Below are 52,354 nucleotides of genomic sequence, written 5' to 3'. Positions count from 1 at the left end.
AAACGAAACTTGGTATGGGCTTATGTGCAGCGAGGAAGAATACGCTGAAGAAGAAAACGGTGAAGAAACGAACACTTCCGATAGCGAAACGTGGTGGCGTTATACCGCTTCTACCCTTACTGGGTGTTATCGGTTCGCTCGCTGGTGGAGCCGCAGGAATCGCAAAAGCTGTAAATGATAAAAAAGCCTCACAACGCCAACTTGAAGAAATGAAACGTCACAATTACGCCATGGAAGGTCGCGGTGTTTATCTCGCTCCATACAAACGTGGTGGTGGAGTTCGAAAAAATAATAGAAATAAGAAAGGAAAAAAAAAACGCCGATGAGACGTTAAAACTTCCCAAAGGTGCTACTACCGATATACAGTTGCGACAATTAGCGAAACACATGCGCATTCCATATTTTAGAGGCGTTTTTATGCGTGATACTTTACCGATTGGGGGAATACATCAAAACGAGAGCGGTATTGTGAATTTAGATAAAGTTGAAGGATTAGGTACCCACTGGGTGGCATATGCGAAAAGAGGAAATCGCGCTATGTATTTTGATAGTTTTGGTAATCTTCAACCACCACAAGAACTTGCTCGATATCTGGGGAATGATGCAACACGAATTGAATATAATCGCTTACCATATCAACGATATAATCAAAACAACTGTGGGCAATTGTGTCTACAGTTTCTACAGACGATTGATACACAATTTAAGAACAAACATTATGCGCTGTAAACTCAGTATCAAACATGTCGCTGACGCTCACGTTATCGGGCAAAAGTAGTATCCTCGCGGTGAGCTACTTTCCCGCTATAGATTTAAGCGATGGAGAATATGAACTCGGGCTGGCTGATTTTGAAACGTATTTTACAATTTCTAATGTAAACTCATCAAATAATACATTCTATTTCGATAATGCTGATGATGATAATGATGGAGAAAGTATTACCATTCCCGACGGCTCGTATGAACTGTGCGATATTGCCGAATATCTAAAACGTACGCTCGACGAGCTTCATATCAATGATGTTACAAAGAACATGATTTCATATGGTAATGATGAAAAAGATTATCCTTTAACGATTAAAGCTAATAACAATACGATGAAAAGCGAGATTAAGTGTATTTATCAAATAAATTTCACCAAACCATGCAACATTGGATCGTTGTTAGGATTTTCATCAGATCGCATACTCGAGCCGTTACGTTGGCATGAATCGGACGCACCGATACAAATTATCAATGTAAATGTTATTCGCATTGAATGCAGTGTAACGGGGGGTGCATACAGTAATGGAAAACGTGTACATACAATACATGAATTTTCACCTAAGGTTCCACCTGGATATAAGATATCTGAAACTCCAACACAGATCATTTACCTTCCAGTCGTCGTACAAAGCGTTACTGATTTGACGATTCGCATTGTAGATCAGAACGGACGATTGCTTGATTTTCGTGGCGAAGAAATTACCGTGAGACTGCATGTGCGGAGACGACTTTAGTGTGAGATGCTCGTTTTGAATAAAACGTCGAACGTGAGACAAACTAAATACACAGCTTCCACCAAAGGGGTTCAATTATTGAAGAAAAAACTTACTACATCAAACGTAGAATTTTTAAAATCACTGGGTTTCATTGTGTGTAACATCTAAAAATGGCTGATATATTGATTATTGATGATAAGCCGATCTTTGACAATAGTATTGTTAAAATTGAAACTCATACGTACAACCCATATGCTAACACAATGTTTGGATATAGTGATGAAATACGGATACCAATACAACAACAGGATTTGTATACGTTGCCATGTGACAGTTTTCTCTATATTGAGGGAAAAATAAAAATAAAAAAACCTGACGATAAGTTAACAGCTGCGCTAGGAAATAATTGTGTAGCATTTATGTTCAATGAAATCCGTTATGAACTCAATGGTGTAGAAATTGATCGCAACAGAAACGTTGGAATAACGAGCACTCTTAAAAATTATATATCGCTAACATCTGATAATGCTGTGATGCTGCAAAATGCTGGATGGAGTGAAACATCAACTACGTCAGAAGGATTCTTTAATTTTTGTGTACCCCTCAGTATATTGTTAGGTTTCTGTGAAGATTATAAACGAGTGGTTGTCAACGCTCGCCATGAATTAATTTTAATACGCGCTCGCAATGATAATAATTCCATTATAGGAGATTCGAAATTAGAGCCAGAAATTGAATTGCATAAAATACAGTGGCGAATGTCTCATGTCATATTAAATGAGGTCAAAAATTATCCATGCTGCGAACTTTGGATAGTGGGCGATATTTAAGCATGACTTTTCGCTCGTGGGATTTGTATGAATATCCTCTTTTGCAGAGTACAACAAAACATTCTTGGGCCGTCAAGGCTGCAACGCAACTTGAAAAACCTCGATACGTTATCTTTGCTCTGCAAACCGATCGCAAAAACGTTATATCTAAAAAATCAACCATTTTTGATGATTGTAAATTAACAAATGTGAAACTTTTTCTTAACTCTGAATATTATCCATATGATGATCTGAATTTAGATTTTGACAAAAAAAGATACGCCATTCTTTATGATATGTATATACGTTTTCGTAAAGCTTATTATGGCAACAGTTCTTATGAGGCTTTTTGCAATGTAGCAGCATTTCTATCATATGGACCATTTGTTGTTATCGATTGCTCTCGACAAAACGAGTCAATCAAAAACGCCACTGTAGACGTGCGATTAGAATTTGATTGCAAGGAAAATGTTCCTGCAAATACAACCACGTATTGTCTTATTTTACACAATCGCATAGTTGAATATAGTCCACTGTCTAACGTTGTGCGCAAGGTCTTATAAAAAATTGCTATATCAGCAGTTTTTATCATATATAAAGAAACAATTTTATCTACACATCATTATTGTTTCAAACACGCGTTCATCATGATTGCGCCAACGTTTGTTGATCTTCAAGGTTTTAATATTGGACGGCGATTTATTATAAAAAAAGTTGCAGTGCTAAGAAAGGGTACTGTTCTAACTCATTACATCTTTAAAAATCCAGTGCCATGGAATTTTTTGGCACAATCTGAAAAGTCATGCATTTCTTGGACAATAAAATATCATCATACATTGTCGTGGGAAGAAGGAACCGTGCCATACAACATGGCAAAACAATTAATTACAACAGCTGTAACAGGTGTAGATGGTGATGAAGTGTCACGTCTTATATATGTCAAAGGATATGAGAAATGTGCATGGTTGGCTGATATGCTCGACGACGATGTTAGAGAAAATTACATCATTGAAACCTTAGACGCTGATTATGAAGATATTGAATCTTTAAATATTTTAGATACTATTAATACTGTGCGATGTGGAAATCATCTTACGCATTGCGCTTTACAGAATGTATTTAAAATATTCAACCGGTGGTCGCAGCGTCAAAAGGAATTATAAAGATTAAAAAAATTTATGTTAACGGGGATGGCGATGAAGTGTGCCATCTTATATCAAAGGATATGAGAAACGTACATGGCTGATATGCTTGACGGTGATGTTAGAGAAGACCGCATCATTGAAACCTTAGACGCAGATAATGAAGATGCCGAATCTTACAAAATATTTTAGATCCTATTAATAATCATTTTACGCATTGTGCTTTACAAAAATGTATTTAAAAATATTTAACTAGAGCATCAAAAGGAGTTGTAAAAATTTTAATAAACAAATTTATGTTAGCGGATGGTGACGAAGTGTAGCACCTTAAAATATTCAATTAGTGGTTGTAGCGTCAGGAGAAGTTGTAAAGATTAAAATAAAAATTATTTTTTATGTAAAATTATGTTTTTTATTTTTAACAAATATATATAAAATATATAAAATATATAATTATTAAAATATTTAAAACATATATTTTTAATCTTAATCTAAATCTTAATTTAAAACATATACTTTTAATCTTAATCTTAATCTTAATCTTAATTTAAATCATGTTTTTTGGGGCTGAAATATATAATTATAATTTAAAAAAAATACAATTATAATATATATTAAGAATATATATTTATTTATTTTTACTTAATTCCAATTTTCCGGCGTAAAGGCGATGTCCTCCTAGATATTAAAAATGCGGCGCAGCCCGAAGACATCGCCACCTTCATAAGGGCCCATCCAAATATATTTATTGTATTCTTTATTGCGATGACGCTCATTTTTTATGGCATTTTTTTTCTAATATTAACAAATCCTTTTATGGAGATTTTTTCAGGATCAATCCAATCCTAAAATTAAAATTTAAATTATTTTATTTCTACATTTTTTATTTAAATATATTTTACGTAAAAAAAAAAATGACTTACGGGCTGTACGTGTGGAATTTTTAGTTTTAAAATGTGCTTAATCTGCACCTCATGATATGGTTCGCTGTCTATGTATATGCGCTGTAAAAAAATATAATTTTATGCTACATTTTTTTCATTAAAATAGTTAGTATTTTTTACATAATAGTACTTACCCCAATGGCTGGATATGTCACATCAATATGATTCTCCAAACAATCGGTATAAAATAAATCACCCATTTTTTAAACAAAAAACAAAAAAACTTCACGACAAATGGTTCTCAAACTACAATGTTTCGCGACTAAATAGATTTTACATCTCACAGCCTCTCTTTATATATACATTTTTGCATATTGATGCATTTTTTAACACGTGTTGATTTGACAGCATTTTTTTCTTAAATGATTCGCACGGGTATATGTCACACACCTTAGGATAGTAGATGATAAAAAAATGCTTTCGTTTTCTTTCTGACAGTCTGTAATGCTCTTATTTTCAAAGAAAGATTCGCATGAGTATATGTTTTAAATGTTTATATTATATTTCAAAAAATGTTTATATTAAATATATTGTTTATAAAAAAAAAATATTTGCAAATTTATATTTTTAATATAAAATAATTTCACATCATGTGCAAGAATGCATCTTGAATTTCAAACGTGTAGCTATAAGAAAAATTTGCATAAGTATATGTCGCATTTTCGAGATACATCTTTTAAATGAAATAATTTCTTAATCTCTCATTGCATGATAAAATGCATCTTAAGTTTCAAACGTGCTAAACGCTGTAAAAAGATTCGCATGAGTATATGTCACACCTTCGGGACCGCTGTTGATAAAAAAATGCTTTTGTTTTACTTTCTGACTGTCTGCAGTGAGCTCACAGCTGTAGCCTGTCAGTCGTATGCTGATTTTTCAAGTGTAACGTCTAATTTCTCTCAAATGGAAAAGTGTTCGTCGCTACTGCATATTCTTGCGCGTCGCGAGTTGGGAGATCGTACCCCATTCAGTGCAGGCGGTGTGTGGTGTGGTACACACCAAAAAAACAATATAGCTCAATTTAGCATATATTTGAACAATCGCTTACGTGGTGAAAGCGAACGTGGTGAAATATTAACGGTTGTTAGAACATCTCGTTCTATTCCCAAAAATCCCGTGGGTAACGAGTGTGAATACGTTATAGACAAACGAATGAACTTGTGCACCCACGGGAAACGATTTGTCTTCATAAACAGCGAATTGCCGCCGGTGAAAAGAAATGCGGCAAAATTAAAAAACGTAAGTTTTTATTTTATTTGTAATATATATTGTTACGCCCGGTACACGGAGCAGCGTGAAGCTGCCGGCTCGCTCCAAAGTCTCGGTTCCCCCGTTGCCAGGGGAACGAAGATTATTTATTTACTAAATGACAGTTCTGCCCGTGCCTTGAATCGGTGCAGTCGCTGTATCTTTGCATGCTCTAATTAAACTGTTCGTTCCTTTTTATAAATCGTCTCTTTCTTTCGCGGAGCTCAGGCGCCGCGAGTTAGTGTGTGTGAGTGTGTGAGAGACGCGAACGCGGAAACGTTCGCCGACCCGTTCCCGGCGTAACATTTTGGGGGCTCGTCCGGGATGGCTACGCATGCGGCGAAGAGGAGGCGATCCCGTCAGGAGGATCCTGCTTCGTCTGAGGCGGCGGCGTTCGAGTCGCTTCGCCAGGAGATGCGTCAGCTGCGGGTCGAGCAGGAACAGAGGGAGGAGAGTCTGCGGGCTGAGATTCGTCTGCGTGATGATGCGATCACGAGGATGCAGAGCCGAATATTGCAGCTAAGTCCCTCCAATAATTTTTCGCGCGTCTCCGGTGTTCTTCCGGCGGAGGGGGGCGCGAGTTTTGTTCCGGATGTCCCTCCGGTTGAGGGTGACGCGCGTTCCGTGTCCGGGTTGAATCTAAAGTTAGATACATATGACGGTTCCGTTCCGTTGCGGGAGTTCTTTTCCCAATTTGATTTGATCGCTCGGGCGAAGCAGTGGGGACAGGAGGCGAGAACTGTTGCCCTTGTTTCTTGTCTTCGGGGTAGAGCGCGTTCGGTTCTCTGTTCTTTTCAAGATTCCGAGGGCATGGGTTACGCGGAGCTAAGAGCAAAGCTCGAGTTATGTTTCGGGGAGCCGCGGTCTTCTCAGAATTATTATTCGCTTTTTACAAATCGGAGACAGAAGGAGGGGGAAGACTTTGCTTCTTTTGGGACGGAATTAGAGCGGTTGTCTCAATTAGCTTATCCTGAGTGTCCCTATGAGGTACGGGACAAGATCGCTTGTGCTCAGTTTATTTCTGCGTTGTTAGATGGTAGGGTTAAGAGAACGTTGCAATTAGAAGGAATCTCTTCACTTAAGAAGGCGATCGAGAGATCGAAAGTGATCGGGACGATTTTCGGGGAATCTTTCGATAGGAGAGTGTCAGGTTTTCAGGGGCGCGCGAGTTCTTTTAGAAATTTTAATTCTTTTCGTTCGGAAAAGTCCAGGGGGGACGTTAAGGAAAACGAAGGAAAGGGGGAAAATTCGGTAAATCCTAGGAAGTATAAAGGGAATAAGTTTTCTCGGGAGACGAAGGGAGGGGCTCGAGGAGAGTGTTGGCTTTGCGGGAAGCCAGGACACTTCCAAAATCAGTGCCCTACCCGTAAGGGAAACTCGGAATAGTCGACCTCTTCGAGGGGGGGGGGAAGGGGTCGGCTAAAGTAAAGGGGGCCCCGAGAGAGTTATTTTCCAGAAGAATCGGCTATTCTTCACGTGATTTTTGTTTTGTAGGGAAAATTAATGGTAGGGAATGTAATTTCAGGGTTGACACGGGCTCTGATATTACTATTTTGAGTTCTAGGTTTTTCGGAAAGGGGAATTTAGTTTTGCAATCGCTTAGAGAGGGGCTAAGATTTCGATATCCTACAGGGGAGGATGTTTCCATTAGAGGAGAAGCTAAAGTTTTTATGGAGGTAGGAAAGTTTGCTCTTGAAATGAGCATGTTTGTAGCAGAGATTTCGGATGATTGCCTTCTCGGGGCGGATTTTCTGAGGAAGGTTGGTTTTTCTAAAATTTTTGACGAAGCTTTTGGTTCTTGTCGGAATTCTTTGAGGGTGGCCAGAGTCGAACAGACTTCCGGGGTGAATTCTTCTTTTCCTCAGAAGCTTTTTGAAGAAAGCTTGAAGGAATTAAATGATGAGCAGAAGAATGTAGCTTCTTTATTCTTTAAAGAATTTCAAGGGACATTTTCGGAGGAAATTGTTGCAGGGAATTGCGAGTTAGTGAGACATAAGATTGATGTAGCGGACGCTTTTCCGATTAGACAGGTTCCTCGTCGGATTCCTTTTCGAATGAGGGCTGAGGTTGATGGGATTATCGAAGACATGAAGAACCGTGGGGTAATTGAGGAGTCGCGAAGTCCTTGGGTTTCTCCAGCAGTTTTAGTTAAAAAGAAGGATGGGACAATTAGATTCTGCGTCGATTATAGGAAAGTTAATGCGGTTACGGTAAAAGATTCTTTTTCTCTGCCGAGGATAGATGATATTTTAGATCGTTTGGCTGGGAATTCCTGGTTTGCTACTCTTGATCTTAAGAGTGGGTATTGGCAAATCAGGATGGATCCAAGGGACAAGGAGAAAACGGCTTTTTCCATAGGAAAAGGACTTTGGCAATTCACTGTCATGCCTTTTGGTCTCACGAATGCTCCGGCAACTTTTGAACGATTTATGGAAAGGGTTTTAGAAGGGCTTCTTTCTAAGAGTTGTTTTGTGTATTTGGATGATGTGATAGTTTTTTGAAGAAGTTTCGAAGGACTTATGGAGAATCTTAATGAGGTGTTTCTTCGTTTAAGAAAATTCAATTTAAAAATCAAACCAGGGAAGTGTGTTCTTTTCAGTAGGAAAGTTAAATACTTAGGTCACGTGGTTTCTTCAGAAGGGGTAGCTACTGATCAGGAGAAAGTAGCAGCAGTAATAGATTGGCCAGTTCCTCATACGAAGAAGCAATTGAGAAGCTTCTTAGGTTTTTGCTCGTATTATCGGAGATTTGTGAAAGGTTTTTCTTCGATAGCGAAGCCACTTCATTATTTGACGGGAAATTTGGTGAAATTTTCTTGGACGAATGTTTGTCAGAAGGCTTTTGAATCCTTGAAGCGAGCCTTAACTTCTCCTTCAGTGTTAGCGTTCCCGAAGGAAGAAGGTCAGTTTATTTTAGATACTGATGCTTCTGGAATAGGAATCGGGGCTGTTCTTTCACAGAAGCAAGGGGATGAGGAGAAAGTTATAGCGTATTTCAGTCGGGTTTTATCGAAGTCTGAAAGGAATTATTGTGTTACTCGACGCGAGCTTTTAGCTATTGTAGATGCAGTCAAATCTTTTCGTCATTTTCTTTTAGGAGGGAAATTTTTAATTCGCACGGATCATATTTCTTTAAGGTGGCTCTTGTCTTTTAAGGAACTCGAGGGTCAGTTAGCTCGCTGGGTAGAAAGATTACAGCAATTTCAGTTCGAAATTGCTTATAGGAAGGGGACTTCTCATGGGAATGCCGATGGTTTATCGAGACGGCTTTGTGAAGCGGAAAACTGTCGGTATTGTTTTAGGGTTGAGCAAAAAAGTCTTCCCGAAGGAGGGGAGACTGTGGCTCGAATAGTCTTCCAAGAAGAGGAGTTAGATCTTTAGAAGAGGGATCAGCGGGAGGATCCGAGTCTTAATGTTTTAATACAGGCGAAAGAGTCTGGGGAACGTCTTTCCCGTTCGGAATTTTCTTCTTCAGATACAACGGGAAGGGTTCTTAATTCTTATTGGAATTCCCTCGTTTTAGAGAATGGAGTTCTTTATAAGAAATGGATAGCTCCAAATTTAAAGAAGGTGCTGTTTCAGTTAGTGGTTCCTCGTAAACGGATTAAGGGGGTTCTGGCTGATGCCCATGATTCTCCTTCGGTTGGGCACTTTGGAATCAATAAGACTTTAGATAGAATTCATAAGCGTTTTTATTGGGTTTCTTGCAAACAAGATGTAGAGGATTGGTGTCGTTCGTGTTCGGTTTGTTGTTCAAAGAAGGAACCTTCCGGCAAAGGAAAATCTCTTTTGCAAATTTACAATGTCGGATCTCCGTTTCAGAGGTTACAGATGGACGTTCTTGGTCCTTTTCCTATATCTTCTTCTGGGAATAGGTTTCTTTTGGTGATTGTAGATTGTTTTTCTAAATGGGTGGAAGCATTTCCGGTGAGGAATATTAGAGCAAGAACGGTAGCTGAAGTTTTTGTTAAAGAAATTATTTCAAGATTTGGAGTTCCTGAGGAAATACATACAGATCAGGGACGAAACTTTGAGTCCGGTCTTTTGAAAGAGTTGTTGAATCTTTTGGGGATTAGGAAAACTAGGACTACTGCTTTACATCCACAATCGGATGGGCAGGTGGAGCGACAGCATCGTACGGTTTTGGAATATCTTTCAAAATTTGTTTCAGAAAATCAAAAGGATTGGGATCGTTGGATTTCAATGTTTTTGTTAGCTTATAGGTCTTCGAAGCATGAGGTCACTGAGGTTTCTCCGGCGGAGCTTTGTTTTGGCAGGGATTTGAGGTTACCGTTAGATTTGACGCGGGGAATGCCTCCTCAGTCTTCTCAGTTTTCAGCTTCTCAAGGAGAGTTTGTTAGGGGTTTAAGACAAAGGCTTGATGAAATCCATTCTCAAGTCAGGAGGAAGATGGCGGTTAAGTCCTCTCGTGTTAAGGCGTTTTATGACAGGAATGTTAGAGATGTTTTATTCCAAGAGGGACAGAAGGTTTGGTTTTTTAATCCTTGTAGAGTTAGAGGTAAATCTCCTAAATTGCAAAGTAATTGGGAAGGACCTTACTTGATTTTGAAAAAGTTAGGGGAGGTGGTGTTCTGTATTCAGAAGTCGCCTAAACATAGGAAAAAGTCGTCCATGCGGATAGGTTGGCTCCGTATTTTGAAAGGGAAATTAAATAGATTTTGGGGGCCGTGTTTGTTTTTTTTTGGGGGAGAAAATTGATTTTTCTTTGGAAACTGCTTTTCTTCTTTTTCTCTTTTGAGGAGGAGTTTAGCTGGACGGGGAGGAAGGAGAATTTTCTTCAGGAGAAACGTGTTCCGCTCCGTTTCAAGATGAAGGAAGATTTTTCGTTAAGAAGACTGTTCTTCCCATGGTTTTTGATCTGTGGTTTTCCATGGGACGAAGGGCTAATGCCGGAACAGGAACTTGGGGAGACCTTGAGTCGGAGGGTCCACAGAAAGTTATGCCCCCCCCCCTTGTTTGAAGATTTTAAGAGGAGCAGCGGAATCGGGCTGGAAGCCAAGGACGGAAGCATCTTCGCGCTGAGGAAGATTCTTCGCGTCGCTTCGTGGAGTTCAAGAACTTGGACAGGAGTCCAAGGTGGAACAGGAAGCCACGGAGGCCCCCCCTGATTGTCGGGGCGACAATCTGGAGGAAGGGGGGGGGGGCAGTGTTACGCCCGGTACACGGAGCAGCGTGAAGCTGCCGGCTCGCTCCGAAGTCTCGGTTCCCCCGTTGCCAGGGGAACGAAGATTATTTATTTACTAAATGACAGTTCTGCCCGTGCCTTGAATCGGTGCAGTCGCTGTATCTTTGCATGCTCTAATTAAACTGTTCGTTCCTTTTTATAAATCGTCTCTTTCTTTCGCGGAGCTCAGGCGCCGCGAGTTAGTGTGTGTGAGTGTGTGAGAGACGCGAACGCGGAAACGTTCGCCGACCCGTTCCCGGCGTAACAATATATTAACGGTGGTTGCTAGCGCGGGGTGTTGTAAGGGGGAATAAACACAGGTTTTAACCCTGGAGCGTTGAGGGGGGCGAGGGGACGGGAGAAAAAATCCGTGATGAGAGGAGCGCGGGGAGAGGTAGCGGTTGGTGGGAAGAGACCTGGGGGAGGGGTATAAATGAATAATGATAGATAGCCCCCCCCAGGTCTCTTCCCACCAACCGCTACCTCTCCCCGCGCTTCTCTCATCACGGATTTTTTCCCCCGTCCCCTCGCCCCCCTTAACGCTCCTGGGTTAAAACCCGTGTTTATTCCCTACTGGAAGGAAATTCGAGTCAGCGACGGTTCTTGGTTCAAAATCATGGGCGTTGCTTTAATTGTTTGAAAGGAATCCATTCCGTTAAAGATTGCAGTAGCAAATATACATGCCACACTTGTCACCAACGACATCATACTGTGCTTCACGGGAACCCACCCGCTGACTCGAATTCTCAATCGTCACAAGATCCGACGGACACCAACGTCACCACAAATTTGAGACCACCCGCGGAGATTGTCACGTTGTTTACGGCTCGAGAATCGACTCGACAAGCATCCTCCGTTTTATTAGCTACCGCGTGGATTTCCGTAAGAAACTCCGCCGGATATAAAGTGCAAATTCGAGCACTTATTGATCAGGGGTCCGAGATGACATTCGTTTCTGAGTCCGTTGCTCAGTTGTTACGATTAAAACGTATCCGCTGTCCGGTCTCAGTTTCAGCCGTCGGCAACGTACACGCCGGCACGTACAAATTTGCAAGCAAAATCACGATATCGGCAATAAAAACACGAGCTCCGGCTATCACAACGCTTGCGCTCATTTTACCTAAACTCACAGCATACAAACCCCGAGGTATTACGAATGAGTGTAATTTTGCGCATCTTCAAGGTCACGTTGGCCGACTCAAACCCCGCCGGATGCGAGCCTATCAACGTCATTCTCGGTGCCGATATCTATAACGAGTTAATTCTTGAAGGGCTACACAAAGGCGAACCGGGTCAGCCGATCGCGCAAAACACAATTTTTGGTTGGATTATTTCAGGTCCAATCAACTCGCGAACAAAAACCGCTAATGTATCCACGACCAAAACGCGCGTGGCCGCTCATTTTTCGACATGCTTGAATAATGAAACTTTCGAGCTCGACAGTGCTCTCGAACGGTTTTGGAAATGCAAAGAACCGCCGACAAGTCATACTTCGTCTCTCGAGGATAATCAATGCGAGAATCATTTTGTCGAGACTCATTCGCGACGACCGGACGGCCGATATGTAGTGCGTCTGCCGTTTACAACACCACCACCCATCAATATCGGCGAAACAAAAGCCCGAGCCTTACAGTGCGTCGCCTCGTTAATGCGCCGGTTCAAGTCGTGCCCGGAACAAGCGTCCGCATATCGTACGTTTATGAATGAATACGCGTCTTTGGGCCACATGCGAGAGGCCAAACCATTTCGAAATCAAACCGTTTTCATTCCTCATCATTCCGTTTTCCGTCCCGATAGCGTCACCTCGCAAATTCGCGTTATTTTTGACGCGTCAAGTCGGACGTCCAATGGAAAAAGCTTAAACGATAATGTGTATTCCGGACCGAAACTTCAAACCGAATTGCCAACAGTAGTGCTCCGATGGCGATTATTTCGATACGTCTGTACCGCTGATATCGCTAAGATGTATCGTCAAATCCTCGTAGACGAACGCGACATTGACTACCAACGAATTTTGTGACAGCCTGAATCTGCATCTAACGCACTCGAATTTCAACTACTCACCGTAACCTATGGAATGGCGTGTGCACCCTTCCTCGCGCTTCGAGTTTTAAAACAATTAAATCGAGTTTTAAAACAATTAAATCGAGACGAAGGCCACTCGAGACTTCCCCCTTGCAAGTACCGTACTTGACGATCACATATATGTCGATGACGTGTTATTCGGCGCGGACGATGTCGATAATCTTGTAAAAACGCGAAATCAGCTCATAGACCTTCTGCGACGCGGATGCTTAACGTTGCGCAAATGGGCGAGCAATGCACCGCGATTACTATCGGATATCGATCCCAGCGATCACGGACTCGCGTGCTGCTCGATTCCGCACGCGGACGAGCATCTTAAAATTCTCGGGATCGATTGGAAGCAGTGCACGGACACATTCCAATTTCGCGTGTCCACAACAGCATCGCTCCCTACGACTAAACGTGAGATCCTCTCGTTTATTGCAAAATTATATGGTCGGCTGGGCGACCCCCGTGATCATAAGCGCCAAAATTATCATACAACAGTTATGGAAACTTAAACTCGACTGGGATGAACCCGCGCCGGCTTCGTTATTAACACGGTGGCGGGACATTCATGCCGGTTTCGCACATTTAAACTCTGTCAGATTTCCACGATGAATCGGACTCGGCGCGGATTCATGTCAGATCGAAATCCATGGATTCGCCGATGCTTCTAGTGAGGCGTACGCCGCAGCAGTGTACTCTCGCGTTACGTCTATCTCCGGTGAAATCACGACCTCGCTACTTATCGGGAAATCCAGGGTAGCGCCGTTAAAACTCCTGAGCATTCCGCGACTCGAACTGTCGGCCGCGGTCCTGCTTGCAAATCTAATCGAATTTGTTTGTCCACTCATCACACATACCAGCGTTAAATATACATGTTGGACCGACTCTTCAATCGTTATCGCTTGGTTGCAACAATCTCCGTCTCGCTGGAAAACGTTTGTAGCAAACCGTGTCGCGAACATTCAATCGCGATTGCCCGGCGTCATGTGGAAACATGTAAGTACTCACGATAATCCCGCTGATTGCGCGTCGCGCGGAGTTCTTGGCCAGGAATTGCTTTCGCATTCATTATGGTGGCACGAACCACCATGGCTTAGTCAACCGCACAAAAATTGGCCGGAGTCTCTTGCAACTGTACACGCTGATACGTGTCTTGAAAAAAAAATCATCGCGCTTCACGTGGCGGCTCCCCCCGCATCGTTCGATCTCGCTGAACGATACTCGTCGTGGCCTAAACTTATTCGCATAACAGCTTACTTGTTTCGATTTGCAAATCTCTGTCGGAAACAACGCGGAAATCAATTCATTAACGAAGCTCCATCTGCTCTTACAGCACAAGAATGCGCTCACGCCAAAATCGTTTGGCTCAGATATATTCAATCCGCCGTTTTTCCGCAAGAATCACAGGCTTTATCGCGCAACCAATCGATATCAACGAAAAGTCCACTAATTTCGCTTAACGCGTTTCTAGATCGCGACGGAATCATTCGAGTTGGCGGTCGCCTTCGCCACGCTCCTCTCGCGTATAACGCTCGACATCCAATCGTACTATCGTCGCACGCTCTAGTGGAACTCCTTGTTTCGCATGCTCACATTCGAGCGCTGCATGCGGGATTGCAACTTACGCTCAGCACACTGCGCGGCTAGTTTTGGATACTCCGCGCGCAAAGTATCGTTCGGCTAGTAGTGCATCGATGCGTCGTGTGCGTTCGAGAGCGAGCTGCCACACCATCTCAGTTGATGGGCGATTTGCCGAAGTATCGCGTATCTGCGCCGAAAAGGTGTTTTACTCATTGCGGAATCGATTACGCAGGCCCTTGCATGGTTCGAGCCTCCGGCGGTCGTGGGATAAAATCATTTAAGGGTTACATCGCGCTTTTTATTTGTATGTCCACGAGAGCTATTCATCTAGAATTAGTGTCGGATTACACGACGCAGTCATTTTTGAACGCTTTCGCTCGGTTCTGTGCGCGTCACGGATACCCGACTCACATGTATTCAGATAATGGTACAACATTTGTCGGAGCCGAACGTGAACTTGCTACCGCTTATCACGCGTCGGTTCGAAATCCCGATTTTCAAAACCGTTCCGCCAACGATAACATCTCTGGCATTTTATCCCGCCCGCTGCCCCGCATTTCGGGGGATTCTGGGAGGCCGGCGTAAAAAGTGTGAAGCACCATCTCCGTCGCGTTTTCGGATCGCATACTCTTACTTTCGAGGAGCTCTCGACGTTACTATGCCGCATAGAGGCATGTTTAAATTCGCGGCCCATCGCTCCCTTGACCAACGATTCGGAGTCATACGACGCGCTAACTCCGGGTCATTTTTTAATCGGAACTGCATTAACGGCACTCTCCGAGGAGTCCGTTTTGAATGCAAATGAAAATCGACTGAGTCGTTGGCAGCTCGTTCGGCATAAAACCGAGCGACTCTGGGTAATCTGGTATCGAGATTATGTGAACACGTTACAACAGCGTTCGAAATGGCATCGGATGCAGTCGTCACTCAAGATCGGGCAAATGGTATTGTTAAACAACCCTTCGTTGCCTCCGTGTAAGTGGGAGCTCGGGCGCATCACTAACGCCCGATTTCTTCGACACAGTTTAACTTTAAACCGAGATTAAACTCAGCTTGTTCTAATTTTTGGATTTCTTCGACAACGAACACAAGATGATCGCCAAATGATCGCAGCTTAAGTTGAGCGACTGACAGCGACCGTTCAACATATCAAACTCAGATTATGTCTGTTCTCAATAGCTGCACGCACTAAACTGTTACATAACAAGAACAAACTTTTGAGTAAGACCACTGAAGACTACCATGCCAATACGTTAGTTTAATCACTTTTCCTTGTGTTTTCTGTCGGTTGTTATACATATAAGCACGTGCGGATTAATAATGTAAGTAACATATTTAGTTTATTCAATTATTTTATTAGCAATATTAGTTTGTACTTTCTTTTTTCAGAAGTATTTGGTACAATGGCGTATTATTATAATATTTTCGAGTCAGACGATGACAGAGATATCTTGGAAGCAATAAATAGACGACCAAAAAAATTTTAATCCCGTCGCAATTACATGGAAGAACTAGATGATGTGGAATTCAAAATGCGTTTTCGTCTACAGAAGGAAACAGTTTTGTTATTATGTCAGGAGATAGAGCACTTATTGACATTTCCTACAATGAAGTAAGTATATTTAAAAAAAAAATATTTTTAAAAGATCAACAAGTAAATATTAGTATAATAATAAAATAATAATAAATTTATTTTTCAGAAATAATCCAATATCTTCATTAAACCAAGTGTTGCTTACGCTGAGATTTCTAGCTACAGGATCGTTCTATATTACGATAGGAGATTTTATTGGTGTCAGTACAGTTACTGCACACCGTATTATGTCTAAAGTCATCAAGGCAATAGCTGGTTTACGCCCACATTATATAAAATTTCCTTCAACAGCAGCAGAGATTCGGCGAGAGCGAGAAAGATTTTATAGAATCGCTAAATTTCCAAAAGTGATTGGCTGTGTAGACTGCACACATATTCGTGTTCAATCTTTTGGTAAGTTTTAATTTACTTTTCAAGTAATAATATATGTACTTATTAGATAAGATCCTTCGTTTATTTTAATTGGATTTAACATAATATTATTGTTTAAATTTAATATTTTTTTTTTTTAATTATTAACACATTGTGTTCTGCTTAGGTGGTCCAGATGCTGAAATTTATCGGAACAGAAAAGGTTATTTTTCTTTAAATGTACAGGCGGTAACAAACGCTAACTTGGAGATAACAGACATCGTTACTCGGTGGCAAGGATCGGCGCATGATAGTACAATATTTAATAATAGCCGACTGTGTGCAAATTTTGAAGCAAGACGATACGGAGATGCCATTTTACTCGGGGATAGTGGTTATCCATTAAAACCGTATTTGTTGACTCCTATCTTGTATTCACGTAATCGTGCAGAACAACGATACAACGAAGCACACATTCGCACACGAAACACCATCGAACGGTTATTTGGAGTGTGGAAAAGGAGATTTTCAATTTTATCACTTGGAATGAGATATTCTTTAGAAAGAACAATGACCACTATTGTGGCAGCAGCAGTACTGCACAATATAGAGCGAAGAAACGCAGATGAACTACCTCCTTGTGATCCAGATTTAAATATGCCTCAATGGAATAATAATATAGAATGCAATGCATGTGCAGAAAATCCACGAACGCAAAATTCTTTAGTACGAGATAATATTATAAATAATTATTTTTCAAACTAAGTAAGCATATTATTATTTCTAGTAAGCATATATAGTAGTAGCATATATAGTAGTAAGCATATTATTATTTCTTAATTTCTTTATTTTATAATGAAACAAAAATGAACATGTAGTTAATAATTTTTACTATAACGCAAGGTATCTTATATTATTCTTGTATTATCTTTTGTCTATAAGTTTTATATTATTGTATATTCCAATAATTCATATACATTTATTTCCAGAAATGTATTTTTCTTTTTTTGCAAATTTAATTAAAATATTTTAATTAAAATAAAAAAAAAAAAAAAAATTGCAAAATTAATTAAAATAAACTTTAAAAACAAAAAACGCAAAATAAATATCTTATTGAATATTATAATAACGAGTACGGTAACGTTGGTAGTTTCGAATAAGAATTAATTAATATAAATAATAATAATGCACATGTTATCAGAGACACTATTGACATCGCCGTGTGCTACAAAGACTAGTGTACTCATTTTAAAGTAAATCTCTAAAATTAAATGTATTTCATCTTATATTTTTTAATATTAAGTTCTTTTCTTTTAATTTTTTATTTTTTGTTGTAATTCTGCTTTTTTCATTTCTAATTCCGTTTTTTTAATTTCTAATTCAATTTTTTCTTTTGCAAGTCTCTGTTCAGCTATAGACATTTCAATAGCATGTCTTTCTTGTTCCTGTATTAACAGTGTATTACTTAATTCAGTTTTTTATTGGGAAGGAGAGGAGAAAAGAAAATGTAGAATCTGTTTGGAGAAGGAAGAAACGTGGGAACATATATGGGAGGAATGTATAGATTGGGGAAACGAGAATAGTTGGGAGGAAATGGTGGAGGAAATTCTGGGAGGGGAAGGAAGGGGGATTGATTGGTTGGGAAATTTGGAAAGAACAAGGGAAAAAAACAGGAGTGATTGAAAGTATGAAAGAAAAAAGCGTCGGAAGCGGGGGTCCAAAGATAGAATTTAAGGTAGAATTAAGGCAAAATAATGTAAAGAATGAATGGAGGTGTGATCTCTCTCTCTCTCGACGCGTAGGTAATAGAATAGGAAAAAGGCGTAGGATATAAGTTTTTACTTTCAGGAAACGGCTGTAAGAAGAAAGAAGACTACAAAAGTAGAAATAGTTTAGAGATAAGAATGAAGTTTTAAGATATAGTTTATGAAATTGTAAGCAGAAAATTGGGGAAGCGAAAGTCCCGGTGTACCTCTGAGGAGAAAATAAACACCTTATATATACTTAATTCAGTTTTTGACTTTGCCAAATTTGTAAACTCATCTATTTTTGTTTTACTAGATTCTTTTTTATTTTTTTCTTTAATTGATATGAAGCGACTGCGTTTGTGGTCAATATTTTTACTTTCAGTAATTTTTCTTTTCTTTTCTTTTGTTACAGGTTTCTCAGCTATCGTCAAATCTTCATCGTCTATCTCATTGTCAGTTATATTTGTAGAAATGGTTTCAATAACATTTCTTGGCTTATTTTCTTTCTGTGTGCAATTTACGTAGTCTTCATATTCATCTAAATATTCAATATTATCCTCTACATTTAGACTGTCAGTACTTGGCAAAGTATCATATGTTTCTTCATTTTGAATAGAAGCAAAAGAATCGCTGTCGTACATATTTGTTAGCCTGTCCACTGAGGGTTGAATAATATCTCTAGCTTTATTAAACATGATGTTATCCACAATTTGACTTTGCCCACCACCTATAATTACCAATAACAGAATATATTTTTTAATAGTTAATACATATATGTAAAATATAATTTTTTATAATCTAAAATAAATAATCACCAGTTTTGTATAAGTTTTTCTTTTGTTCGGCAAAATGTTTTTTAGTGCGTTTTTTTATATTTTCCCAACAATTTCGTATCATTTTTGATGATCTGCATGAATAACCTGACGAATTAAACTTTTCAGTTACCTATTCCCAAACTTGGTTTTTCAAACATATAGTTTCACTATTTGTCTGTTTATTTTCTAGAACTTCTTTATATTCTGACACCAACTGGACGAGGTACATTTTTTCCGCTTCCGTAAAATTAGGTGTTCTTTTTTTTCTGACATATTATTTTCTGTCATCTAAAAAATGTACATTGGATAAGTATTAAAAACATACAGAGAATACTCTTGAAATAATAAAGAAAGCACAAAATAATATTGTAAAGCATGTAAATAAATGTTTATAAAAGAAATCTATGTGAAACCATTAATGCTGATAATAAAATAAAATAGAGTTTGTTATTGCATGCTTGTCACGAAAGGTGCTTGTTGTATTTTTGTTCCTTTTAAAGTATAAAAATACAAAGTTTATATATGCTATTGTATTTATATACTTAGTTTATTAATTCGTTTTACAATTGTTAAATAATGAAAAAAATAATTACCTTGCATTTTATTTAATATTTATTTTCTTGTAACATGCTTGTGACATGAACACGAAGTATATATACAAACGGGACAAGCGCAACCATTTTTTTTTCGTCCGATAGAACTGATACAACTGACCAATCACAAACGCACAAGTCTGTAGCGTTAAGATTTACTTTGAATGTAACATAGGTTCAGTTGAACGAACCGTTTACATGCTTGGAGAAACGCAAATCTTGTTAACTACGATCAAGCTACGATCAATTCGTGAACTCTGTTTAACTAAACTCTGAGTTGATCGGTGTCGAAGAAATCGGGCGTAAATATTTCCCGGGTTCTGACGGGCTGGTCCGCGTCGTGTCCGTCATAACAGCTTCATCGGAATATACACGACCGCTGTCAAAAATTTGTCTATTGCCCATCGATATCGAGGTACCTTCATAATATTAAGTTGTATACACCGTCGTATATTCGTGTTTTTCTTGTACTGCCATTGTAAGGTCAGTAATTAATAAGTTGCGTTAATTATTAAGCTACGTCGCGTGCGTTTACTTTAGAATTAAAAAAAAAAAAAAAAAAAAAAAAACTTATAGTACACTTACACTCGATCTGCGCATCGAGTCCACCATGGTGGTTAGTAATTTTTTCTTGTAATAATGTGTGCCGCATGGCGGGCGGTTCAACGGCGAAAATCACGAGAAAAAAAAAAAATAATTTTACCGCATTGACCATCGAAATTCATCATTTCGAGGCGGGCGGTATGTTCGATCAAGGAATAAGACCAAAAGAACTCGTATTATTTCATTTATTTTCGTTTATGTTTCGGAGTAGATCGTCGTTCGATCTAGCTAGATCAGTCGATGTTTACGGTCTAGATATCCAGTTATAACCGGGTCCGCGATACTGTAATAATAAGACGTTGTTTTTGTCGTTCGCTGCTCGCTTTTCAGAGAAATGTATTTAGTCTCGTCCGAGTCACCTGTCTGAAAAATCGGCGTCAGGCTCACCTGTTCAGAGCGAACATATTTCGTTGCCATTACGGCCAAGTTCTTATAATCGTTAAAGACTTTAAAGTTATTTGGAATTTGGAGTTGCGGAGTCGCGATCGCGCTAACGGAGCTAGGCTCGCGAAGAAGATTATCCGTCGCATCGCGGCAAGATATCCGCCGGTCGGATAAGAAATTTCTTATCCTATCAAGATCTCCGTTGGTCAGTCTACATCGAATATCTCCGAGACGATCAATTATCCGCAACTCATTCCAAGCTCCTTATGTTAACCAAAATTGTTTTTTTTTTGCGTGTTTAAATATATACTTAAGTTTGAGCAATTAAAATAAACTTCATTCTATTTCGTTACCTGCCGCGTCGAAACTCATCGCTGAGTTTTTCCAGTGAGTAATCGCGCGACTAGATTTGTCACACACATACTGAGCCATGTAAGTCTTCTGACTTGGGCGTATTTGTAGTAAATAAAATTGTTGATGAGTTTCATATTTGGAATATAATTGACATATCACATAAATGTATACAATTAGATCTTAAAGACAAGTTTGTTATTTTTCCTTTACTCCATTCAGTGTAATTTTATTTTATTTTGTTATTAAAAAAAATTGTTTTTTATTTTTATTTTTAATCTAACACTTAGTTACCAACTTTATGACTAAATTTAATTAATATTGTTCATATTTGAAATAGTAAGGCCCAGTTTCACTAACGCGAGTTGATTTAATTGGTTGGTTAACTTTCAGAATGGCAACTGATGTTTTATAAAACTGATGTATTTTTGGCATCAGTTTTATATTCCGCAGTTGCAACTCTAAAAGTTAACAGACCGATTAAATTAACTCACGTTGGTAAAACAGCCTAAATTTTTAATCATACATAAATTGCTTATTTACAGGAAAAATATGTTTAACGAAAACATGGACTATAGTTGTATTCACCGACGAAGATTCAGTAGAAGTTGTTCCAACAAATTGGATCAAAAGCAACATGTACTATTGGCCGTCGCTTCCAGCCGAAAAATTAAAAACTATAAATAAAACGACATGACTCATCTAATATCTCATGGCTTTCTTTTTGTTACACCGTGGTACGGTGCGGTTGTGGGTCCGTTCGCCGGAACGTGTGCCACCCGTTGAGAGGAGCCGGGTGTAGGTTAATAAAGACTTGTTTTGGAAAATGTGTTGCAGTGTTTATTTCGTTGTCGTTACACTCGATACGCGTCACGTTACTTCAGATAAGAATGCCCGCGACGGCTTCCGAGCCGTCGCTCATATACTCCGCCGAGTTGCAACCTCAGCGAGTTTCGGCCGCGGTGGTTGACCGGAGAGGTTCGTCAACCGCACGGGCTTATTTTAATTGTTAAATACAAGTTCATTGCCTTATTTCGACATCGAGCGATAATCCCGAGGTCCTTGCCCGATTGCGAAAACGCAGGCGATTTCCGGTGTGGTTTGCAACCAGAGCGCATTCTTCAGAGTTCAGCTCAGGTTACAACATTTTTCTATTAAACTTTTACGAAATGGAACATTTTGTAAGTATATTAGTATTATTATATTGGTTGTGTTTTCCGAAAGCTGCTCGGAGTCATTCCGAGCAAGCCTAATATATTTGAAATACGTTCGAGGAGATGCTATTCGTGCAATTTGGCACTGTCTTATTCTAATTCCAGACATTAGAAAAAAAATGTAGTGTTGCGTTACATGAGTGGCGTCTTCCCGAACGCTCCCTGGGTGTGTTGGATTTGTTTGGAGCGACTCCGAGCAGCTCTTGAGAGAAAAAACGAATAACAGTAATATAAATCGTATTTTAATGTATCACATAATGAAAACGGTATTTATTGTATTGTAATGTTACTTATTTTGTTTTAGATTGTAAAGATGCCTCCGGAAATACACATTGTTCCCGGACAAGATCTACCGGAGGCCGAGATGACCACCTTCTCGACCAGAATATGGAGCGCGGGGCGCTCCCGAAGAAACCGATCATCGGCACGATAATTTATTAACGTGTTACCGTGTGCGCGCAAAGTCCCGCGAGGCGGACTTACACGAGCGGCCCCGAGCTCGGCCGAGCGAACACGCTGCGTTCGGTACCGCGGAATACCGCGTCAAGCACCACGTGCCGGGATACCCCCAGCGTTCGCCTTTTCCGTATAAAAAGGCGAATTTAATCGAGCCGTCACCGTTCTCGATCCGTTCGCCTCGCAGCGAACATCCGGACCAACCGACTCCTAGTGCGAAGCACGAAAACGGGGTAGAGCGCACTCTGCCTCGGTCAGGCACTCCTGACGCTCGCTCGAGAAATCTCCTAGCCAAAAGTAATTATAGATATGCACGTCCAGCTCGTGGGGTGAAGTGCACTTCGTCTCCTTCGAGTGATCTCGATCCCGTGTCTGCTATCATAATACCGAGGCGACTTTCCTATCGCACCGTTGCACAAAACCGGAATGAAGAGATCTCCATCTCGGCCGAGCACTCTCGGCTACTGCAACACCGAATAAGTGCTCCATCCGAATCTGTTCCTAACTGCGTTTGCGTCTTGATCTTCGACATCGTGTCACTAATGCCGTAAAAAGAACCACGAATAAAATATTCTCCAAGAAACTGGCGGAAAAATATAAATGGGAGGGTCGATGTGGAAAGCAACCATTGCGTAAATTAGAATTAATAAAAGTGATTTTTAGTAAGTACTCTATACATTATTACAATATAACAAAAACGATATTTATATTTTCAACTTTTACATTATAATATAATAAAGCTATAGTAACTATATATTCAATGAAACACGTTTTGTAATAATATATGAAAATAAAAAGTCAATATAGACCAAATGTTTGTAGGCTGCATACTTCAGAATATTCCGAATGCTGATCAAGGAAAAATTCAGAAAAGAATTATGGAGTGGTTTCGGCATTCTAAGGCAAGACATTTCAACGAACAAAAGCGTAGTAACGGACATGCTGTTGCAACCCGAACCCCGTTACAACACATAAGGTTATGTAAAGCATTTCGGCATAAGATCTCGCAACAGAATAATATCGGATGATGCTGTATCAGCAATCCACCTTGAGCAATTAAGTAATAATAAACAAAAGAGAAACAGTTGAGAAAACTTATTGCCGAAACTGCTAAGGTTGCATTCGCCGAACAACCGAGTTTCGGCAATGCAACCTGATGACGTCAAGGCCCAACGTCATTATTAAATACTCGCAAATCGTTACCGGCAGGCAGTTACGTCTGAAGCAAGGAGGAAGAGTCCGTGTCGGGAAGTACGCGATACCGCATAGTAATACGAGTTTGGTCGCGTGCCGTGAAAGAAGAAACCTCGCGGAGACGAGGTTGCGTGATAACGTCAGGACGCGATTCGAAGAGAGTGAGAAGGAAAACAAAAGGACCGAAAGAAAACTGTAACAACAATTAATTAAATTTGATTATATATATATTTTGATTAAATCTATCCTCGCCCCTTCCGCGGATCCCGAAGGACGGATCCTGTGCACCAGCTGCGATGCAACAATGCGCACAACGACGAAGTTTCTACGGAAGACCATAAATATTATTTTTAATTCTATTATAAATTTTTATTTGACCACGTTTTTAATAAACATACAATTTTTATTTATTTTTGATTTTGTTTTACAATTATACAGGGTGTGCGTGTTGATGTAAAAAAGTTTTTAATCTATGAATCTCTGTAAATAGAGTAGGATGGGTCACACCACCACTCCATTTACAGAGATTCATGGATTACCAAAATCTTTGTCGATGAATAGAGTAAGATAAGCCACACCTCTAGGTCCACCAACGTTTCGGTAGCTTCGAACGACGCATTCTTACTCGCACGGGGGGCGTCAAATTTTTAAATATAGTTTTCTCGGTTATTAACGTTCAATTTACAAATCCGTATAAAACTTTTCTATTTATTTTTGAAAGCCCAACCTACAATTAAAAACTTTTTTACATCAACACGGACACTCTGTATATTACATCCATTTATTCTTAATAAATCCTTTATTATTAATCCCCGTAATGTCATTTAATCGTCTATCAAATATCCGAGAACGCTTTGTTAATAATCCAAGTAACAACTAACAATCGTCCATTATGGATGCATAAAATGCCCATTATTGATCCACATAACGTTGATTAGTCATCCACCAAAAATCCGTAAATCCTCCGTCATTAATCCATGTAACGTTTAAAGAAAGTCAATGAAGATGTCTAACGAACCGTATGTCTAATGGATATACGGAATACGGAACTATGGATGTCTAGTGGTCATCCATTGAATGTCTTATGGACGTTTATTGGAAGTTTTAAATTTCCATGTTAAACATCTAATGGATATCTATTAGAGGTTTTCTTTCTGTGGGCCGGCTCTCGATACCGATACTGCTGCCTCCGAGACTCGGGCGCTCCCGAGCTTTTCCTCGACCGCTCTCCGTCGGCCTTCAACACCGATATCTCCAAGACTCGGAAACTCCCGAGCCTTTACCTGACCGAGCTCACCCAGCTCCGAATACCGCGATTAATTCTGTACACTGCGCCGAAGACCTGCGACCGCAAAAGGATTTGTCACGACTGTTACGGCCTGGACGGCCTGACTTGTACACTGCGTCAAACAATCGATATGCCCGATACGGCTTGGTCGGCCCAGTCTGTATATAGTGCGGTACTTAATACTAAATTGCGAGAAAACTTCAATAATCAATCTAGTATCCGGACCGGTCGATAACTTGATTGAGACCAATGCTGCTGTCGTTCTATCCCTTCGTGGTTTCCATCGCTGAACCATTTGCGCCTAAACGTTTGCTATTAAATTCAAATCGGGCGAACGAGCTGGCCAGTCGATCAAAAGAATCTCTGGATGATCCCGGAACCACGCTTGTGTTTCACGTGACGTATGGACAGCGGAATTATCCTGCACTAATCGGATAATTGGCATATCCTCTTCAGGGTATATTGCGCGTAATGAAGGAAGAAGAACTTCTTCCAGTATGCGAATATACACTGTCGAGTTCATTCTCTCAGGAATGTGTACCAATTCTCCGATTGCAGTACCGGATACCCATCCCCACATCGTACACGATTTCCTTCCACTTCTGTGGAGAGGCACAACGTGATTCGGGTTCAACCGTTGCTCTTTTGGACGCCATACGTGTGGCCTGTGGTCATCACACGATACGAAGATCTTTTCATCGGTCCATATCGTGGATTCCCACTCCGCACGGCTCGTCGCTAAGTTCTCTAACGCGAACGCGATTCGTTGCTCCTGATGACCAGGAGTCAACGGAATTTTGTAGGCGGGACGATAGCAGTATAGCCCGGCTTCGTTTAAACGTTGCCGAACGGTACTCGCGGACACTTGGACTTCCGCTGCGTTGATCGCCTCTTGGACGGTGCCAAAAGGACGATCCACAACGCGAGCGACGATGGTCTCGTCCTCATCTGCTGTAGTAATCCGAGGACGACGATTTTCTGTACGATGATCATGCAAAGCATGATCCCCGTCTTCAGTAAATTATCGTATTCATCGTCGAACAGTAGGTTCAGAACACGGAATATCAGCAGCAATTTCTGCTACCAATCTTCCCGCCTGCCACTGTCCGACAATTTGTCTTCGAATTTCTGAGCACAAGATTGGAGCCATTTCGTTATTAATAAAATTCACTATTACAATAATCACTTTGCATCCGCTTCGCTTGGCAAAACCACGAAAAGTGTTAAACAATCGTAGCATGTTTAACAATTGAAAATCGCGAAGCAGCACACACATAAATCCTACAAACAGTTGAGCGAATTTGTGTGAGTACTGCTTTTTGTGAGTACTTTTGTGTGAGTATTGTGTGAGTACTACTACTTTTTAGTTTTTCTCAAGACAGTACAATCAGTATTATTACATTGCCATTTTAATATATAAATTATTAATTTTACTTTAAATTGATGATAAATCATCTTAAATTTTAATACATTAAATACAAAAATAAAATGTAACAAAATAAATTTTATGTTAAACATTTTAAAATTATTTTAATTTTAATTTCAGATTAAGTAAATAGAAAACATATTTTCTTTCAAAATATGTCATTACTAAATAACTTTTACTTTATTACATTTAAACGCTATGTCGGCGCGCGGTACACGTGGATATATTATTGTTCGCGGTGTATATGGAAAGAACAGACCGCACGTGGTGTATACAGAAAGAACAGATGAAACGCCAGCGTTCGAGCAGCATATATGTCTGTCCTTAACGCTCGCATCTAAATAAACGCGTGCGAGCGAAAGCGATATTGTATACCGCTTTGATTCCGTGCTTAACCTATAGCGTTCTCTCTCCATCGTGCGTTTCTCTAAAGGATGGAGCATCAAATCGCGCCCCACTACATTTTTCCCCGTTCTCTCGATCTCCTCGGCGCTCCGCGGCACACGTGCATGCTTCATTGTGTGAAGCATGACGCGCTAGCGCACGTATACCGCCGTCGCCTCAGATCGGAGAGATTAGCGTACCACCGAACGCTATCTCTGGTGGTCCGTGTACAGTTAAAATCCCCGTAAACAGACTAATGGTATATCAACAGTAGTTTATTGTAATATAATATACAACGTTAAAACTACGACTTTACTAATTTGTCTTGTGTTTATCAGCAATTACGGTAAAAAAAGGTCAGTGAAATGATAGCACACTGTTTTATAGTCACCGTCAACAAATTAATGCTCACAATGTTTTTATAGTTTATTTTATTTTAATCTTTCTATACACCACTCGTCGCCGTTAAATAGAGTTCTTCCCGCACCGTGATATCTCACGATTTTCGCGTAATAAGACTCGTAATGAGATGTGATCTCACTTTTACTTATATTTTATATTAACTTATTAAAGTTATTATTCTCGCACTTGTACGATTGCTTCGAATTGCTATATTGCGATCATGACACTGAGACGCTTCTCTCGATCCCAGAAAACCGACTGACTGTATTGCTCGTTCCTATCCTAAACGGAAGTTTTCGCGGATATTAGGCGACGTTTCTGATTCGTAGTTGAGTCCTTTTGTCTCGTCTTGGGCCTGTCTCTTATTGGGTGTTAGGATCGTCCGTGTAATCTGTCCGTCTGCGCGGCGTCGATCTCCTTAAACCGTGACGAAAGATATCGCTTTTTACGACTCTAAGTCGCCGTGCTATTATTCTCGAGAGTTTGACGAATTCAGAAATGAAAGGCGAGATACGAAACGTCTCGAATGAAATGTTCGGAAGCAAGTTATTTCGAAGTCAATCTATGTATTCTGCGATTATTATCTTTTTGGTCGTGCACGACATTTATGTTTTATGGCCTGTCTTATTAAGTATAGTACATGTACGTTGAAAATTTTATTATTATATAAATGTTTTTATTCATGAATGTAACACACACTTTATCATTGTTATGTATATATTTTATAAACTGTACATTATATTTTATTATTCTATTATATTTAATAATGCGTTGAACCGCTTTTATTTTCAACGATTTCTAATATTCTATAGGTAATGAATGGTATAAAGTTTTAATATAGTTTTTCGTAATTTCGTAATCCTGCAGAAAAAGTTCCAGCTCTATTAGCCCCTATTCCCGATAACTCTTTAAAAAACTGTCCAGCTCTTACAGTACGCCATTTACTATAAATTATTTTTTCTTGTTCATCTTCTATATCACACCAATCAGGTTGACAATATTGGTTATTGCTATTATTAGCACTTATAGCAAAATTGTGTAAACACACAAATTGTTACACCGTGGTACGGTGCAGTTGTGGATCCGTTCGCCGGAACGTTCGCCACACCAGAGAGGAGCCGGGTGTGGTTAAATAAAGTTCTTCTTTCGTAAATACGTTGCACTCTTTATTCTTCCTGTTAATATAATACAGCTGATACGCGTCGCGTTACGTCGGATAAGAATGCCCACGACGGCTTCCGAGCCGTCGCTCATATACTCCGCCGAGTTGCAACTTCAGCGAGTTTCGGCCGCGGTGGTTAACCGGAGAGGTTCGTCAACCGCACAAGCTTATTTTAATTATTGCATATAGGTTTATCGCCCTATTTCGACATCGGGCGATAATCCCGAGGTCCTTGCCCGATTGTGAAAGTGCAGGGCGATTTTCGGAAATGGTTTGCAGCCAAAGCGCATTTTTCAGAATGCTGCTCAGGTTACAACAAAGTGCTTTACAGATTGTTTCTGAATTTTTTACTGAGCAAGATATCCTTCTCTGCAAAATTCTCCATTGAGAGCAAAAAATACCAAAAGTATTCTCTATGCACAATCTTGCTCGTGCTAATTGATAGTTAAACACTAGCTGTTTTTTTGTCATCTTGTTTACTTTTCTTGGAAAAGGTCGCATTAGATATGGTTTAAGTGGAAAAACTGGATCAGCCACATTAACATAAGGAAACGGAACATCTCTTTTTGGTAAAGGCGTAGATTCTGGTAGGTTTGCTCTATTATTTTCTAAATCAGCAGCCAAATCTGTTCGACTCCATGTACCACCATCACTTATTGAACCTGCAAAGAAATTATATTCATTATTATAGACATCAATGATGACATTAATTGCTTAATTAAAAATATACTTACCAAATTGACCAATATCTACCCACGTAAACTTATAATTGGCATCACACATTGCCATGAGAACAATGCTGAAATATCTTTTATAATTATAGAATTCAGATCCTGAGCATGGCAGAGCTTGTATTTCTATATGACGACCGTCAAATGCCCCTATGCAATTTGAAAATTGCCATTTTTTGAAAAAGTCTTCACTTATCATTTTCCAATCTTCAGCATTCAATATGGGTAAAACAATAGGTTAAAGAGCAAACCACATAGCGTTACATACTTCTGGTATAAATTTGTATACTGTTGATTTCCCAATACGAAATTCAAAATGTTTATTGTGTGCAGTATCACCTTGGGCAAGGTACCTAAGGAGAAGGAAAGAAGCAACTAAATAAAATATGAATTAAAATAATATTATCAATAACTTAAAGCTATTTACGTCAAGGTTATGGCTAGCCGCGCTTTGGGCGACAGAGGTTTTTGTATGCTGTGTTTCCTTAAATATGGAATTACTAGCTGCAGTAAAAGATTGAATTGTTCCGGCCAAAGTCGAACGTAAGAAAAAAATTCTTCATGATCTGTCGTTAGTATTTCATTAAATACATTGCACAGGAATCCATGTTTTTTTTGCGTCTATTGACTGATCTGACTCACAAACGTCTTTTCTTTATTTTCTGTACTTGGTAGGCTATAAGTTAAAGAATACTTTATGCCTTCAACAATATAAAAAGACTTAATAATCCTAATTTTCTCATATCTATCCATGGACGTAAGAATATATTGTTGCACCGCGAAGGTGCCGTGGGGTCCGTTCTCCGGAAGTTGTAGACGGGATACCGATTAATAAAAATATGTTCCGTTAAGTTGCTGTAACTCTTTATTTTCCTTTGTCCAATTTACAGTCTTCGATGCCACGCGTATCTTCTAATTCAAATTCTTAATTGCGACTGACTGCCCGGGCCGCGGCTGCCCCTATATATGCTCTGTTGTTGCTATGTCAAAAATCATAGCAATCAGCAGAATCACGGGTGGCAACCGCGACTGTCCTCGGACTGTCGCGTCCCGGCCGGGTTACCTTGATCGGCGGTATTCTGCCTAATCTAGCTAAGCTAAATAATCGCGCGCGTGCGACATTCCGGCATTATTCCCGAGCTTCTGTTGCCAAGGGCTCGGGATATAACAATATGGACGGAGTCTAAAACTTAGAACCTGCTTAATTCGCGTTGAGAGGGGTGTAGTACTGTCTCTGTCTACAATAGGACACCGTCGTGTGTTTTCGCCGTATATTCGATGGTTCCTGAAAGGCTGGAAATATATTCTATGTTTGCTAACTCAAAAATTTTATCTCCACGTATGAAGACTAAAAAAAAATTTTTAGTCAGTATTTGATAGTAAATGTAAATTCATATCTGCGACGAATATACATATTTATTTATCTTTCCTCTAATATTTTCTCTAATTTACTCTTTACAGGATTTTATGAGAGCGTTGTACATATAAAAAATGAGACAGTATAACAAAATATGAAATAAAGTTTATATATGTTTTTAAATACAAAATATTATAAAAATTGAATCTAATCATTACAATCAATACAAATTACATACAAATCAATACAATTACAATCAATAAAAATTGAACTAATTATTACAAATTATTTAAATTTATTGTCCTTTAAATAATATTAACTTATTATAAAATTGTCTGTTCGTTGTTCTTAAATTCGGTTCTTTAAGGAAATGGCAAATACGAATTTTTATATAAGTTTCTACTATCAATCTAATTAAATAAATGCGATGGTTTTTTAAGGGTTCTTGATTTTTTGTGTGATTATTTAATTGCTTAAAAATATTTCTGCCTGTAAATTCTTAAATAATTTCATTTTCTAACAGTTTAGTTTGATATATATTTTTGGGTAATTTATTATTATTATTATAAAACGAGTTCTAATGGCTTTTTCAGCGCATCTACATATAAATGTCACATCCGCAGATGGGTTTAACAAATACCCACGTGATTTAGCTCGTATTAAGGCATGGTATGTTGTTTCTTCGTCTGAAGTTAATAGTGTTCTTAAACACTGCACATTGTACAATTTTTTGGCATTTACGTACGATAAACCCAGCTATGTAAACAATAACATTAATACTAAAATCTGTTGTGTAAGGAATATTTTCTGTATAATCGTGAGTTTCGTCTGTCTGAAGTAAGTCAGTCCATTTAAATAATGAGGAAAACAAACTTTAATTAATAATATTGTTACGTCCAAAGCCTGAAGTCAAGAGAGATTCAGGAAAATCGGAAGGTTACCGATGCAATAGGGCAAAAACTTTTTATTGCCGCTGATACAAAGGAAGGGACCGTATCGTTGCGACAGAGGCGCACGTGCCAAGGTTTCGAATCTCGGGTCAACGCCTTAATAGGCGCTTTGACGCTTTTTCCAAAACGCGTGCGGCCTATGACCCTTTTTTAATAAAAAAATTTAATCTTATTTATTGGAACAGGGCCGTGCAAGCCTTAAACAAATAAAAACCAGAGCCAGTTTGTGAATAAATAATAAATAATTTTATTTAAATTGAAAAGGTTTTACACTTTCACGGTAGACTATTGTTTTGTAACGATGCACCCCGACGGTGCATCATTCCCGGCCGACGATCCGCCGATGCCGCCGAACCGACCAGCCGTCCGGTGAGGATTATGGGGCGTGGGGCGCCCTAACATATTTCAAACGTAACGAACGACAGTACACCGAGTCGTTCTGCGACTAAGTCCAACGCGCGGACTTAGTCGAGCGGCTCCGAACGAGCCCCAGTGAGCCGACGGCACCGCGGCTCCTCGTTCCGGACCGCGCCGCGACGGGAACCTAGCGCCGCGAGCGATATCTTCCTACTGCGAACCCCCGCCACCTACCCTTTTTACATATAAAAAGGCGGTGTCGGGGCTACCTGACACCGTTCCAGTCCGTCCGCTTCCGAGTGAACACCGACTCCGACTCCGAGTGAAAATTGTCACGGGGTAGAGCGAGCTCTGCCTCGACCAGGAACTCCTGGTGCTCATTCCAGCCTACACGATATCTACGTACTCTCCGGCTCGTGGGGTAGAGCACACTCTGCCTCCCCCGAGTACTCTCGGTCCCAGGAGAAGCCGCACTATCGTCGTAGCATCATAAGCTTCTCTTCGCGCCGTCGAAATCACCGGAGTAGAGATCTCTCTGCCTCGACCGAGACATCTCGGTTAATCGACGCCTTGCAGGTGCTATCATCCCCGCGCTCTACAGTAACCACGCGATCGCGACATTCTAATTCTCTGCGTACGTTAGATAATTGTTCCGCGTTTAAAATCTACCAGCGCTGCTTTAATTTCTGTTAACGCGAAGCGTCTAAACACCGCGCTCTGTCTCGCTCACACCGCACCAAACCGACGACACTCTCACTCGGCGGGGTGATCGACCGACCACCCGTCGTCTTGTAAATATTGTATATAAACGCGCATCTGTCTAAAAAGTCACCGTGCTTTACAATCTATATTCAATCACTTTAGCGTTATCAGTTCTTCTTTTTGTATATATTTTATTTCTTATAATAAATCTAATCTACTTTCTTAATTCTGTCTCGAGTACATTCGGCGACCCTCTCAATCGAATCCTGAGATCCCGACGAGCGCTCCGGGTCGAGCTCGCTAGAGCGACATTCGGTTTCCGCGGAAAACGAGTCGTTTTAGTTTTAATAGATGAATAAGATTTACAAATATATTTCTCTCTTGCTTTAAGTAAAAATATCATTGTAGATGTTTGTGTATGTTCGCGAGAGTACAATTTTTCGGTATGAGTAACTTTACATATGGTTATCTTGATGAATGTGTGAATGGCAGTGTGCGTGAGAGTGTCGGCAGGGCGGGGGTAAATGGAAAAAATAAGAGGTTCTAGGAAAAAAAGATGGAGGATGGGTTGATCCGAAGGGATAATTGCTTATCTCCGCTCTGTTGTTATAATAAATATGATGAGAGCCTGTCCAAAAATAATTTCTTTCAGGCTTTTCGAATGAAAATGAGCATGACGAGCAAGAAAGCGGTGTACGAAATTCAGAATTTCTTCTGCTTTGATAACCACAGATATGAAAAGCACAGCGTGGTAATTGAGATTCGCAATTGCAACATCCTGGGGGTTTTCGGTTAAAGGAATATTGATAATATTTGGTTTCGCAAAACGGGAACTCGGTGGATTGTTATCGGGAATGTAAATAGAAGAGTTTTCTTCGGGGTGAGGGATAACGGCAGATTGACGAAATATCGAGGTAGGAAAGTTTAAATCTGTAAACGGATGGTAATTTTCAGATTTTGAAGGAGGCTGAGAATTAATTAGAAGGGAATAGGTGCGAATCAATTTCGAATGGGGAATAGATTAAACCTCTGTCATTAGATTGAGAAACCGTAGGAATAGATTCACAGCGCGGCCGTTTGAGTGATATCCGGTGTAGTGTAATTATATTCGTTAATAAGCACAAAGGGGTCGAATTAGATAAATTAAGATGTGTTGATGGTCCAGATGGAACATGTCGCAAATTCTCGGTAAGTTGTTGACGTGTTAAATTTATGGGATATGACACTATAATTTTCAGGGGAGTTTTATTAAATGTTGTGATGTCTTCTCCCTTTTTTAAGATTTATGTTCTAACTCACTTCTGCTGGTTGCGGCTTAGAGTCTGGAGTCTTTGTTGATGCTTCCTCAGGAGTGAGCAGGCTGAATGATGGCTTCGTAATTTCTATTCAAATAGGTTGGTGAAGGCGTTGAGTCTCTGACAGATGATGCATGGAGTTTTTCTATGAGATTTCTTCTTTCCATTTGTTCATTCGCGAGGAAATCGGACAGAGTCACGATCTTAATATTGTGATTCTAAATTTGGTAGTGCTTTCTCCCTAAAATTTTTACATCTACTGGTGTACATTTTATTATATGTACCACTTTTCCAGAAATAACAGCCATATATCCGGGACCTTTCATTATTTGATATGCAAATTTATCGGGTGAATTTACTGCAATACTTAATGCATTTTTCAATACTTGTTGTTCTAAATTGCAACGCTGTTTTAATACATCTCGATACAACGAATTCATTTGTGAGCGGATATGTTTTTCTACATATAGAAATTTTGAATTTACATAAGTAAATATATCTAAATTTTCGATAGATAATGGTCGTTTTCGTGCAAATAAATCTCCTTTTGTGGTTACTAAAATAAATAATTTGGAATGCTCAGTTTTTGTTAAAGTATATCCGCATAACGGTTCTTCTCCTGTTTTTGTTAATGCCAAAGTTATATCATGTGTAGATAATGAATATACTATTTGTGGTTTTTCGTAGAGTGTATCGAGCATTCGGTTTGCATATCCTTCATATAAAATATCGTAGTTATTAAATTTGCAATAATCGGTCGGTAATGTTTGCCAGAATGTATAACCCCCATCAATATCTATGCAATTATTATCTGTATATATACATACAGTTCCTGATCTTAGGCGAATTTGATTCGCCTCCAAATTAACAGTAACTTGATGAGTAATTAAAGTAATTGTTATTATCGCTTGCACAACAACATTGTCCCAACTTCCATAAGGATCTGAATAATAGCTGCCGTAACAATGTCCGTCGGTACTTGCAGTTCCTGCAAGCGTAATTGGTTGCATTACGGTTTGATTTTTTTTTAATCCATAAACGTGATTATATGTTGAAAATGAGAATGATCCTGTTGCATGCATCTTCTTGCACTGATCAACTGTAGTTTCAAAAATATATTCAGCTTGCCCATTGCCCAGCATGGCTACTGTTGAAATATGTGAATGCATTCCGCAGTGATATACATTTCGATTTATTGAAACTTTATACTGTATTACTGGTAATCCCTCAAATTTAGATAATTGCAGCAGCTGTATGTAGGTTCGGTCTACCTGAGGTTGAGTTAACGGTATATTGCAGTTTTCAACATCCAGTAATGATAAGGTTGTAATATTTAAATTCGCCGATCCGCAATCATAGCCGATTATTCCGTATGCTTTAGTAATACGTGTTAAGATGATCGTGACGATAATCCATTTAAATCTCGAATCCATCTGAAAATATAATTTTTATTCTCATCCATTCGGTTTTATATATGATACGCGGAGTCTGTTTGGATGTACAACTTTCGTGTTTTTCTTAATTCTTATTCTCACATTGTTTTTGTTTATGATTTCTAAAACTTTGTGGGGCCCAGTATATTGATTGCCGAATTTCCCTGGCTTTGGCCCTTTCAATAAAAATGCATAGTCGCTGGGTTTAAAAATTTTCGGATTTATTTTCTTGTCGTAATGTTTTTTAGATTTTTCCTTTGCTTCAGTTACATTTTTAAAGGCATTTATTTGTAAATTATGGAGTTGTGTAACTAAGCTTATCAAATAATCGTCGTAATTAGCTAATTTTTCCTCCGGACCAAGTGGTTCGTCCGTCGGTACTCTGGCTATCTTTCCAAATACCAGTTCGTACGGTGTATGTTTTGTCGCCTCATGTACACAAGTATTATAATTGAACATGGCAAGTCCGACCCATTTGTCCCATTCCTTTTGTTCATTGGCGTATTGCTTTAAATATTCGCCAAGAGCATGGTGAGACCTTTCTAACGAGCCGTTATTGTGGGTGGAATGCCGTGGTACGAAATTTTCGTATTCTAAATATTTTTGCTATCTTTTTGATTAATTCGCTCACGAAATTCCTTCCTTGATCGCTTAAAATTGCTTTTGGGGCGCTTAGTACACAGATAAATCTGTCTACAAATACTTCAGCTATTGTTTCGGATGTCTGATTTTGTAATGGTACGCCCATGCAGAATTTTGTCAGCTGGTCTTGCATAGTCAATATATATTCATTTTCTCTGTCGGTTTTTGGCAGAGGCCCTACAATATCCATGGCAATTTTGTCAAAAGATGCTCCCGGCGTGTCAGTTATTAGCATGGGTTGTTTAGTTTTTACCCTAACTAATTTTTTCAACTGACACTGTAAACATTGTTGGATATATAGTTGAACTTCTTGTTTTAAATTCTCCCAGTAATATTTATGTTTGATTCTATTATATGTTTTATTTACTCCGCGATGCCCCCCCGTTGGTGAGCAATGCATTTCTTCGATTATTGACGATCGGAGATCTCTGGGTGGATATTTTATTGATCCGTTGCAGATTATTAACTTTGTGGGTGAATTTAAGAAAATTATATGTAGTAGATTTTTAATTTTGCCCCAAGGTACATTGTTTATTAGGTCGGTTTTTGCAATACTAACTGTTTGCAGATTTAGTTCGTCGGAGATAATTCGCAGATTTTTTATAGCTGTAGATATGTGTTGCAAAGTTAAAGTTGGTCCTTCCCGGACTCCTTCGCTGATTGGTAAGATAATGTGATAATATTTCTTATATTTAATCGGTTGCGCTTCCCCTAAAGCAAGCGTTTTAATTTTCGGTAGTTCATTTCTTTCAAATAATTTTTGCGAACCAGAATCTAAAGGATTTCCTTCGGTGTCAGTAAAGTATGTGATATTATCTTTTCGTAAGAAGAGTAAATCACGTGTTTCAATTATGTTATTAGGTACATCTTGAATATCTGTAATAACGGGTAAATTTCTATTTTCCTTTGTCTCACTCTCATCTTCGCTTCCACTGTCGCTTTCTCCTTCCTTGTCGGATTCATCTACCTGCTCGTCCTCTTTTTCGATTTCCTTATCTTTTAATAGTTCTGTCCTTGCCTTTTTTGCTGTAAGGCTTCGTGTTTGTATTCGATGTTCCTCTGGTGGATCATGCATTAACGCCTTTTCTACAATTTCTTGTGATGGTTTATTTTATTCCTATTCTGTAAAGGGTATCGAATCATTTTTGCTTATTTCATTTTTATTAATTTCCTTTTCTATTTCTTCCTCATCAGACAAGTATAGTTTGTAATCGTCGTCTTCTTTACTGTCATTATCAGATTCTTCTAGCATTTGCGCGATCAATTCAGCATCCTTAGGATCGTTCGGACTTAATTTTTTCACAGGTTTAATTATATTGCATTTTTTTTCTTCCACCGGATTTCTTGACAATGCATCTGCGTTTACGTTCGTTTTTCCGGCCTTGTATACTACATCGTAGTCATACTCAGCTAATTTTAACCGCCAACGTAATATGCGCATATTTGCATTTTGTGCATTTTTAAACCAAAGCAATGGTTTGTGGTCCGTGACTAAAGTGAATTTTCGACTGTATAAGTATGGTCGAAAATGTTTCACACAATAGACTATCGCTAATACCTCTTTCTCATATATGTCGTATTTTGCTTCATTTTCTGTTAATGTACGTGATGCATATGCCACGGGTTGATCTTTGTTTATTATTCCCTGCGACAAAATTCCTCCTACAGCTATTCCTGAGGCGTCCGTAGTTAGGATAAACGGTTGTGAAAAATCTGGATATTGTAACACGGATTCTTCACATAATTTTTGCTTTAATGATTCGAATGCTTCCTCTTGACTTGAAGTCCATTCGAATGCTGTATCGTTTTTTAATAGTGCGGTTAATGGTTTAGCTAGTTTCGAGAAGCTTGGTATGAACCTACGGTAATATCCAGCCAAGCCCAAAAATTGTTTAATATTTTTAGGCGTTTTTGGTCGTGGAAATGATTTGACGGCTTCCAGCTTTTTCGGATCTGGTGTTACGCCATCCTTGCTAATTACATGACCGAGATAGGTTACTTTTGATTTCAAAAATTCACACTTATCCGGCTGTAATTTCAGGTTCGCCTCTCTCAACCGCTGTATTAATTGGTTGAATTTTCTTCCATGTTCTTCTAATGTTTTTGCATATATGACTATATCGTCCATATATACGAATAATTCGCGGCCCTGTAATCCCATTAACACGAGATCCATTAATCTCTGGAAAGTGGCAGGTGCGTTTTTTAATCCGAAGGGCATTCTTTCGAACTCGTAATGCCCGAACGGAGTTGTGAAAGCCGTTTTATGGCTATCCTTTGGATCCATTTTTATTTGATGAAATCCGAAAGCTAGATCACAGACGGAAAAATATTTAGCACCGCCTAATTGATCCAGTATATCGACGATGTTAGGTAATGGATAGGCATCTCCGATTGTTTTTTCGTTGAGGCTTCTAAAATCCAACACCATTCTCCATCGTTTATTCCCTTGCGAATCGTCCTTCTTCGGCACGATCCATATGGGTGTATTATACGGTGACTGTGAAGGTTTTACTATTCCTTCCTTCAACAGTTCGTCTACCTATTTATTTATTTCCTCTTTATGCTTTTGTGGAAAGCGGTACTGCCGAGTGTTAATCAGTTGGTCATCTGTTGTGGGTATTTGGTGTTGCAGTACCTGAGTGAAGATCAGTTTCTCTCCGGGTATGTGAAATCTGTCCTGGCTTCTATTAATGAGATCCGTTACGTTTTCCTTTTCGGTGGCGTTTACGTGTTCTAAGCGCAGTAATTTCATTATCTCAGAAAGGCGCTTATTTTCTTGCTCATCTATTACGGCTAGGCATTGCGCGCTAATTTTATCCTTCCTTTTCTTTTTATCCAAACGGGAGGTTGTAGATTCTTCTATTATTCGTTGCGACTGTTTTTCCATGGAGGTTGATATTCTTGAAGACGATTTATTTATTGTTATTTTACTTTTATTATTATTAACTTTACATTTATCATATAAATGCAACTTCTTCGCTAACTCTTCGAAGGTAATGTGAGAGGGAGTATCTTCATTATTTCCGAGTTCTTTAACTCGCGGAAATTTCAATTCTTTTATCATTTTCAATGGATCCATTTTAGAATTACTGGAGGAGGTCAGATCACATAGTGAGGTTTGGAAATTTCCCTCCTTGTGATTGACAGGAGTAGAATCTTTGGAAATTTTAGATTCATTTTGTGAGGCTTGGAGATTTACCTCTTTATTTATTATATTTCCCGTCGATGTCCTGGCATTCTTCTCCTGGGCAATTAAATTTATATATTTTTCTTCTTTGGACGGGGTTTGGAAATTTTCCCCATTATTAATTTCATTAAGGTTTTTACCAGGCGATGTCTTCACATCCTTCTCCTGTGTAATTTTTATTTTATTTCCCTCTCTTTTTAATTTTCTTCTGGATTTTGTCTTCAAGAAATTTTCCATCGATGAAGTCCTGATGACAGAGATCGTTGCTATCGTGATTTACTCCGTCATGGATTTTCTTAACCTCGGAGTCTCGTGACATTTCAACGGTCTGCCATTCTTTATTGTTCTTCTTGATGCTTTCTATCTGCATCTCGCTTAACGGTAGTAGTTGTATTGTAGGTACCTGAACTTCGATAGGTTCGTTCAGTGTACTAATTATGTTTAGATAAGCTTTTCCGTCTTTATTGGTGGCGACGGTATCTCCCAGATAAATACCGTGGACGACTTTCATTCGCGGTACATATCCGACCTCAATTTCTGGATTTGAAATTCGTACAAAGAATAGAGATTCGGTCTGCGGTGGAACGGTAATTGTTTCGGGAGTAGAAAATGAAATTCTTTCTCCCGATATTTCTAAATGTCCCTCAGCATAGTCTATTCGCGAATTCGTTTGTTTGAAAAAATCATTACCTAATATTCCGGCTTGAGAAATTGGAAAATCTTTTGATACGATATGAAAAATTACTTGCTTTTTAAATAATGGAATTACTACTCTACCAAGAGTATATACTGGATAATCATTTATACCGTTCAATCTTAAAATATTTCCGTAATCAATTTTAATTTTGTCAGAAATTAAATTTTTTTTAATTATATTCGGACCTGAACCTGTATCTAACATAAAGGTCGCGTTCTGACTTTGATTATTTAATTTCACCTAAATTGTGGGTACATGACTATGCCTATCTAAGTTTACAGTGACCGGCCGAATTTCGGGCTCTATTCTTTGACTTATTTCCGGAGAGTCATCACTGGGTGTAAGATCCGTCCGGACCCCTGCTGCACACCCATCTTTGAGGGGCCACTGGCGTTTCCTGCACCTATTGCTTCACGCCTTTTATTGTTAGCAATCCTTAGCTCACAATTATCTAACATGTGCTCTTCTTTTTTACAGTAGCGGCAGTGCTCTACCTCCTTAGAGCTGTTTTGCCTCACATTATTTCGGCATTCTTTGGCTGAATGACCGAATCCTTCGCATATTTGACACGTTATTCGTGTTTTATGCTCAGTTATTCTCGATTCTTGCTGTTTCTTCCAACAATTATTTGCGGTGTGCCCCGATTTGTCGCACCATTGGCAGATTAACGTTGCCCTACTTTGATTGTTATTATTATTATTGTTGTTATTAAATCTCCAATTTCTTGCATTGTGACCGGGTTTATTACAGATTTGACAATTAAATTTATTTTCTTGTATTAAGTTTATAAACCGGCGATTATTTGTTTCGCGTAACCGACATTTTTCGGCACTATGTCCGCGTTTTTTACAGATTTGACAAATTAAAATTTCGTTTGGGGCATTAAAATGGTTCCCGGTTTGTACTGTTAACTTTCTGCAGTTTGAGGCAACATGCCCTTCTTTGAGGCATAACTGGCAAATTTCCCGAGAACGATCTGTATTCGATGATCTAGGGGTGGCTGAGACTTTACCGTGTCGTATTTCAGTAATTTCACGTAGCTCTCTTTCTATGTTTAGAGTATCATTAACAGTTTCATGCACATTTAAATCCCTTTTTACCCTTTGCTCTATTTCTGCTTTTAATCCTTGTATAAAACATTTGCATACGTCTTTTTCTAAAGTATTCCTGATTTCGGTTAATTGCTCGTAATCATCAATCATTCTTTTGTGCACGTCCATTATTCTGTTTCCCAGAAGTCTCACTCTATTAGCATACGTAATTACGTGATACTCTGCCCAATTTCCCCTGTAGTTGATAAACATTTTTATCTTGTCCAAAAATGTTCTCTAAATATTTTGTTAATTGAGCCACAGTATCAAATTCTACCCCTGGATCGTTCGTCGAGCTTCGCCCGTTATCCGCGTTCTAATTACTTTCGCGAATTGTTCCTCGGCTTCAGGAGGCAACATATTCTTTGCCTCTTCACATCCCTCGACGAAATAATTTATGGAGATATTTTTGCCGTCAAAGAAGGGAATCGCCTCCACTGCATATTTTAGCGTGGCGAACGTATTTGAATTCGCCATTTTTCTAGTTTCTACTACGGGTTCGATTTTGCTGTAATACGCTTGTAATCGCTTTGGCGCTAGGGGTATTCGGGTATCGTCTAATTTAATTGTGGATTCCTCCGTTACCTCGGATATATCGGGTGATGGCGTAGATCCGCGTTCCGTGATGGTTTGTAAGGGATTTGACTGCTTAGTTGGTGGATTTTTGGTAACAGTGGGTGTCGAAGTGTGTATTTGTGGTTGTGTCTGTTTTGGTTTGCTCGTTTGTTCAACTGCTGCTTTATAGGCTTTATCTACTTCTGCTTTATCAGAGGTTGCTCTGGTATCCATTTGCGAAAAACCACGCTCACAATCCCGGACGAGCCTCCAAAAATCGGTAGTATGTTACGTCAGGAAGAGAAATATTCCTTAAAGGAAGGTTACCGCTTTTCACTAGTTTAAGGAAATGGTTGAGAGCAGGTAAAGAGTTTGGAGAGAGAGGGAGGGACGCAACTACCGATCCTTGCGTGACGCGTGCAGTGTCAGCGCCACGCGTATTAAGCGTTATGAATAAATTTAAACGACAGAAGGTTTGGATTAGCGCAATTTTCGATTTTTTGAGGGAAAGAATTTTACTTCTTGTTCCCAGAGAAAGAACCGGAGGTGGTTTTGTAACAAATGGATTCTAGGGGTTTAATTAAAAATTGCCGAGATTTAAGTTTACAATTTTTGAATTAAACATTTATTATAACTAATTAATACAGGGGATTGAAACAAGGAAATAAGTAATAAAAATATTAATCAATTTTTAAGTTTTCAAGAGAAATAAGTAGGTAATGTATTCGAATCATGAGAATAATAATAATTCAGAGCGCATAAATGAACAAATAAAGACAGCAGTAAATGAATATACAGGGTGTATCATTCCATATTGACAAACTGTCAGAGTTAGATAGGTCTCGTGGATACAAATTAATAAGTCCTGTGCCATTTTGCAAAATTTTCAATAGTTATTGAGAAAAAAATTAATTTGTCTAGCGCAAGAGCGACAAGAAAGCTACGCGTGAGTGAGCGCGACAGGCGACGGCACCATTTTTAGCTACTCGCCTGTCGCGCTCACTCACGCGTAGCTTCCTTGTCGCTCTTGCGCTAGACAAATTAATTTTTTTCTCAATAACTATTGAGAATTTTGCAAAATGGCACAGGACTTATTAACTTGTATCCACGAGACCTATCTAACTCTGACAGTTTGTCAATATGAAATGATACACCCTGTATATATATATATATATATCAAGAGACGCGGTAGTGTCTCGCGTCAAGTGGACGAACTGTCTTGACTATGACTACCGCTATCTTTTACGCGAAAAATCGTACCGGTACCATTTAATGTATTTTTTTTTTTCTATATTACGTTTATCCGATTTTTTTTTATGTTTATTTGATAGATCGTGGTCGACTTTATTAATAAATATATTTTTATTTTTTTTTCTTTACGCGTTTACGAGATATTTCATTTTTTAATTTGTTTGGGCTGATTTTTTAATGTTATGGTTATCGTCGAATTTGTACTTTTCTATTTTTTGCTAATAGATGGAGCTAGTTTATATAATCAATAAATCAATAATTTCATAAAATCAATATTTTATATTTGTAAATTGATATTTTTTTAAAACTTTATTTTAATAGATGGTGGGAGAGAGATTGAGAGAGAGAGAGAACAAAAGAGAAAGATAGAGAGCTTTTTATTATCTTAAAAAATCAATATTTAATAATTTAAAATTAATATTTATTTTTTACTTAAAATGAAGTAAGAAGAGAAGTGAATAATAAGGAAGGGGAAAGGAAGGAAAAAGCGGTAGAGGTTTGGTGGGACGAAGAATGCAGAAGAAGTAAAAGGAAGGTTAAAGAGGAACTGGAAAAATGGAGAGAGGGTGGAGGGAGTGGGAATGAATATAAGAAAAGTAAGAAGGAGTATAAGAAGCTATGTGACAGAAAGAAAGAGGAAGAGAAAAGGAAATGGGAAAAGGAGGTGGAGCAGGCAAAGACAAAAGGAGATGTATGGAAAATAGTAAACAAAGGAAGGAAGGAAAGGAGGGGGGTGGATGAGAAGATAGAAATAAGAGAATGGAAAGAATACTTCAGGGGGGTATTGGGAGGAATAGAGTGGAGAGTGGGAGGGGAAGTAGAGAGAAGTAAGGAGGAAGATGAGGAAAAGGAGATGGAAAGAGAGGAGTTCGAAAAGGTAATAAAAAAGCTGAAAAAAGGAAAGGCAGCAGGGAGTGACGACATTGAAAATGAGATATGGAGAGAAGAGGGAGAGGAGGTGAAAGAAGAGTTATGGGAAATATGCAAAAGGGTGTGGAAAGGGGAAGGGTTTCCAGAAGAGTGGAGGGAAGGGATAGTTGTGCCAGTCTTAAAGAAAGGAAAAGGAGAAAAAGTGAAAGAATACAGAGGGGCGACACTGACACAAACAGGGTATAAAGTGTATGCGTCGGTTTTAGAGGGAAAAATAAGAGAAGAAGTGGAAGAGAAAAAAATAGTTCCACAGAGTCAGGCAGGATTCAGGAGATACATGGGAACGTTGGATCAAATTTATGTTTTAAACCAGCTGATAAATAGAAGAATAGGGGGAAAGGAGGGGAAGCTAGTAATAGCTTTTATTGATATGAAGGAAGCTGTAATATATGTAGTATATGTAGAACGGTTAATAGTTATTATGTAGAGCCTTACTAATGTAGCATGGTTAATAGTAATATTAATCAGTGCATTGTAAGCAAAGAGAATAAAAGTCAGTCGTCGTTTAACAGTCTCAGTGATCACAACGTTCCCTTCCTAATGAATACAATAGCAGCCTTCGATTCTGTGGACAGAAGAAAATTGGTGGAAGCAATGAGAAAGAGAGGGGTAAGAGAAGGGTTAGTAAAAAGATGCGAAGAGATACTGGAGGAGACGAGTAGCAAAGTTAGAGTAAAGAAAGAGGAAGGGAAACAATTTTGAACGGTGAGAGGGGTGAGGCAGGGGTGTCCGCTGAGCCCGAGCTTGTTCACGATCTTGCTGGCAGACTTGGACGAAGAATTGGAAAAGGGTGGATGGGGTGGAACAAAGATAAAGAGCAGGAGGGTGTACTCGCTGGCGTACGCGGATGACATTGCACTGATTGCAGAAACGGAAGCAGGAATGAAGGGAATGCTGAAGATATTAGAGAAATATGTGGAAGAAAAGAGATTGGAGGTAAATGTGGACAAGACAAAGGTGATGAAGTGCCGAAAAGGGGGAGGGAGATGGAGAAGAGTAAAGTGGGTATGGTTGATAAAGAAATAAAGGAGATTAAAAGATTTAATTATTTGGGATATGTGATAACAAGGAATGGAGATCAGAAAGAGCACGTGAAGGAAAGAGTAAAGAAAGCAGCAAGGGTGATGGGACAAATATGGAATATTGGCAAAAAGAAATTTGGAAAAGATTGGGGCAGAAGATTATGGCTGTTTGACAGGCTTGTATGGACAGTAATGAGCTATGAGGTAGAGATATGGGGGTGGAAGGAATGAGAAGAGATTGAAACAGTGCATGAGAGGTATCTAAGATGGATAATGGGAGTAAGTAGAAGTGTGCCCGAGTATATAATGAGAGAGGAATTTCAGAGAGAAAAGTTGTCTGGAAAAGCGGGAATGAGGGCTTGGAAGTATGAGAAAAGATTGGAAGAAGGAAGAGGGGGAGTTTTAGCAAGAGGATGTTGGGAAGAAATGAAGGAGAGAGCGAGGGAAGGAAAAACAAGTGGAAAATAGGAAAAAGAAAGGGAGGAATTTTTTGTAAGATTAGGGTGAACGCTGGAGAGGATAGAAGAAAGAAGAGAAGAAGAGGGACTGAGAGGTGAAGAGATAGTGGTAAAAGATAAAGAATTGCAAAGAAAGGAGAGATGGGAAAAAATAAGAATGGGAAAATTTAATAAGGATTATGGAAAAATAAAAGAGGAAGGAGTACCGGAATATTTAAAGAAGGGATAAAAGGAGGAGAAATGGCAAAGGGTGGGGAGGTTTAGAGTGGGAGATGATATAAGGGGAAATAGATACTGGGAGGAAATAAATAAAAAAAAGTGTAGGATGTGTTTGAGTAAGGAGAAAACGTGGAAACATGTTTGAGAGGAGTGTGTAAACTGGGGGGACGGGAGGAGTTGGGAGGAGGCAGTTGGAGATGTATTGGGAGGAGAGGGAAATGGGGAGGAATGGTTAAGAATACTGGAAAGGGTAAGGGAAGGAATAAAAGAGAATGAAAGAATGAATGAGGTAGAATATGAAGATGTAAAAGCGTTGGAAGCGGGGGTCCATGAGAATGAATGGGTAGAGTAAGAGAATGATTTTGGCGGTGTGAGTGTAACGTATGGGTATCTCTCTCTCTCTCTCTCGTGTGCTAAGCGGCGTTTAGAGAAAGAAAGAAAAGCGAAAAGTAGGAAGTAAGTTATTTGCAGGGAAGGACAAGAAAGAAGAGGAATTAAAAGAAGATGGAAGACTGATAAAAAAAAATAAGGATAAATGAAGTAAGAGAAAAATGTAAAAGAAGACAGAAGAGTGTAAAATTGGTAGAAGAAAAAGAAGAGAAAAAATAGAAAAAAAAAAAATAGGAATAAGTGTTGTTTAAGAAAATGTTATAAGGCAAGGAAGAAATGTTATATGTAAGGAAATGTTTATAAAAAAATTTTATTAGTATAGTTAAGTTTGTAGAGTTTTAAAGATTGTAAGGAGACGAAAGTCCGAATGTACCTCGTAAAGAGAATAAAACATTATTACAATACAATTTATTTTTTACTTTTTTTAATTAATAGATAGTGAGAGAGATTGAGAAAGAGAAAAAGATGGAGTGAGCGAGTAAGAGAGAGCGGAAAAAAAGGAGATTTTATAATAAATAATTAATAATTTTTTAAAAACTTTTTTTAGATAGATGATGTGAGAAAGATGGTGTGAGAAAGATGGAAAAAATCAATATATTGATTTTTTTACACACACACACACTTCCTCTTTAAAAAAATTAATATTTTTAAAAATTTTTTTTTAATAAATGGTGAGAGACAGATTGAGACGAGGACGGGTTTCGTTGTGTTAATGAGTCGTGTTTAAACACTTTTAACAATTCTACTTTTTAGAAAGTTAAAAAAAAAACAATTTAAAAAATATATGGATTAATGGATATGTTTTTTTTTTATATTATGTTAATGTTAAAGATTTTTAATAAAAAGAATGCGCGCCTTCTTTTAATTTTGTTATTTGGCTTTTCTTGTGTTATTTAAGATTTATTGATTATTTCAGATGATGAGCCTATTTCTTGAATTTGTAGATTATTGATTGTATAACTTATTTCACACTTTGAGGTGATTTAATGTATATTTAAAAATTGATACAATAAAAAAAATAAAAAAAAATAATAATAATAATATTAAAACAAAAAAAATAATATATATAAAAAAAACTTTTTTAAAAAAAATGAAAAAAAAACGTCAAGTAAACGAACTGAATAACAAAAAAAATTAAAAAAAAAAAAAAGAAATAATATCAGAAAAAACGTCAAGTAAGAAAATAAATAATTACAAAATTTTAGAAAAAAAAGATTGAAAAAAAACTTGACGCTGCGTTCAAAAAAAAAATTTAAAAAAATAAAAAGAAATCCTGCAAAAAATTTTTTTTTAATCTCTTTTTTTTTTTTAATTTCTTTTTTTTTTTAATTTTGTAATTATTCATTTTCTTACTTTGTAACGATGCCCCCGGGAAAAGCATCGTTCTCGGAGAAGAACCGCCGGAGGCCGAGAGGACCATCCTCTCGGACAGGAAGGGGAGCGCGGAGTGCTCCCGAAGAAACCGATTATCGGCGCGATAATTATCACAAGTAACGAGTACGCGCAAAGTCCCGCGGAACGGACTTACACGAGCGGCCCTGAGCGCATCCAAGCGAACACGCCGCGTACGGTACCGCGGAATACCGCGGCAGGCGCCACGTACCAGGATACCCCCGGCCGTCGTCTTTTCCAGATAAAAATGCGAGGTCGGGAAAACCGCGCACCGTTCTCGTTCCGTTCGCCTCACAGCGAACATCCGGACCGACTGACTCCTAGTGCAAGCAGAACAACGGGGTAGAGCAAACTCCGCCTCGGTCAGGCACTCCTGACGCTTGCCAGCATAGAAGTCTTCCTCAAGCCAAAAGCACTATTCGATTCGTAAGACCGGCTCGTGGGGTGAAGCGCACTTTGCCTCCTTCGAGTGATCTCGATCCCGGATCTACGATCATATTGCCAAGGCGCATCTCCTTTCGCACCGTTGCACAAGCCCGGGGTAGAGAGATCTCCGCCTTGGCCGAGCACTCTCGGCTACTGCAACACCGGACAGGTGCTCCTTCCTCAGCTAAGTCCGAAAACCGCATTCGCGTCGCGATCTACGATCTATTACGGCTCCCGCGTCTTGCGCCGCGTACATCGTTCAGGCCCCGCCCCGGGCCCACGCCGACGGGGAATATTCGCGCCGCTAGCTCCGCGATCCGTTAGGGCGTTATCTAGGCGGTTGCCGAAAAGCTTGTAACGGCCCGCCCGTCAAAGATCCGCGTATCGATTACCGACGTACCGATCCGGCGCATACACGCTCCAATTACCGCGTTACCGTCGGACTTCTACTACACGATTGTTCCTTCCGGCGACGTCTTAACCACGCGTTCGTCACATTTATCTGTATTGTCAATTCTTCTTTAATTCTTTTAATTGAATAAACAATCAGTTAATTGTTCATCCACGTCTCGTTGTATTTATGGACCTAATCATTCTCTCGCGAATCCTGTAATCCCGGCGAGCACATCCGAACAGCCCTGCTGGCCCGATATTCGCGGCCCGAGAATTACGGTCGTTTCAATTTGACGTTTTTTTTTTTATATCATCTCTTTTTTTTTTTTTTTTAATTTTTTTTGTCATTTAGTTCGTTCACTTAACGTTTTTTTTTCTGTTTTTTTTTTAAAAGTTTTTTTTATATTATATATATACACACACAGGGTGTCCCACCGTTGTGTGACAACGCTCGTAGAGAGGTAGGTCTCGTTAAGCTGAGCATAAAAGTCATTATCCACTTTGCGTTTTTTCAAATCATATTCGAGATATGAATTTTAAAAAATTTGTATAATACAGCGTATGAGTTTTACGTTCTATAAGAAAATAGCACGGCCTACAAAATCACGCATGGACCGACGCTCGGTTGTAAAAGTGCCGGCCCGGCTGTCTTGCCGCTAATAATATTACAATTTTGGTTGCTAAGCAACCACCCAATTGTAATATTATTGTAATATAATATGTACGTATTTACCGATCGGTATTAAAATTATTAGTTATGGTATTAAGCACTTTGTTACAAAAGCAGCACAGACAATATTTATAACTTTAAATTGTTGTTTCTTTTAACGATCGAGTGTTTCTTTGTGCGAACGTGTTGCGAGACATTAAGTGCGTTTAATTTTATATTAAAAAATGCGGTTTACGGCTAGTGAGTACACAGATATGTTAATCTGTTACGGGATAGCTCACGAAAACGCGTTAGAAGCAGCCCGTATTTATCGCGAAAAATTTTCCAACCGAGCCCATCCAACGGTTGGGACAATTTTAAGATGCGTTCGGCGTGCGCGAAATACGGGTTTTGTCAGTGTGCAGAGACAACATTTAGTGCAATTTGATCACGGTGTTCGTCGGAACATTAATCGTGAGGAAGCAATTCTAAACGAGTTTGAAAATGATCCGACGAATAGTGTGCGGCGCGTGGCTGAAATTGTGGGTGTGTCGAGACGATTAGTGCACCGCGTGATACAAGAGGATGGATTGTACCCGTATCATTACCAACGGGTGCAACATCTTCTCCCACGGGACCAGATGCAACGCGCAATCGTTTGTCAAGGTATTTATATTTTTTCATTTCTTAAAACTCATTGTTTTGACAAAATACATGAAAAAGCGAATAAAACGATCGACGCGCAAACTCTTTTGTTAAATCTAATTCGAGCAATTCGTTGTTTTATTATCAAAATCGTAAATCTTGCAAGCAACTTGATCGTTTTCATTTAATTTGAAAAAACATTTAATTCTGTTAGACAAGCAGGTAGATGTAAACGTTATGTACGTACACAATCGACGCGACAATATTTAGTCGACCTGCTTGACTCTAAATACGTTGAGAACGCGTATACATACATTTGTCTAACGAGTACATATGTATGTATACTTTGTTATAACTGATACTTATATTCAATTTAATTTCTCAATTAATAATAATTAATAATGTATGTTGACAGTCTTCCTAGATCAATGTCGTCAAGATGAGACGTTTCCTGACCATATTTTATGAAGCGACGAGGCAATTTTTACACCAAATAAAATTTTTAATTCTAAAAATTTCATAATGTGGCAATACCAAAATCCACACGCCGTCCGTCAGTGTGCCTTCCAATTTAGATGGAAGTTAAACGTCTGGGCAGGAATAATTGGCAATAGAATAGTAAGTATTTTTCTTACATAAAAATTATAATAAAAAACCAAATTTTAAATATTTGTATTATTAATTTGCAGATTGGTCCATACTTTTTGCCTCCGCGCCTCGATGGGGAGAGATACGCGCGATTTTTGAAAAATTATCTTTTAATTTTGTTAGAGGAGCTTCCTCTACAAATGCGGCAAACGATAATTTTCCAGCACGACAGAGCACCACCGCACTATTCACGTCGCGCGAATGGTCTTGGATCGACACTTTCCGGATCGGTGGATAGGCCGAAATCGTCCATTTTCGTGGCCAGCAAAATCTCCAGATTTTAATGTCCTCGATTATTTTGTGAGGGAATACATAAAAAATCGAGTGGAGAATGTGCGCGATCGTAATGTAAAAGAGGTACGCGAAAACATCATAGCGGCCTTCAATACCATTACGCCGAACATGGCATATCGCGCTACTCGGCAAATCATCCAGAGAGCACAGCTATGCATACAAGAACAGGGCAATCATTTCGAACAGCTGATGCATTAATTTTTAACAGTGGATTAGGCCTATTGGAGACACCATTAAAAAAAAATGCGCCAAGCTATCTACCTTGCGAGGTGGTGTGGAAACGATAGCGTTTTCATACCGCAATAGAATTACCTAATCGAAATAATTAAAAAATAATATTTTAATCATCAGGTTATTTACCTATTAAAGTTATAAAAATAAACACATTAACGAAAGTAAATAATTACGAATACGAATTAAAAATAAACCCGCAATACAATTTCTTTCGCGCATTGCTCGATGCTTCAATAAATAGTACAGCGTAAACTGTGATTTCGGACGGCCAAACGTCTTCCCTCATCATGCGTCGTCGCTTCTTTTACCCGCGCGCCGTCCTCCGACTTGCCTAAAAACCGAACCGCCCAATCTATGATTTTTGTAAAGTCGCGTGGAATGGGCCGTACTTCCAGCGTCTCGGTAGCTTTCAGCGACGCGTTCTTACTCATACGGGGAGCGTCAAATCTTTACATGTTATTTTCTCGGTTATTAACGCCTAACTTACAAAACCGTATAGGACTTTACTACTTATTTTCGGAAGCCCAACATACAACTAAGAACTTTTTTATATCGACTGGGACACTCTGTATATATATACAGGGTGTCTCAGTTGATATAAAAAAATTCTTAGTTGTATACAGGGTGTATCATTTCATATTGACAAACTGTCAGAGTTAGATAGGTCTCGTGGATACAAGTTAATAAGTCCTGTGCCATTTTGCAAAATTCTCAATAGTTATTGAGAAAAAAATTAATTTGTCTAGCGCAAGAGCGACAAGGAAGCTACGCGTGAGTGAGCGCGACAGGCGAGTAGCTAAAAATGGTGCCGTCGCCTGTCGCGCTCACTCACGCGTAGCTTTCTTGTCGCTCTTGCGCTAGACAAATTAATTTTTTTCTCAATAACTATTGAAAATTTTGCAAAATGGCACAGGACTTATTAATTTGTATCCACGAGACCTATCTAACTCTGACAGTTTGTCAATATGGAATGATACACCCTGTATATATACAGGGTGTCCTCGACATAACAAAGGATACTGGGAGGATAGATAGAATTGATTAAAATAAGTAGAAAAGTTCTGTACCACTTTGCAAAATTCTCAACCGTTATTGAGAAAAGAATTAAAATGTATAAATTGTATAAGCGTAAAAGCGACAAGGAAGCCGCACGTGAAAGAACGCAACAGGCGACGGCGCCATTCCTAGCCATTCGCCTTTAGCGCTCACTCACTCACAGCTTTTTTATCGCTTTTACGCTAGACCAATTAATTTATTTCTCGATAACAATTCAAAATTTTACAAAATGGTGTAGGACTTTCTTATTCAAAATAATGAGATTTATTTATTTCTTCAGGGTGTGTCATAAGGTATGAGACAACCTGTATATACGAAAATATTAATACTTACTTTTCGTGCGTTTTAATTTGTTTTTGATATTATCACGACTTTCTTTTTTTCTTCGCGGAAAAAAGCCGTGAACAAAAAGCTGGGCGCGAATCGAGGATTCGCGCACCGCCGTGCCACGAGGGGTTAGCGGGGAGGAGGGGTCTCAATTCCTCGGCCGTATCCCGGCGCGGAACGGCGTGTTCCTATCTAAGTAACTTTTGGGCGCCAGGCACGAACCTAGCCGTGCCGATTTTATTCGCGAACTAAGTATTTTTGCCCAACAAGTAATAATTAACTCAAACCGCCGCTACGCACGGGGGCTAGCTCACCCGAACGGAGAGGGGCGGGGTAATACGGGAGAAACTCGCGGGCGAACGGAATGGACATCCCAAAATAAGTTATATGCAAACGAGAATTTAATTAACATGTGAGCCGTTTATTACGACGAGTGAGAAAAACAATAACAAGAAACAAAGAATTAGAAAAGAAAAGAACAAATAATGGTACTCGCGATCGAGCTTGGTATAAATGCCTCGATCGTACCTTCGTAGGAACAATTAGAAATCGCGGAACATTAATTTAATGAAGTCCCGGTTTGCAACAATTCA

At 39.0% G+C, this 52,354-nt stretch overlaps 3 protein-coding genes across 3 annotated transcripts; 2 read left to right on the top strand and 1 right to left on the bottom strand.

Moving 5' to 3' along the window:
• Positions 1-15,865: 15,865 nt before the first annotated feature.
• On the top strand, positions 15,866-17,372 carry LOC139108475 (putative nuclease HARBI1). Its single transcript, XM_070666827.1, has 4 exons — positions 15,866-15,870; positions 15,961-16,074; positions 16,163-16,449; positions 16,595-17,372. The coding sequence occupies exons 1-4, from the start codon at positions 15,866-15,868 to the stop codon at positions 17,170-17,172; spliced, it is 984 nt and encodes a 327-aa protein (XP_070522928.1). The 3' UTR covers positions 17,173-17,372.
• Positions 17,373-17,554: 182 nt separating this feature from the next.
• LOC139108470 (myb/SANT-like DNA-binding domain-containing protein 3) lies at positions 17,555-23,103 on the bottom strand. Its single transcript, XM_070666814.1, is given in 5 exon segments — positions 17,555-17,852; positions 18,566-18,882; positions 18,971-19,236; positions 22,406-22,464; positions 22,981-23,103. Coding segments are annotated over 5 exon segments (897 nt in total). The 3' UTR covers positions 17,555-17,720.
• A 19,549-nt stretch (positions 23,104-42,652) lies between these two features.
• LOC139108466 (golgin subfamily A member 6-like protein 22) lies at positions 42,653-44,035 on the top strand. Its single transcript, XM_070666801.1, has 2 exons — positions 42,653-42,689; positions 43,122-44,035. The coding sequence occupies exons 1-2, from the start codon at positions 42,653-42,655 to the stop codon at positions 44,033-44,035; spliced, it is 951 nt and encodes a 316-aa protein (XP_070522902.1).
• The last annotated feature ends 8,319 nt before the right edge of the window (positions 44,036-52,354 follow it).

Source organism: Cardiocondyla obscurior, linkage group LG01 (genome assembly GCF_019399895.1).
Source record: "Cardiocondyla obscurior isolate alpha-2009 linkage group LG01, Cobs3.1, whole genome shotgun sequence".
Classification (NCBI taxonomy): Eukaryota; Metazoa; Arthropoda; class Insecta; order Hymenoptera; family Formicidae; genus Cardiocondyla; species Cardiocondyla obscurior.
This window is presented reverse-complemented; position numbering and strand designations above follow the sequence as displayed.

Coding starts and splice junctions, on each gene's coding strand:
- LOC139108475 (XM_070666827.1), top strand. Junction 16,075..16,162: donor TTGACATTTCCTACAATGAA/GTAAGTATATTT, acceptor TTTATTTTTCAG/AAATAATCCAATATCTTCAT. Junction 16,450..16,594: donor TATTCGTGTTCAATCTTTTG/GTAAGTTTTAAT, acceptor TGTTCTGCTTAG/GTGGTCCAGATGCTGAAATT.
- LOC139108466 (XM_070666801.1), top strand. CDS start 42,653: ATGACTACCGCTATCTTTTACGCGAAAAATCGTACCG. Junction 42,690..43,121: donor TTACGCGAAAAATCGTACCG/GTACCATTTAAT, acceptor CTTAAAATGAAG/TAAGAAGAGAAGTGAATAAT.